Genomic DNA, 71,709 nt, shown 5'->3' on the forward strand with positions numbered 1-71,709 from the left:
ATTGACTGTGCAATCTTTGGAACTGAAGCTTGAATTTTGTCATAGGGATGGCTTGAAACATCATAAGTCATATGAAAACTAGGGGTGGAAAAACGGACCGTGGTCCGCCGGGCCGCCCGCGCGCCCGCCAAAAAATGGCGGGTTGGGTTGAGATTTTAGGCCCGCCGATCGCCACCGCCCGCCCCGCTAAAACCCGCCGTCCGCCATAGTCCGTCCCGCCAAAACCCACCGCCCGCCAAAGCCCGCCTGTTCTCCAAAATTCTCTCTTTTTTAGTTAATTTTTATAATTCCAATTCTTGATGGTTTATTTTATATATTTATTTGTAAATATATGTAATATTTTTTTAAGTAAAATTTGTTAAAAAGTTGCTTTTATAAAAAATTATTTTAAAAAATAAGTGAAAAATTTAATTAAAAGGTAAAAATGATTTATTAATCTATTAAAAAAATGAAAAAAAATATAAACAAAAATAGGCGGGTAAGCCCGCCGCCCGCCAACCCGCCATCTTGGCGGGGCGGGCATGATTTCTATGCCCATTTTACTTGGCGGGCATGCCCGCCCCGCTCGTTTTTTAGCGGGCTTGAGGCGGAGCGGGCGGCGGGCGGGGCGGGCGGCCCGTTTTGCCACCCCTAATGAAAACCTTTGGAGACCTTGATTCATCAATTTTCTTGAAGGAATGCAAAATCCTAGTTCAGGAGGTCTTTGATTAGGATAGTGAGCCTTAGATTTTCAAGTGAGCTTGAGTATAAAATATGATGGGCAAATTTTGGGGTATGACAATAAGGAATCAAAGTGGTTTACAATGTCAAATCAGAGACACCCCCTAGCATTGGGGGTTTAACTACTCATATTGTTCAAAATAATTTCAAGATAAAAAATTAGACATTACAAGTAGTTGTATAACTTGGATATTCAATTGCTTCCGCTCATGAAAATATTTCGCCCTCAAATGATCTTGATCTCTCTAATCATCGATCGTGTAAAAATTCTTCGCTCCATCCAAAGTCCCCTAATTCCTCTTCAAAACTCATCTAAATAGCTAACATTCACTCAGATCAGTTGGAAATACCTAAAATGCCCCCATAACTTAACACATGGATAAAATATGAAAAAATTAGGAAATCAGCATCACATGCTGACACGGGCCGTGTCAGCCAACACGGCACCCGTGTCAGACTTTTGTTTTCTCAAATGCTGATTTTGGTCCTCAGGCATCCTGACACGAGCGGCCGTGTCAGACCTCCTGGAGTGTTCTGGAAACTTTTTTGAACTCTTGCGATTTTTCCTGGTTTTCGCTTCGATACTCCTTGAATGCTTAACTGAATCTAAAAACACGAAAAAAAACACAACCAAAGCATAAAATGCGGAAAAAGGGACATAAAGCACAAAATGATAAAAACGAGTAAATAACTTACAATAAATAAAACTGACTCAAATGATCACAAAATCAAAGCAATGTACTACAGATTACCTGGATTATTGTTGAATAAGTGATAAAAAATATAGTAAAAATGGTGACCGACCAGTCATCAAGAAATCATCCAGTTCTATGTCTATGTCACTCGTTTATACTTTACTCCATCACTGGTTGTTATGACAATCAACTGTGATTAGTTTGGTAGTTGTGTTGAACATTATGATTTCAACAATGTCTATGGAACCCGCCTTCATCGACTTGTTGCCAACCAAAATAATCTCTCAAGTCCTGCTTCTCTAATCCTAATTGCAAAATTTTGGTTTCAACTTCTAGTGGAAAATCTCTCCCTAGAGAGAAAAAACTGGAAACGCTTACTTGGTATGATAAGCATCTCATGTTATTCCTCACCTACAACATCAGATTTAATCTTCCTCTTACCCTTTTCAACTTCTTGAAGGAAATGATAAAGACTTCTCGGGTGGAAACAACTTTCCTCATACCTTATGGAAGAGTTATTTATGAACTTTTCTACAAGTTAGGAATAGTTAGGGCTGATGTTGAAGTTGAGTTCACTAAATTTGAATTTGTTGATTATTTTTCTTTGTTGTGTTGTTTTTTATTATCAATGAAATATTTCCTTTTTTTATTATTGCATATTCTTGTTTAACAAAGTTCTTGAGAAATACTAATTAACAAAACAAAACATGGCATCTGGAAAAAGACCCCAAGTGATAAATCTTTGAAAAAAGTTTTAAATGCGGCAAAGGAGATTCAAAGCGAGGTTCCTTATATCTATATTACCTTGATTCTCAAAAAAACAAAGATAACATGTTTATTAATTTTTTATGGATTAAAAAAGGCGTTAATTACTTATAGTTGTGTTACCTCGGTTTTTAAAACGCCGACATAACATGTTTTTTTATCTTATTAAAAAAATAAAATATTGCGGTCCCGGGAGATATTCTCTTAGTTTTAGCATGTTAGAGATGAAAGCTTCATCATAAAAACTGTTATTCATTGTAGTGAAATATACATTATCCCCAAAACTCAATTAGAAGATTTCCTTGAAAACATAAAGCTCACACTACATTCAGAATATGAAAAAGTTTCCTCTCCATCCTTCCATTTTATCGTGGTGTCCTCGTACAAGAAGTTTGAAATATGATACCTTGTTCAAGGAAATAGATTTTCATGCATGTGAACTTCGTTCCGTTATCACTTGGAACAACTTTAAATTTTCTATTATACTGTCTTTCTACCTTGGCAAAGAAGTTTATTAGTGTATGTGTTACTTCTTTCTTATCAATCAATAAAGATATACACACGGCTCTTGAGCAATCACCAACAATTGTTAAAAACAAATGAAGCACCACAAGAAGATGGAGTTCTATATCACTACAACGTACAAGGGCTTCTAAAGCGCTTTTTGGGCTCTTAGAGCACTTAAAACGCTGCCAAAGCCAGCGCTGCCGTAGGTAACGACAACGCTTTTGAAGCTCCAAAAGCGCTCTCGTAGCCCCTCCTATAGCAGCGCTTTTTCCAGAAAAGCGCTCTCGTAGCCTCCCCTATAGCAGCGCTTTTTTCAGAAGCGCTTTCGTAGGTTGCGCTTTTTTTTAATATTTTGACATATCTCAAATTCTCACTAATATTTTTAGAAATACATTTATTATATTAAACAAATAATCTTTTTAAAAAAATACATTTAATATGAAACATTTTATGAATTAGTATTGCATATATTTATTATCAAAATACAAATAAAACATCACTAATTTTATAAGTGCTCTAGAAGCTAAGTTTACAATCAAATTCTCAAAACACAAAATACAATATATATATATATATATATATATATATATATATATATATATATATATATATATATATATATATATATATATATATATATATATATATATATATATATATATATATATACTGATTTGCTCCCTAAGAAATTTCCCCAAAATCCAACTTCAGACATAAAGTATACTGTCCACTTTTGAGTTTCAATGAATTGATGACCTGGACCAAAATAAAGTATTCGAAATGTAAGTAAGATTATCATACTAGTTCAACTATTGATAACAAAATTTATATTTCTAATAAAAAAAGGTATATGACTTAAAAATTAATGCAAAAACTAGGCAACATGGATTTCTAAGTATCTACCACTTGTGCCACGCCACTTTGGTGGCTACAAGGAAATTCTAATGTCTCAATTTCTAGAGAAAAAGAAAAGAAAAAAACAAGAAATGCTAAAGCTAACAAGAATGCAAGGTATTTCGATCTAAAATTAAATTACCAGCATTTGTGTGAAGGATGTCTCATTGCTCCCGTCAAACACTGAAAGAACATCAAAAGTATGAAGTTTCCAGTCCAGAGTTTGTGTGACAACAACACTAGCCAAGGAAACATTGCCATGAACCTACAACAGACAAAGTTTTTAAACAACTGATACAAATAAACAAATAAAGAGAAGAAAACTCATATTTAGCTCATGAATACTCACAAGTTTACAATCATTATTTAAGAAGATCACGGCTTTCGATATCTGAAGCAGTCCCCAGGCATAATATTCATCCCTACAACCCCACAAAGTGAATAACAATAAGAAATCCATATTTGACAGCGAAATCAAAGTCTATGCCCTTATGCTCTGTAATCTACTTATAGCATTGCTCACAGTCACTATTGTTAGACTTCTTTTTTTTAGAAACCCAGCTACTGTTAGATTTCTTATTATGGCAGTTATATACTATCTCTTACCTTAGTTTATATTATATGTGAATTTTGCATTCTCTATAGTGAGTGTATTCTATTTCTGTTTTAAGCTTATTATGCCATCAATAAAGTCAGTTCTAAAATTAAATCGTATTTTGGTACCAGTTTCTAACATAAACAAGACAAGTTCAATTGTTTTAAGCTTATGTGAGCCTCTATCTCTATAATATCCACGTTTAAAGAATCAAATTAAAACACTAGGCAACATCAAATTATAGGAGTAGATAGCAACCATATAATCCAAAATAACAACTTGCAACATCAGATTTGAAGAAACAGAAACCCTAAATCCCCAATTTCAAATCAGAAAACCCAAAACCTCAAATTAGATCTAAAAGCAAAATAAATACAAATCTCTATTATAAAGATTAGAAAATGAAAGGTTATCTTCAATAATAAACACAAGAAATCATTGTGAAAAAAGATTTATACCTGGGATTGAACAAAGGAGATTGAATGGCTCATGGAACAAGGAGATCGTATCAACGGACAAAAACGCAGCAACCACAAATGTTCAACACCATAACAACAATCTTCAACTCGCGAACAGTTTCATTACCAGCGTTAAGCTTTCGAACCAAGCAACATCATCTCCACGAAATCGGAGAAAGCTTCGAATCAGAGAGAAGAAGAGGACGAACGGAGATTCACGTCAGAGAAAGAGAACGAAATCGAAAAAGGGTTTGAGTCACTGGTGATTGATCGGAGAAGAAGAGGAAGACAATCAGAGGAAGAGAGAAGCCACCACAGTTTTGTTGAAGATGAATGGTGTCGTTCTTATGTTGAGGAGGAAAAGAAAAGAACGTGTTTTAACCAACACAAACCCTAATCCCTTTTCCTATTTATTCTTCCTATTATTATTATTTTTTTATTCTGTTAGTTAATTAATTTTGTTTTAAAAATTTTAATTTTAAATTAGCTACGAGAGCGCTTTTCAAAAGCGCCTTTGTAACCAGCCTATACCAGCGCTTTTATAAAAGCACTTTCATAAGGTAGCCTATAGCAGCGTTTTTCAAAAGCGCTTTCGTAGGATCACCTATACCAGCGCTTTTTTTTCCTTGTTTTCTTAGTTTTGTTTTTAACGAAACCTATAGCAGCGCTTTTTTCTAAAAGCGCTTTCGTAGCTGTGCTGCTAAAAGCCAAATTTGGCGTAGTGTATGCTCCCCATAAATCACAGTGAATAAGTTCAAATACTTCAGAAGCTTTATGATTAAGAATATGGAATATATCTAATTCACAGGTGGTAAAGGATCTATAACAAGAAAATTGGAACGAATTGTACCATAAAGCACGTCGTTCGAAGTTTCTCCAATTTGGTTGCAATATTACACTTGCAACCTCTGCAAGTGTAGATCAGCGTATGTTCATAGCGGGTCAATTTATCCCATAAAACTTTCAACTTTCCATGGTAAGCCACCATGGTCATTCCTCTCTGGTTCATTCTGCCATGTCAGATTTCAGTTGTTGGATTCTAGGTTCATTCATAACTGAAAACCTGTTTTTAATGTCTTCCCATCGTCCTTAGCATTTTCAAAGAACGATATCATCGAGCGTATGCTAGGCTTAATTGTATTCAAAATCCATGATACCAGCATAGATTGAACAGTCTGCCAATCTTCTATTTTTGGTGATTTGTCCTTTGGCTGCATGATTGCTCCATCAACAAAGCCTCATTTTCTTCCTGTCCTTATGGGCGTCTGCATAGCTCGAGTCCATTCATCACAATATTCTCTTTAGAGTTACACTTGTATAATCATACTTCCAAGGTTGTCGCTAGAGTGCAAATCATATATAAGGAGTTAAGTTTCTCATACAAAGATTTTCTTTATAGTGGCCCTGATTTGACACTTACATTAGATATGGTTGCTCTTGTTTTTCCATCATCACAATCGCCAGGTATAAACATAATGGGATCTATATTTTTCATTTCATTAGATTATATACAAGAGAAACATTCATTTATTTCCTATAGTTACTCTTATCTATTGATTGTCAATATCAATGTACATATAGCATTGATATTCTCATTTACTTTATTAATCAAAATTAGCATAAGATACTAATAATATTATTTTATTTTAATAACAAAAACTAATCAAATCAAATAAAAAAATCTTGTGAAACGAATTTAATTTTTTTTTTATAAGCAAGATTGAACATTATATTAGATATGAGTACTAGGGGTACCCAAAACCCGATACAACAACAGTTAATTAAGAGATTTTAAGGCCACCAAAGGGGCTTGATACCAAAAATAAAAAGGTATAAAAGCTTTGATTGCACCGATCGAGAGCCAAATCCAAGAAACCATTTTAATGTTCACCACCACTTCATCTAGAACAATAACAGAATTGTTGAAGATGAAGTTATTTCTTGAGTTCCAAAGTGACCAAACCGTAGCCAACCAGATAATGCAACCCTGCTATTTCTTTACACTCCCCTGTAATTCTTGGAGAAAATAAGAAAGATGGGCAGAGCCAACCAAAGTAACCCCCTTCCTAATACCTAACCAAGCGACAATCTTATCCCATACTTTTACAGCAAAAGAACATAAGAAACCCAAATGAGCTAAATCTTCATGCTCCGCCGAACAGAAAACACATACTTTATCCTCCTCCCTATTAATGATATCCCTTCTCACTAGTTGATCTTTTGATGGAAGTCTATTTAATAAAAACCGCCAGCCAAACACCTTGATTTTAGACGGAACCACAGTGCCCCAAATTCTGTTAATCGCCTCCAAAATATTTGCATCAACCGACTCTTCTAAATTGCGATCTCTCAAACGGGCGTAACAACTTTTAACCGTGAAACGACCTTCCACACTTAGCCACCATTTTATCGAGTCTGCTCCTCCCAAGATTGGATTAATACCACCTAAAATTTCTAACAATTCTAGAGCTTCATGAAGAGCCACCAGATTGCCCAGCACCAAACCCGGTACGACTTGGAGATCCCAAGTCCAAACCCCCTAACCAGCTGCCCATTTCATTAATATATGCCTGTGGATTGCTGGACAGTAAAAAAAGCGAAGGGAAAAGACTTTTGAAAGGAGTTCCACCAAGCCATCTAGCATGCCAGAACAAAATTTTATCTCCACCGCCTAAACCGAAAGAAACAGCACCTGCAAAACAGTCAATAGAGTTAGTGAAAGACGAACCAGCCCCATCATATCTTTCCACCACACCGAGTCCTTCTTGTTCAGTTTGAAATCAGAACCCATAATCGCTGCCTTTTGCACATCTCCATATCGAGCTTGTAGAATGTTTTTCCAGATTGAATCACCATCCAGTAGCAATCTCCACCTCCACTTTGACAATAGAGCTCTGTTGAAGCAGCCTATGTGAAACGAATTTAATTGATAGTTGTGTAAAACAAAGAACTTTTTATGCAAACTTTGTATTTATCTATGAAACCGACAAATTCAATGTGATAAATTTCACCATTTACTAACAAGGACAAAATTCAAAACAAGAGCAAAACTCTCGAGATGCAAGTCATAAACAACATGTCAACTTTTTAGAAATACAAACGCCCAATAATCTATTTATTCACAGTTAATAGATGAAATTTTAATCATTATATTATTACAAAAACAAATTAAAGAAAAATAATAATACATATTGTGTCCAATATATTATAATTTCTTTTGCCAGATTAGTTTAATTTAAGTGGTAAGGAGTGAGCCATGTGAATCCCTAGAACGCAACTCACCTAAAAAAAATTATAGAAAATTTTAAACAACTATTTTATATTAAACCCCTTGAAACATCAACCCTAAGAGGAGGCATTATTTTGCTTCTACAGCAATTAACGCCATGTGGAAAGAGATCGAGTACACATTTCCACTAATGAGAGATTGAGTAGCCTAAACTTTAATAGCATCCAATAATGCTACTTCACCACCATACTCATAATCTGTGCAATTCACATCCAATAAAAATTAAGTATTTTACAAAATAAATTTACATCAACAAGTAGAGAATAACAATTATTTTATTATTGCAAGACGCGTCATTATTGTCTCTTTTCTTGCTCAACTTGAAATAAAACAATAAAGCATCTAAAATAAGACAAACCAAAAATTCATATTCATTTTGATTTATATATATTAATGAATCTTTCTTTCCCTGTCAGTCACTATCATTATCATTGCTCAGATCAGATCCCGCGTTTCTCTATCGAAAATAGAAAAGGACATTTTTGGTAATTCCACAATGTTAGTTATACTTCACTTTTCCAAAACCGTGTGTAACAAGGGACAAGGGTACACAACAAAAGGACATGCCCGTACCATTACACGACGAGAACGAAACAACATTAAACTCTGTTTCTTATTTCTAATTTTATATTCTTCTCTTACTACTATTCTTCTTCACTTCCTGGAAGTTGAAACAACACAACACAAAAACAATGAACCAAACGACACGTCGTTTTAATTCCCAGTTACTATCCTCGTTTCAAATTCATCATCTTCTTCTTCACCTTCGTATTCTAGTTCTCTTCCTCTTTGTTCCTACCTAAAACTTAAATCCAAACAAACACAAAACCTTAGTTTTTCTTTTTTTAATGTTGTCTGAGTCATTGTTCTGTCTTTTGACAGAAGACTTACTTACTAAAATTCTCGAACGAGTCGATTCGGATCGAAAATCTTTACGTTTGGTATGTAAAGAGTTTCTCCGGGTCGAATCAACTACCCGGAGAACCATTCGGATTCTCCGGATTGAGTTCTTACTCGGGCTTCTTCAAAAGTATTGCAACATTGAAGAGCTTGATCTGTCTGTGTGTCCGCGAATCAACGATAGAGTAGTGTCGATTTTACTGAGTCAGGAATCAGTGAGTTGGACTCGGGGGATTAGAACGTTGGTGCTGAGTCGAGCTACTGGGTTGGGGTATGTTGGATTGGAGATGTTGGTGAAGGCGTGTCCGTTATTGGAAGTGGTTGATGTGTCGCATTGTTGGGGATATGGTGATAGAGAGGCTTCTGCGTTATCTTGTGCTGTGAGGTTGAGGGAGGTTAATATGGATAAGTGTTTAGGGGTTAGTGATATTGGGTTGGCGAAGATTGCGGTTGGGTGTTGTAGGTTGGAGAGGTTGAGTTTGAAATGGTGCTTGGAGATTTCTGATCTTGGGATTGAACTTCTTTGTAAAAAGTGTTTGGAGTTGAAGTTTCTTGATGTTTCGTATCTCAAGGTTTGTCTGTTTTTGCTATAAACTTCATTGCAATTTGGATATGATGGTTGTACTAAATGTAGCATTTAATGCCATGGTCTCAGGTTCAGGTTCGAATGCCGCTAGATGCAAAAATCTTTGTGTTGGGTCAGTGAGATTGATCCCCTTTAGATTAGTCGGTCTCATGATCATTGGATACCAAGTTTTTAAAAAAATGTGGCATTTGCAAATGAAATTGTCTAAAAGAGTGTTGCATAATTTTGGTTTTTTAATTGTAAATAATGATTAATAAGGTTAATTTGGTAAAATTGGTTTTGTTGTTCTTCATTTATGACATTTTGGTGGGATGGAGGGAGTAATTCAAATGGATTGGGCTCCTCAAAAATGGGATATTTACAATTTCAATTATTTTGGGTCATTAGTTTTGAAGCTTGACCGGCTAAGTGTATGTTTGGTTTGATTGGCGTCCCGCTTCGTGTACCATTGAATCCACAAGAGCCCGCCAAAGACTAGGAAATTGCCCGACCTCGCACATTTGACACGGTTACAGTGGAATTGTTGGAAAAGTTTACACTAAATTTTACATCAAACTACTTTTGGTGTAAAAACATCTAAATATAAATCACTTTATTTCGAACTAATTGTAGCCGAAAGCATTCGCCCAAGGTCACTATAAGTTCTAATACTATCATTTAAATGAAAATCTCTTTCTCTTTCATTTTTAGAGTAATCAGAGAATTGTAATTGTATGTTATAGTAATGCTGGTGATGAAATATTGTTCTTATCGCTTGTGAACTTGTAGCCTATTTCAACTTTCAAGGATAATATGCTTTTTGTTCTACATTATCACCTTGCTCAAGTAATAACCACCATTCTTTATTCGGTTTGAGTTATTGTTGCTTTAAATAGTAAAACTATTTTGACATCTTACATCATTAGGTGACAAGTGAATCTTTACGATCAATAGCTTCTTTGTTAAAGCTCGAGGTTTTCATTATGGTGGGATGTGATTTTGTGGACGATGTGGGATTGCGGTTTCTTGAAAAAGGATGTCCACTACTTAAGGTAATATTTTTATTCTAATTTATAAACTGTGACAATATAGACTTCGAAATTAATAAGGTTCGACTAAGTAAGTTTTGTGAAGTTGGAGCATGAACGCATGTCTTTAGCAAGTTTCCTATTAATGTGTCGCAGGCAATTGATGTATCAAGGTGTAACTGTGTTAGCCCTTCCGGCTTATTATCTTTAATTAGTGGACATGAGGATCTTGAGCAGATCGGTGCAGGATACTGTCTTTCTGTGAGTTTGTATCTTAAACTTTGGAGTATATATTTAATTCCACGCACTCTATGTTTCTGTGATAAGCATGATATAGTATACACTAATACCTCAGGCATTTTCTGCAGGAGCTTTCAGCGTCTTTTATTAACGGCTTGAAGAATTTAAAGCGGCTGAGCATACTTAGAATTGATGGTGTTAGAGTTTCTGACTATATCCTCCATATAATAGGCAGCAGTTGCAAATCTTTAGTGGAACTTGGTTTAAGCAAATGCATAGGGGTGACGAACATGGGAATTATTCGGGTAGTATCTGGATGTAGCAATTTGAAGACACTTGATTTGACTTGTTGTCGTTTCATCACTGATGCAGCCATCTCTACTATATCATACTCTTGTCCAAACCTTGTTTGTCTGAAATTAGAATCTTGTGATATGGTTACTGAGATCGGTCTGTATCAGCTTGGATCAAGATGCTTGCTGCTTGAAGAGCTTGATCTTACTGATTGCTCTGGCGTGAATGACATAGGTAAACTATTGATGTTTTATCCGTATACTGTATATTAGTCTCGTACAATATTGCCGATGGTTCTGATTAATTTATCTCCAACACTCCGTCTTCGTGCAGCACTCAAATATCTATCAAGATGTTCAAAACTTGTAAGGTTGAAGTTAGGATTATGCACAAACATATCAGACATAGGATTGGCACACATTGCTTGTAACTGCACAAAGTTGACCGAACTTGACCTCTATCGGTAACTGAACTTTAGTCAACAAAATTATAGACAAAGTAGTGAGCCTGTTTTGTTCATTCTGTTTTTTACTGCAGCTGTGTACGTATAGGAGATGATGGCCTAGCAGCACTCGCAACAGGATGCAAAAAGTTGACCATTCTCAACCTATCATATTGCAATAGAATGACAGACACAGGGTTGAAGTGTCTCAGCAATCTCAGTGAACTCTCTGATCTTGAGATGCGCCGGCTTTCAAACATCACAAGCATTGGTATAAAAGCAGTTGCTGTCGGTTGCAAGAAATTGGCTCATTTAGATATTAAACATTGTGAAAAAATTGATGATTTGGGTTTTTGGGCCCTTGCTTTTTATTCACAAAATCTACAGCAGGTAAGTGGTATCAAAGCTTTACTCAATTACAATGTTGTGTTAGTATATGAGATTCAAGTTCTAACGCAACATAGCTATGATGGTGACAGATAAATATGAGCAATTGTAACGTGTCGGATCATGCGTTGTGCCTGCTTATGGGTAACCTGAAACGCCTCCAGGACGCCAAGCTGGTTTATCTTACTAATGTCACTATACAAGGGTTGGAACTTGCCCTTAGATCTTGTTGTGGCCGGATTAAAAAGGTTAAGCTGCAAAGGTCTCTCCGGTTCTCAATATCCTCGGAAATACTCGAAACATTTCATGCAAAAGGGTGCAAAATCAGATGGGATTAGCTATGCTATTCGTGAATTCAGAAGTGAGAGAATATCACTTGGTTGTCAATAAGTTAGTTATCAACATAGCTAGCTTATACATAAAGCCCGAAAAAGAACTTGTAACTCCTTTTGACTTGGACTTAGTCCATTAAGGTGTATATGGATGCCATTACAAGACAATGATTATATTTCCCTTCAATTCTCTCTATTTTTATATTTCTTTACTATGTTAACTAATTTTTCATTCTCTTTTCTTCTTCTGCTTCTTCTTCTCCTCCTCGCTTCTTCGTATTTTTTATCTCCTTCTTAGTTCTTATAGGATTCTAATTTGTCATATTCAATGAACAACAAAATTGACCGAACATAAATAATGAGAACCTAAAGGCAATTGTCTTAACTCCTCTTTTTGGGGAAGGAATCCGTGATAATTCGTGAAAGATAAGTAATGACTGACTAAAAATTGTTTTAGTCTGGATTCAAACGATTCGTCTTTAATTAGACCTCATTAATCACATGTAATCCAAGTTGAGTTTCACGGCTAAAAAGAACTAATTAAATTAATTGGCAAAAAGCAACTTACTCAAGTTTTCTGCTACTAAAAAGTAAGGAATACTGATAGCTTGAGTTTGTGATTCATAGGTCTTCATTTCTCTATTTTACTTCATGATCAAGGAAACAACAAAGGTGTAGTCTGGTCAGGACCTTTAGAAAGAAAGAAACTGTGTTTTAAGGTTAGTTTGGAATCATTGTTGAGCCTTGATGAAACTACAAGCTCATCAAAGCATGGAATATCATGCCAAGCCTCCAACAAAAGAAAGCATTAGAATAACTTGAGAGTTCTGTCCAGAACAAAAGCATAAAGGAATGCGAATATTTAAACTCAGAAGAATATTCCTTAATTAACTTTGGAAGCAAAGATCATTACCTGCATGTTTATAAATAACCAAAAGGTTTTTCAAAAGACCATACGCAAATTTTTTGTCTGTCTTTCTGATTCTGTCACAACGGAAAGATGGCATTTCTTGTAAATTTCCTTTTTGTTCTCATCCTTTTTCCATCATTTGATCAGGTTCTCTCATTCCCAGATGAATTTCCCTCAGAAATGCAAACTCAAGACATGCAAGCTTTGATAGCGCAAGCCTGCATGGATATTGAAAACCAAAACTCGTGCCTCACAAACATTCATAACGAGCTCACAAAAACTGGCCCTCCGAGTCCGACTTCGGTCATTAATGCTGCACTCAGAACCACAATCAATGAAGCCATAGGTGCAATCAACAACATGACAAAGATCAGTACTTTTTCTGTTAATAACCGTGAGCAACTTGCGATAGAAGATTGCAAGGAGCTTCTCGATTTCTCTGTATCAGAGCTTGCATGGTCATTAGGTGAGATGAGGAAAATTCGAGCCGGCGACGGAACCGCGCAATATGAGGGAAACCTCGAAGCTTGGCTAAGCGCGGCACTTAGCAACCAAGACACGTGTATTGAAGGCTTCGAAGGCACTGATAGACGTCTCGAGAGTTACATTAGTGGAAGCTTAACACAAGTAACGCAGCTTATCAGTAATGTTCTGTCTTTGTACACTCAGCTTAATCGCCTACCCTTTAGGCCTCCAAGGAACACTACCCTGCACGAAACAAGCACTGATGAAAGCTTGGAGTTTCCTGAATGGATGACCGAGGCTGATCAAGAGCTTCTTAGATCTAAACCTCGCGGTGCAGTTGCAGATGCGGTTGTTGCGTTGGATGGGAGCGGTCACTACCGTACAATCAACGAGGCTCTTAATGCAGCTCCCAGTCATAGCAATAGGAGGCATGTTATCTATGTAAAGAAGGGAATTTACAAGGAGAATGTTGATATGAAGAAAAAGATGACCAACATCATGATAGTTGGTGACGGTATTGGCCAAACCATTATCACAAGCAATCGCAATTTCATGCAAGGATGGACCACTTTTCGAACTGCCACGTTTGGTAAGTAAAGTTCTTAATTAACAGTATATATTCTCTAGCGTAAGGAAATTAAATCCACGCGTTTTCCTGTTCTATCACATATATATTGAAAAAGTGTGCTAGAGAATATTGTTTGATAATTTGAAATGTTAATATGTAGCTGTATCTGGGAAGGGTTTCATTGCGAGGGACATGACATTCCGGAACACAGCTGGACCAGTAAACCATCAAGCCGTGGCACTGCGTGTGGATTCCGATCAATCTGCATTCTTTAGGTGTAGCGTAGAAGGACACCAAGACACACTTTACGCGCACTCGCTGAGACAATTCTACCGCGAATGTGAAATTTATGGAACCATAGACTTCATTTTTGGCAATGGAGCTGCTGTACTACAAAACTGCAAGATATACACAAGAGTCCCACTTCCATTACAAAAGGTCACAATCACAGCTCAAGGTAGGAAAAGTCCTCATCAAAGCACAGGGTTTACAATCCAAGATAGCTATGTTTTGGCCTCACAACCTACATATTTAGGAAGGCCATGGAAACAATATTCTAGAACAGTTTACATTAACACATACATGAGTCGTATGGTTCAACCTCGAGGTTGGCTCGAGTGGCTTGGAAACTTTGCATTGGACACTCTCTGGTACGGCGAATACAGAAACTATGGACCTGGTTCATCACTTGCCGGTAGGGTTAATTGGCCTGGTTATCATGTCATTAAAGACGCTTCTACCGCCGGTTACTTTACGGTTAACCGCTTCCTTAACGGCGGTTCATGGTTGCCTAGAACAGGTATCAAGTTCACAGCAGGGTTGAGCAACTGAGTTTCCAAACCAATTGACGAATATACTATTTGTTATTTATCATATTTAACTACTATATGTAAACTAGAAACTAATAAGTTTATTATCTCACTTTTTAAATGAATAATTGTACCATTTTCTTTGATTGATGGAGAAATTAATAGAATATTTTTTAGTTAGTAGATGTTTAGCAATAAATATTAGAACTTCTTTTAATGGAGACAACTTTAGAAAATGTCATGATTTTTTTTTTTGCCTAGACTAATATGAGATGTCACGAGTTTGAATCCGCGCTACTAGTGGCAGATGTTTCTAACAACCAACTTAATTGGTATAAAGTGACAAACATGATATTAATTATAAAAAAATTCTATCATGAACCGGTCATAATATTTAATATAACTAATTCTTTATCTTAAAAGAAAAATTTGTAAAATTATATAAATTATCAATATTAATAGCCCAATAAATTTTCTTAGTTTATGTGATTTATTCAATTTAATCTTATATTTAGAGACGGATTTTTAGTGATCAAAGGGAGAAATTTAAGCATTTGACTTAAAATAACTATAATCTACAAATAAGGTCTTCCCAACAAAAAGAAATGTTGCTAAATATAGCTTGTCTTTTTTTATAGAATTTTTTTTAACCTCCACTTAATTAGCCTTCAACTCAAGCCTCACATTTTCAATTAACATAACTAAATTTAGAATGTTGATTCTTCTTTCCTCTTGGTATAAATAACTAAACAAACAGCTATCTTCCTCAATGTAATCTCATATAATAAAACACTCATTGAAGGGCTTCCAAAGAGGTATTATACCCCTTTAAAGTCCTTCATTTTATTATTACTCACCCAGCTATCCATTTTTCATCAAGTAAGGAATTCTATTCTTATTATTTTATAGTTAGTTTGTTTAAATTGAGGTCGTGTTTGCTTTCGTTGCAATTGTTGTGACATGTATTGCAGAGCGAAATGAAATAATTGATATTGTCTGACGTGGCTTTTAATGCCGTTTACATGCAATTGTATGCGTGATTACTGATTAATATCACACCACAATTGCAGTCTGATGCAGTTGCAGTTGCATAGTATATATTCTTAATCTATAACTAACTTTTACTCTTGTATATATTGAAGGTGTTGATTGGGAGCTGTTAAAAAAATAAAATATGGGAGACACTGGTAAAAATAAGAGAATCGCCATTATTGGCGTCTCTACCTTCTTATTAGTAGCTATGGTTGTGGCCGCCGTGGTTAGTGTTAATCTCAGCAAAAAGGAAGCGGTAGAAGATTCAAAAGATGCACATCTATCCTCATCAATGAAAGCTGTTAAAAGTCTTTGTGCACCAACAGCATACAAGGAGGAATGCGAGGAAAGTCTCACATCCCAAGCTGGAAACACAACCGATCCAAGAGAACTCATCAAAATCGCCTTCAACGTAACCATCACGAAAATTAGCCAAGAGCTTGAAAAAACTCAACTCCTTAAAGATGTTGAAAAAGATCCAAGAACCAGTGATGCATATGATACATGTAAGGAACTCATGCATCTTTCCATTGAGGAATTCAAAAGGTCATTGGAAAGGTTTAACCGCTTTGACCTTAATAACATCGAGAGAATCCTCGCGAGTCTTAAGGTTTGGTTGAGTGGTGCTATAACATACCAAGAAACTTGTTTGGATGCTTTTGAGAACACTACTGGTGATGCCGGTCAGAAAATGCAGGAGATTTTGAAAGCTTCTATGCATATGAGTAGCAATGGTCTTTCCATCATTAATGAACTCTCCAAAGTCCTCATAAACATGAAACCTCCATCTCGTCGTCTTATGGATGATTCTGAGATTGATCCTGAGGTTATTGGTAATGGTGATTTCGAGCTTCCTGAATGGGTTGAGGATCGCGTTGGTGTTAGGAAACTACTTAAAATGACAGGAAGAAAAACGAATGCTCAACTTGTTGTTGCTAAGGATGGAAGTGGAAATTGTACCACAATCAATGAAGCTCTTCGCTTTGTTCCCAAAAAGAACTTGAGGCCATTTGTTATTTACATTAAGGAAGGTGTTTATGCCGAATACGTTGAAGTTCCTAGAAACTTGACTCACGTCGTTTTCCTTGGCGATGGTGCTAAAAAAACCCGTATTACTGGTAACAAAAACTTCGTTGATGGTATTGGTACCTTCAGAACCGCAACCGTTGGTAAGTGTATAGCATCCGAAAAGTTGATGTATCTGGTGCGAATTTTGAATTTCTAACCAGATACATCAACTTTTTAGATACCACTTTTGTTTATATTTTATTACGGACTTAAAAGCTATAGCGCTCATATTGACATATACTGATGATGCTTTCGTTGCAGCTGTTCTTGGAGATTTCTTTGTTGCACTTGGTATCGGTTTTGAAAACACTGCTGGAGCAATCAAGCATCAAGCAGTTGCATTGAGAGTCCAATCTGACAGATCAATCTTCTATAAATGTAGAATGGACGGTTACCAAGATACACTTTATGCTCACACCATGCGTCAATTCTATCGCGATTGCATCATCTCCGGTACCATAGACTTTGTCTTTGGCGACGCTGTAGCTGTTCTACAAAACTGCACATTCGTTGTCCGAAAGCCAATGGAAAACCAACAATGCATTGTGACAGCACAAGGCAGGAAGGAGAAAACACAGCCATCAGGATTAGTCATTCAAGGAGGTTCCATTGTGTCAGATCCTAGTTACTATCCAGTTAGGTTTGACAACAAGGCTTACTTGGCTCGCCCGTGGAAGAATTTCTCAAGAACTATCTTCATGGATACATACATTGGCGACTTGATTACACCTGATGGTTATATGCCATGGCAAACACTTCAAGGAGTGACAGGAACTGAAACATGTTTCTATGCTGAGTTCAATAACCGCGGCCCTGGTTCTGATATCTCAAAGCGCGTGAAATGGACAGGTGTTAAAACTATTACATCTGAAGGAGCAGTTGGTTTCTTGCCATCCAAGTTTTTCCTCGGAGACGATTGGATTAGAGTTACTAGCATTCCTTATTATCCAGGAGGAGCTACGGGCTCTGCTGTAGTACCAACTCATTGAAGTTAATTAATTTGTTTTTCAAAATAAGTGAGTGATTATGAGTGTAAGCATGCACATTGTAAGGAATACTACTAATTATTGATTATTTTGTTGCAGTGCTTAGTTTGTATGTGTTTTGTGTTCCATTTATATTTGTAATTTCATTTTCAGATTTTATTTCTAAACTTCTATTGTTGATTCACTATTGTAAGAGTAATATATATATATATATATGACATCACAATTTTGGAGATATAGATCATGAAACAATGTATAATTGACCCGCATAATCTATTAAAATATATTAAATTCAATCTATTGTAATATATATTCATCTAAACTTCTATCTAATATTCATTTCATTATATATAAGAGAAAAGGATGATGCATTGTAAAATAATTTTACAGTGTCAATCAATCACGATTATGTATTCCGCCAAATTAAATTGTAATTTGTAAATTACTTATATGACATGACCGAAGTTTTATTCATAAAATCTAAAAAAATCTCATTTTATATTTCACTAATATTGTAAATAAAATATTTTTATTAAAAAAATAATAATTCATATTTAACCATTTTAAAGCTATAATACAATGAAATTTTATTACAATGTTTAAAATAAAATAGTCATACAATATTTTTAAATTTACTTATAACTTTCAAATATTTCAAATCCTTTTTAAAATATAATTTTTAATTGTATTTACAATTACATGTTACAAAATTTAAATTGAAAATATAAAATTAGACAATCATTTTCAGCAACAATATATAATCCATTATAGATAATTTTTCTATTTTTCTACCATATATTACAAAATTATAATTAATTAATAGTAAGAAAACTTCAATTGAATTAAATCATTTGTATATATGTTAAAAATAAATAAAACAATGTCATTGTACTTAGTTTAAGAGTCATATCCAATTTCTTCTCTAACTGCCAAAACATCTTAGAATATTGAGAGTATTATTTTAAAATTTTAATGTAGACCATGATGATTATTTATATGATGTTTAAATTATTAGAATTTACAATGTCTTCAATCCACACATTGATGAAGAAATATTCTGAGTATACAAAAATATAAAATTTTATACACTTATTTTATATTTTTAATTTTAATTTTAATATTTTATCTTTTACTTACATGATTCTAACATATTTCTTTTTCCTTTAACATTTTATTAATTTTTTTCTTCTCTTCATCCTAGAGCTGTCAAAATGGGCCGAAGCCCATGGGCCGGCCCATTTGGCCCGAAAAATTTTAGGGTTTGGGCCTCATTTTTCGAGCCCATTTACATCCCAGCCTTTTTTAGTCCGGTCCTAAAAAGCCCTAAAAAATATGGGCCGGCCCGTATGGGCCATGGGTAGCCCACCGGCCCGAAAAAATTAAATATTTTTAAAATAATTAAAATTTATCCTTTCCTAATTATAATTATTATAAAAATTTATGATATTTTCTTGTTATAATTATCATAAAATTATAATTGTCATAAATATTTACTAGTCAGAGACCCGTGCTGCCGCACGGGTATTCGAATATTTGATGTAATATTTTTTGAATAATATAAATAATATGCGTTTATTAATGATTATGTAAATTATTTATATATGAAAAATATCAATTTGGAAGAATAATAACTTCATAATATTATAAGAAGAAAGAAGCTAACAAATATGTATGATCCATGAAAATGAGGATACACGACACAACAATATTAAGATAATGACCCGTGAGATAAATTAAAATAATGATTGATTAAAAATAAGATAAATTAAAAATAAGCTATTATTAAGATAATGAGCTATTATGAAGATATGACAAATTAAAATATGGAAGATATTGTGGTGATAGTGTCCCGTGAAATGAAAAAATTCATATCATGTTTCTCTAAATTTTTTTATCTTATACTTAATTTTTTCATCTCGATAATAAAATAAAAATAAATTCGAAATAGTATAAATATTGTTTTAGATGTCTATTATATTAAATATGATAATAGAAACGAATAAGTTTAATTAAGTATAACATCTAAATAAAAAAACTACATGTTAGTGGTCACAAATGACCTGTCCGGGATAACTTTAATTCTAGTGTATATATTACTAAAGTATATAGATAAAAACCATGTCACTACAACAAACAGTCCCATAAATTACATTAGATGTACATTGGCATGCTTGGTCCACACATATGGTAGACAGACAAATACTTTAATTCCACCTTCATAGGCTGCTCCATTCAAATTTCATAAGGTTATCTTTTATATATTCTTGCTCCAATTTCATTTCACTTCCATCTAATAGTATCAATTGGGTACCTTGATAAACATATACAATAATTGGCTTCAATGATTTCCAAATGAGTTAATATATATATATATATATATATATATATATATATATATATATATATATATATATATATATATATATATATATATATATATATATATATATGAATGTGTTCAAACATTTATGCTTATTCACAACTCTATAGACAAATAGTTGTGTTAATCACTCTTATTTCAATTGGGAACATATTAGTCCCCTCAAGAATGAAAAATTAAAATATAAAAGTTTGTGACTTCCAAAATTAAACCTGTTAACCACATTAATAATTTGGATCCAGCCACCATGTTAAAACCGCAATTGATCATTTCAATCACACACCAGATCATAAAGAAAAGTATATAGAGACATGGATAGTAAACATAAACACAATTGATCATTTCCCCCTAACTTTTTCCATGTCTTTAGATCTAAACATAAACACACAATAACTGACAATTAATAATGAAGCATAACTGCTAATAAACACAAACATAACAAAATTGACATATTTTTAACACAAAACTGGTGCATGTTTTTCAAATTATTCATTATTTAAAGTAAAACATTTGATAACTATTATTTCCTCCTTTATTATGGAACAACCCTTATCATTTCATAACTACAGCGAAAGCCAGCTCAATGATATTATTATTACAGTATTGAAAACACGCTACGTATTCCAATTTCGCCATCACGTTTTGGCTTAGACCCATAACAGAAGCCTAGCAGGAGATGGAAATGTAAGTTACAGTCTCAATGGCATTTCACCAGAAACTACTATAGTTTCTCCTGTTATATAAGACCCGTCATCATATGCCAAAAAAGTCGTAGCAGCACCCATGTCATCGGTTGTACCAAGCCTTCTAAGTAATGTCTGTTGTTCAAGCTCCTTTCTCAACAGTAGTAAACACACGAAATCCATTCAAACGACAAATTATACACAGCGAGTCAAGAAGAAAAACCTATTTGGTTCAAAAGATACTTACCATATCAAACAAATGGTTTATGATATATTTATATAACCATATGACTTGTAACAGTATGAATCATATTTTTGAAACAACAAAGAAAATATATAAACTCAGACCTAAGACATGCCAAAGAACCAAACAAATTGTTTTAAAATGCTAACAACCAATGAAAAGAAACCAGAAACTGCAAAAATATAGCAACACCTGACAAAATCAAATAGACCAGCAAAGCTGAATATACACCATTAAACCTATGAGATTAGAGCAATGCTTACTTAAAATGAAATTTTTTAAAAAATCCTAATGTCAGTTGGCTTTTATGTTGTTCATCATCATTTATTAACTCTTACCTCTCAATGACCCATTGTGTGTAAATGTTTATCGCATCGAATCCCCGAAAATACAACCCTCCTCCAGAAAAATTGCCTACCCGGGCAAACATTTAAGGTAACTTCAAAGTCATCCAGATGGAATTCTACAAATGTAAGGTTACCAGTTAGACATGAAATATGATAAAATTAGAACATATGTATAAAATAAAGTAAAACATTTTGGTATCCCAAAAGCTATTTAGCATGAACTATATATTATTGTGAAACAATGCAGAGCTAAAACATATGAAAAGTATACACTAAAGCAAGAGTCCAAAATACACAGTTGGAATGGTTATCCTTATCAAACTTGAGGATGTAGTTTAGTAGAAACACTTCTTACCCAAATATACAGTAGGAATGGTCTAAAGTCATGTGACAGAAGCCAACAATTGCCCCAAGTCATTCTATATCAAGGGAAAAGCAAATTCAGTTTATGATTAAAAATCACTTTCCTATATGCATAGATTACAGTGTCCTTGATATTTCATTTTCCTAACCAAATGCTCAAATCAAAATAATCAGTAAATAAAGGGAGATAGAAAAAAGAACCTTGACGGTCTTTTCTAACACAACACTCTTGTTTATAGTTGTTATCCCTTATATGTGCTTCAAATCTAGCCGCCCATCTGTGCCTACACAACAACAAACACCTTATATACTGAGACCGAATAATTTATGAAGCACAGACATGAACACGAACATTAGACACCAATACATCGATTCAAAACCAAAATTTATTAAAAATAAACAAAAAATCATTATGAATACTAAAATAAAAAATCAGAACATTTGGATTATGAACACAAACCCTGAAATTTTTAAACAATCATTATAAAACATTGAAAGAGATGCAATAACGAAAAACAAACGCAATCAGATCTGAAGCATACCGTGAGAATGTCGGCCAACTTCAACATTTTTCTGAAACAGCGGGAACTTTGAGAGCGATGTAACTGCAAAAAGGAAGCAAAATTTGAGAAAGGCTTAGACTTTGTTGTGAGAAGGAAATCTGAAAAACATGAAGACATAAACACGAAGCAATAGATGGGAAAGACATACCTTTGATAAATCCCTGAGCTAATTGTGAGAAGCAAACTTGGAAATGAAAAAAAGTGTGACGGTTCAGTAACCATGATGTTAGATGGAACGGAGGAGGAAGACGAAGAGGGAACAGAACTGTGCGATATGGGTGTGCGGCGGCGGGATGAAAGTCTGTGACATAAATTTGTTCAACATTTTTAGGGTTTAAGGAGAGATAAGAGGGAAGGAGAGAAAGAGAGAGACCACAGAAAACGCCAAAATGGGGAAAAGATTATAGGCAAGTACAAAAAATTGTAAAAACAGTCCAATGAGATTGCAACGTTTGGCATGTAGTAATTTATATTTTGTTAATTACATAAACATCCTTTTGGTAGGGAAAAAAAATTTTAGAAGGGCAAAATAGTCAGTTTGGTCAATACTTTAGTATTGGGTAGATAGTAGATAACTTAAAATTTGTTGGAACAAGTTATTTAATTATTTGTGCTACATTATATAATTTGTGATGTATTTTGGATAGTTTAAATTAAGTTAATGTGTTGTTTTACATTTTAATTATTAACTTATATGGATTATTTAGAAATTATAATTTTGGATATATATATATATATATATATATATATATATATATATATATATATATATATATATATATATATATATATATATATAATGTATTCTTGCATGCAATTATATGGTTACTTACAAAAATAAAGAGAAAATTTTAATTTTTTATAGAAATGGGCCCGTTTAGGGCCGAAGCCCATTTAGGGCCGGGTAGCCCGCAGCCCAGACAGGGTCGGGCCTGGGTAGTAAAATTAGAGCCCATTTAAAAATGGGTTTTTTGGGTCCGGCCCTAAAAAACCCGAAACCCATATGGGCCGGGTAGCCCATATTGACAGCTCTACTTCATCCTATTGTCCTAATAAAAAAAATTTATACTATACAAATAAAATTATGTCAAATATAATATTACTTAAATAACTCATCTAAGTCTCACGCATTGCGCAAGTCTCGATCTAATTTTATATATAACGTAGAATCATGTAGGTCCCCTTAACTTTCATTGTCTTTGAAGGATCAATCCTCAATGATACTTTGATAACTTTACTTGTTAGGCTTTATCTTTTCAATCTTCTTTCTCAGCTCCGAGGGAACTCTTCCTCGTCGTCGCCATCATCTTTGATGAGCTTCAACTAAAATCTTGCTTGAAAGTCATCTTGGTCACCTCCATGCCTTGAGGGGCTTAAAATTTTCTCCAACCATTTTAGGTTCTTCTATATTTCTTTCCCTTGCCCTTTTTTTAGCCTTGTCATAACTCTTCAATGAAACAAGAAAACACGAGTGAGGTGCTTCTTGATCAACCTCGATGGTGTCCACTTTTTCCCTACTAACGTGGTATTCCGTTTTCAACTAGATTGTTGACGACATCACCCCTAATAATGGCAAAGTTAGATGTCCTATAATAAAATTGTACACGAACTTGCAATTGACTACTACAAATTGAGTCTTAATGGTCCTCCCAACTTTATACTTTATAAAGCTCACAAATATGTCTACGTAACCACGAGGCTTGGTTGTTGAGTCTTTGAGACCTTAAAGGTCGTAACTGTTGTAAGGCATAAAACTTCTGTGTGTGAGTTGGAGTGCATGTAGTAGCTCTGTAGTGTTATATTTGTAGGAGTTCTAAATTAGGGTGCCTTCGGCTAAACAACTGTGTCGCCCATGTGGAAACTAATAGGCTCATCCAGAGGCATCTACAATGTAAGGGCCAAAGAATATTGAGTCTCCACTATCTCTTAGAATATAGATGGTCAATAACATCTCCTAATAAGGAAGGATCGATTAACACCACAAAGAAGATCAAAATCGTAAGCTCAAAAGGGCATCTATAAATATTATTTCCCCCACAGAAAAGAGGACAGACTATCATTTCCTTGCAGGGGGAACATACACGCGTGTACTTTTTGATTAGTATAGTGACGCCCACTGTGGGGCCTGGGTAAAAATAAATTGGGTTACATCCCTTTTTAATCACCATCACCTTTCCCATCGTACCCTCAATTCCTACACCTAGACATTTTTGCCATGGTCAACAAGAGAGCTCCATCTCATACGCTAGAAGGTACCAGCGGTACGGGTGATTCTGATGCCATGGAAGAGATGTGTGCCGCCATAGATGAGCTATGATGCCATAACCGGGTGTTAGAGGATGACGTCCACATCATCAAGCAACGCCAACATGATGTCAATACCCTAGAAGAGGTGGAAATATTGGATTTTTAGCCACTCTCAGAAGAAATATGAAGGACGCTTGTTCCCGAAGGTTTCAAACCTCTCTCCTAGGCCAAGTTTGATAGATGCAACAATTCCTATGAGCATGTAGCCTCTATCATCACTCAAATGGCCATCATAGGAGCGTGAGACTCTCTAAAATGCAAGCTATTATCAGGCACTTTTAGAGATGTTGCCCTCAGATGGTACATGAGTCTTCTCGTGCCTTCATTAATAGCTATCAAAAACTAGTAAAGAAGCTGGTACCCCAATTCACCGCCAATCGTCGCGGGAAGATGTCCACCACTAGCCTGTTTAACATTTGCTAGAGACTGTCAGAATTATAAAGAGACTACCTTGCCCGCTTCAATGAAGCAACCATTAGTGTCGTCCATCCGAACCAAGAAATATTCGTGGGGTGTCAAGTTTAACTAAATGTAAAATAAAACTTTCGTTGTTATATTTGATGTTTTTGCGTAAATATGAATTGAGTTAGTTTAACGCGACCATCCTTTTGAATTTATTACTTATAGAATAATTGTGATAAGGGAACTTATTGACCCACGCGCTTGACTTAATATAGAAGAAGTCGATGACTGTGTAGGGGTGACCGATTTCCCCAATTAGAGGCAAACCCTCGTTCCGAAATCGCGACACCGCGCTTACCTCATGGCCGCCTCTTCTTCCTCTCTCTCCTCCGATTCTTCCTCTCACCGTCGCAGGCGTCACCACCGTAGTCGCCGAGACCGCGACAAGGACTCCCTCAAGATCCGAAAAAAAACCAAGTCTCACTCCCAATCCAAACGGCGTCGCAAGCATCACCGCCACTCTTCCGATTCCGATGCATATTCTTCATCATCCCTCTCTGATTACTCCAGGTTCCAATTCAATTCCTCACATAATTAACTGATTGTTATTTCGTTTTTAATTTTTATTTCTCCGTACATACATGATTTGATTCTATGGTAAATTTAATTCAATTTACTATCCATTAATTTTTATATTAATAAGTTCTCAAATTCTATGGAGTAGAGATGGAGAAGTAGTTGATTCAACCTTTTGTATCTGTATATTGCTTACGTGTATGTTTGTATGTTTCAATTGGTTTTGAATTAATTGATTTTAGTTTAAAATAGTTGAATTTGAAGTGAGTCATGTTTCGATAAAAAAATTGATTCTGTGATGGATAAAAATTGATTTTTGATTGAATTGATTCTGGAAATTTATTTTGGTTAAAGGTGAGTTGTATGAAGATTGATTTGTGTTTGGATAACTTTATGCAAAATTGAGTTCAACAGGAAATTTCAATGTAAAAAACACTTTTAAACTATTCTAGCTTCAAGTAGAATCATTTTTGGAGGCAGAATCAATTCTACACTTCTATAATTGCATTTGGCTCTTCCAAAAACTAAACCAAACACACAAAAAGGAATTGAACGATAAATTTGTGTTAAAATCACGTTGGATTCCAAAAGCTGCTTTAAGATAGAATCAGTTCTAGAGGCAATATCAATTCTACATCTCTAGGATCATTTTTTATCCATCCAACATTATAACCAATACACTACGTTTAATACATTTAATTGTTTTTTCAAGGAATTTGAATTGTGGAGCTTAATGCTTGTTACTGTTTTATTTCGTTCACCATATAGACAAAACCTACAACTAACTGCGTCCTTTGTTGAGTTTCCCTTTATCGTTTTTCTATTTCACAATTCTGATTCTTATGTATTATTGATTATTCCTTCATTCATGTTTTTGTCCCCCCTTTACTTTACTATAGCTTTGGAAATATAATGTCTTAAAAATGTTCAGTGTTGATGGATTGTGTGTCTATCATCTTATGCAAAGACACTATAATTTTCAATAAGTGACTACTTTTCAGTGTTGCTGTATGTTGGTTTGTGCTATGAGTATAAAAAACTTAGTCATGATGCATTAATAATTTAATTAATCAATGGATTAATCTGGTTCATATAATAACACAATTTCTATTATACTACAGAAGTGAGAGTTCTTCTGATAGTGAGCATGAAACATCTCATCGTACAAAGAAGCACAAAAAGAGCGACAAACCTAAGAAGGTGATTTGCTTGTACTACAATCTTTACAATTTATCATTTTTTCATTATCTCACCTCCTCATTTCCCTGCTAGAATAAGGAAAAGGAACGAAGTAAAAGTCATCGCCATAAGAGACAAAAGCACAACCTAAAAGAGGTAGGTCACTTTTTGATACCTTGTCTTCTGCTGTTTGTTTATAAATAGTTTGGCATTCTTCATCTTTAAAGTTTCAACTCTTGTGGTGACTGAAATACCTACTCTTTGTGGGATACCTGATTTCATTTGCATCATCATCTTTTTTTTTTTGTTGTTGGATAGGAAAATGTTAGTATTTTCTCCTTCACCTGGGTTTGAACCCGAATACCCCAACTCATTTAGCCCGTATCAGTGTTATCCCGTATCAATGTTATCAAATAGCGGTGCCATGGCCGCTATGGTGGATGTACATGGCGGTTTTTGGGCTCGCCGCAATGGTAAATATTGGCCAATATTGCGGGTTCTTCTGCCATAATCTGCTATAACGACACTGCAAAGCGGCCGGTATGGCGGGATTTTGGCTCTCCGCCATGAACTGCCATCCGCCATCGATATCACTGGCCGGTATCCCAAACACTTGGGTTTGAACCTGGATCCTCCAACTCATTTAGCCCTTAGCCCAAAAACCAGCTGAAATACTCAACTCACCTATTTATATTAACATCTTGTTGGTAAACTTTAGTCAACTTGCTCAATCCTATTTGCTGGAAGTTTTTCTGCATGGATATTCATCCATTATAAGATTCATCAACTTAAGACACCCCTTAGCTCAAAAGCCAGGCGAACTACCCAACTCACTCATTTATATTACTCATCTAATCTCTCTGAAGCATGTACACCTCTAGGACTAAGCATGTAGTGGTGTCCGACACTCGTATGACAATGCACATGTTAGAAAATTCTAAGTGTCCTAATTTTTTTCACTCTTTCCTATGCTTTGACGATGCAATTTGGATCGATGTCCGACACCTGTATGACACTTATACGGCACATGTCAAGACAACTTAGACAAGTGTCCAATTTTTTTTTTCTTTGCTTCAACCCAACTTAGATACTTTTTTGACATATCTTAGACTCGTGCTCGGATTAAAGATGTGTCAAAGCAATGCTGAGAAATGAAGGGTTAAAGATATTAAATTTGATTGTAGTATTTTTAGCATTTTCGATAATAGATGAATAAATAGAAGTCAAATACATATCTAATCTAAGAATTTTTAATGAAATAAATTGCTCAATTTAGATGCACATGTATAGATTTTGATTTTCAATTTAAACATTTTATAAATAATATCAATATTTATTTAATTATAATAAAGCATATACATGTAGCAGTGTCGGTCTCGGTGTTGCCATGTCCGTCTCGGTGTCTGCGGTTCATAGGTCTAATGTCCTTGTTCCTTTTCTCTAACTAAAATTTGCATAATACAGAGAGAAAAATTTAATTCATGTATGTTTAGTAGATTCCAGTCTGAGATGCTTATGATACTTCCATCTTATTTTATGTTTTGGCTCTTTGAAATTGGAGCTGGATCTGTGACATGTCTGGGCGCTTGATTGACTTGCTTGAATGTTGTTTCTTGGTCGGGTTTTTCCTGGTAATGGGAGTTTTATATAGAAACAGAGTGGTGAAAGGAGCAGCAGCCCTGTTCAGCTTTCAAAGGTATTTTTATATAATTATTATCTATCTCATTCCAGTTTCAGCTTTAAAAAAATGGATTTTTTCTTTGTATTTTTGAAAATAGATTTTCTAAAACCGTTTTTCAAAATATTACAAGTTTTTTTATATTCGTTTTTTCTAAAATGAAACATTAATTTTGACGTCTTATAACATAAACATACATAATTGAAGACCAAAACTTAGTCAAAATCATAATTTTTTCAAAAAGTTGTATTTCAAAAATGATTTTTATGAAAATTTATTTGAAATAGCTTCAAAATTAAGTGATTTTTTGAAATTTTGATATCCAAATTTTTTGACCATAAATAGATGAAATACCTAAAATCACATTTTAAGAATAACTATTCAAACAAAATTTTCATTTGAAGCTTTTATAAAAAGTTTCTTTGTAAAAATTTTTTTCACAAAATTTGGTAACACTATAAAAATCATTATTATTTAAAGCCAAAACAAACGGGCCCTATAGTCAATACAAAATTACAAATGCTTACTTATATAGTTCTTCATTTTGATAGTTTTTTGTATTTGATCAGTTTTTAGGGCGCAAAAAAGATGATGGCGTCCGTCGCAGTGCTGTATCTGGCAAGAAGGTATTATAAGAGTAGTATTTGACTGATATCTTTTTCTTGGATCCTGTTAGTTGCAGTAGCAATATTGAGTTGAGTCTTCCTTTTGTTTCATTTTAGATTCTTCTCAAACTGGATAAAACAAAGGAAGATAAGGAGGCCGAGAGCAAGAGAAATGAACTGCTAAACTTTTTGAATGCTAGTTTTGATTAGCATTGAGAAGGTATAGATTTGTTGGAGAGTTCAACAAAATCAGCAAAAAAACCAATTTTACCATCTTGGGTGCTTAATTATTTTGCTATTATCAGAACCAAGCAATCTACCGTTACATGTGGGTGGGTTGTGGTTAAATTGTGTTTATAACTGAGACTGATTGAGTTTATGGATTCTTCTTTCATGGATTTGGTGATGAGCTTTTGTAGGATGACAACGTTTTACATGAATCAAATGATGTTATAATATTGAATCAAAACTATATTTCTGTCCATATCAAGATTTTTTTGAATATTTTTTTATAGTTTTTTAGGTCTTCCTCTATCTCTAATGTTTTGATTATCCTTACCATAGGTGTTACTCTGACTGTTACTCTAAGTGATAGTTTACTTTGACTATTTCCTATATTCATTTTTAGTGAAGATAGAAAATGGAGGTAAAACTATGTTTGCATATATTTTAGGAAACATTCTCTGTAGAAATATTTTCAGATAACAGGCTGAAAATGAAAATAAGGCTGAGAATGAAAATAAGGAGTTGTTTTCTTAGGAAAATGCAGTGGCAAATAATGTATTCATAATAAGAATGGGTGATCTTCACTGAGTATGGGATCAATTACCCGATTATATAAAAATGTTAATTCGAGCATGCGGTGCTTTGAATTGTGGTACCGGCTGTAGCTCTCTTGTTGCCAATGGTGGCACACAGGTATATAATAGAATGGTCATAAGAAAAGATGCTATGATTCAGAGTTTTCTCTCCTTGCTAATGGTGGAACACTGGTGTATAACAGAATGGTAATAAAAGATGCTGCGATATGGTGGAGGCACTGTACAATGGCAACGCAGATTGTAAGGTAGAGGTACTGAATCCATTCAACCGTTGTTTCTGGTGGGTTCCTCTCCATTGTTCCATCTCATTTCTCCTTGGCTCTTATTCATGTTAAATTTCTCTTTTTTTATTTGGCAAGGGTTTAGTCGAAGATGCCATTGAAGTTGTGGTTTCTCTAGTGTTGGGATGGTGACTGTGAGTGGTGTGCGTCAAAAGGTTGCAGGCCATTGTAGTAGTAATTTGTAGTTTTGTGAAAGTGCGAAGATGAATGAGAGAAAAATCATTTTTCCGATAACTTGAATGCAACAAACATATATTTTTTATTTTCTTGTTTATTATTTGAAAATAAATTTGAAAATGAAGATGGTATTGTTGAATGGTTCTAATTACTTGTTTAAATGATGGAGTCAAATACAAAGATGAAGATGGTATTGTTGAATGGTTCTAATTACGATTTATGGAAGGGTAAGATGAAATATTTATTATTTGTGAAGAAGTAACATTTACCGGTGTTTAGTTTCACAAAGTCGGATTCTGAATCTGATGAAGAATGGGAATTTAAACATCAACATGTATGATTTTATTCAAAAATATATATAAGATAATGTTTATAATCATATTGCTAATGAGACACATGCAAAAACTTTATAGGAAAAGATAGAGTCCTTGTATGCCTCTAAATCAGGGAATAATAAATTGTTCTTGTTGAATAGTTTCATAAGTTTGAAATATAAGGATGTCCGGAATGGATATTAAATTTGATGAACTTTTGTTGAATAGTTTCATAAGTTTGAAAGATAAGGATGTTCGGAATGGATACTAAATTTGATGAACTTTTGAGACTATTTCTATTGCTATCTTTACCAAAGTCTTGGGAGACGTTTCGAGTTTCTATTACAAGTTCTGCTCCTAGAGGTGTCGTTTCTTTGGAAACGGTTAAGGGTGGTATGCTTAATGAGGAGATAAGAAGGAAGTCACATGGTTCTTCATCTCAATCCGTTGTCACTGAAAAATAGGGGGATAAGTCAGAAAAAGGAACCTAAGGGTGGTTGAGAGAATAGCAGAAGCAAGTTCAAGCCATGGTACAAGAATCTGGGGTGTCATTATTGTCACAAAACATGACACGTACAAAAGTATTGTTATCAGCGGAAAAAGAATACCAAAGGCAAGAAAGGTAAGTCTAAACAAAGAGACCATGATGATCATGATGATCATCGTGTTACTACTGCTACTAGTGATGATCTTATTATTCTTCGTGCTCATGAGTCTGTAAATATTGTATCAGACGAGAGCATATGGATAGTTGACAGTGGTATTACATTGCATGTTACACCAATGAAGGATTTCTTCACATCTTATACTTCTGATGACTTTGGAGTGTTGAGGATGGGTAATGATGATGTATCTAAGGTAATTGGTGTTGGTGATGTTTGCTTGCAAACTAACATGGGAATGCAATTGTTGCTTAGAGGTGTCAAACATGCTCCAGATGTCAGCTTTAATTTGATCTCTATGCATATGCTTGATGATTGTTATGATAATCACTTAGGTTATGGAAAATGGAAACTCAACAAAGGTAACTTGGTTGTGCCTAAAGGGGAGAAACTTTCTAAATTGTATTGGATAAAAGCTTTGGTTGTTAGGGACAATGTGAATGCTATCGACATGAAAGCATCTTTGTGGCACCGAAGACTTAGTCATATTAGTGAAAAAGGGCTAAATATTTTGGCCAAAAAGGATGTTCTTCAAAGATTAAAGAATGCTAATTTGGAGTAGTGCTCTCATTGCATGGCTGGTACACAGGCTATAGTATCTTTCAAGAGACATCCTCCCTCAAAGAAGTCAAAGTTGCTTCAATTAGTACATTCTGATGTTTGTGGTCCATTAAAGGTTAAATCCTTTAGTGGTGCACTTTATTTTGTTATCTTTATTGATGATTGTTTCAAGAAACGATGTGTTTATACCTTGAAGACAAAATACCAAGTGTTGGAGAAGTTCAAAGAATTTCATGCTTTGGTAGAGAGGCAAAAAAGCGAGAAGCTGAAATGTGTTCGTTCTGATAATGGTGGTGAGTATTGTGGACCATTTGATTCCTATTGTAAACAACATGGTATTGCACATGAAAAGAATCCTCCTAAAACTTCTCAATTGAATGATTTAGCAGAGAGGATGAATCGAACACTGGCTGAGAGAGTAAGGTGTATGCTCTCTGAAGCTAAGTTGCCAAATAATTATTGGGGTTGAGGCACTTTACACGACGATGCTTGTTCTTAATCGCATTCTTACTGTTGATTTGAACAATGAAGTTTTAGAAAAAAATCTGGTTTGGAAAGAATGTCAAATATGATCATTTGAGAGTTTTTGGTTGTAAGGCTTTTGTGCATATTCCAAAGGATAAAAGATCCAAGTTAGATGCAAAGTCAAAACAATGTATATTCATTAACTATGGGAAAAATTAGTTTGGTTACAGGTTGTATGATCCTGTAGGGAAGAAGCTCATTCAAAGCCGTGATGTGGTGTTCATGGAAGACCAAAACATTGAAGACATTGATAATATAGAGAAGACTACACCCAAGAAAGATATCAGTTTATCTAATGTTGATTCAGTTTGGTTGCCTAGTCATAACATAGATGCTATTGGTGGTGATGATCATAATGGTGAGCCATATGATTATGTTCATGATTAACAACTTGGAGATGAGAAAAATATTCTAACTAATGATGATGAAGGGGAGAGAGATATGTCACATGATGAGAATCTTAGTGAAGCTCCAGAATCATCTCAAGTTCAACTTAGGAGGTCTATCAAGCAGAGACAACCTTCTACAAGGTATAATTCTGATGAGTATGTGACATTGACTGATGAGGATGAACTTAAGTGTTTTCAAGAGGCCATGGAAAGTGATGAAAATAAAAAGTGGTTGGATGCAATGCATGATCAGATGAAATCATTGCATTATAATCACACTTATGATTTAGTGAAGATGTCTAAAGGCAAAAGGGGTTTAGAAAATAGGTGAAATTTATAGAGTTAAACAGGAGAGCAACTCTAAGTCTCAAAGGTATAAAGCTAGATTAGTGGTGAAAGGTTTTCGTCAAAGAAAGGGTGTTGATTTTAATGAGATTTTCTCACCTGTTGTAAAGATGTCATCAATTAGAAACTGTGTTGAGTTTGGTTGTTACTCTTGATTTATAGGTTAAGCAAATGGATTTGAAACAACCCAATGGTTTTCAAGTTAAAGGAAAAGAAGATAATGTGTGCAGATTGAGAAAAAGTTTATATGGGTTAAAGCAAGTTCCAAAATAATGGTACAAGAAGTTTGAGAATGTTATATGTGATCAAGGATATCATAAGACTACTTCAGATCATTGCGTCTTTGTTAGAATAACGATGACTTTATTATCCTGTTGTTATATGTTGATTATATGCTTATTGTAGGGAAAAATATTTATAACATTGACAGGTTAAAGAAGAAGTCGGGAAAGTCATATGCCATGAAAGACATTGGAGCAGCTAAACAGATTCTTGGCATTAGAATCATGCGTGACAAAAAGACGAAGAAACTTTGAATGTCATAAGAACATTATATCGAAAGAATGCTACAAAGATTCAAAATGGAAAAATCTAAGGCGGTAAGCACTCCTCCTGCTACTCATTTCAAGTTGAGTTCTAATCAAAGTCCTTCAAGTGAAGATGAAGCGTTTTATATGAAATGTGTTCCTTATGCATCTGTTGTGGGTAATTTGATGTATGCATTGGTGCATACAAGACCAAATATAGCAGACGTTGTTGGTACAATTAGTAGATTTTTGTCAAATCTAGGTAGAAAGTAATTGAACGTTGTAAAATGAATTTTAAGTTATCTTCGCGGTAATACTTATATGAGGATTTATTTTGGAGGAGATAAGCCTACTCTGATGGGATAATCTGACTCTGATATGGCTGGAGACATTGATTTCAGAAAATCCACTTTGGGCTACATGATTAAATTTGTGGGAGAGCTGTAGCTTGGCAGTCTAGATTACATAAGTCTGTTGCATTGTCTACTCATCTCCGATTCTTTCACCGTAAGATCGATCTAAAATTTTGAGGGCATGTGCGCAACTCATGTATCTAACTTTTGACCGTTCAAAATTTAAAAACAAGGTTTAAGTTGAGAGATATGTGCCTCGCATTGGAACTGCAGATTTGGGTTATTTTAAAGCTTTTTGATTCTTATTTGTAAGTTAGTTTTGCTTTGTGATTTACGGTTGTTAGCACTTTTTTGTGAATCACTTTAAGATTCTCTTGTACCGTTATTGATTATAGTGGAACTATTTATTTGGTCATGATGACTCGTAGTTTTTACTCTCATATTGAGGGGTTTTCCACGTTAAAAATATTGGTGTTCTTTTGTACGTTTATTTTTTTGATTTACCATTTTATATTTGTTGTTGATCCTCAAGGTTCTTATAAGTGTAGAGAATTTTATATCCGCTGCATACTGTGTCTTAATTTCCCATCATATAGATGCATAGAATTTCGGAAAGCTTGGGGCTAAAGCAAGAAAAATGTATGAATTTTTTTTTTTGATAATAGCTCAACCATCAAATTGAGCAAAAATTCCCATAGATAAAATAAATACTTAAGAAAATTTCTTCACCCACCTCCTAACCTTCTTGCCCACCCCTGGTGAATTTACCACAATACCCCTTGTTTCGGAAGTTCATTTCCGAAACTGTACTTTTTTTCTTAAAAAAGGTGTTTTCGGAAATGTATCTCCGAAAACGTGTTTTTTTTAATATAAAATATTGATTTCGGAGATGCATCTCCGAAATAAAGTTACTTTTCAGAAAATGTGGTGTTTCGGAAGTTCATCTCCGAACGCACCCCCCTTGGAGAATTCGGAAATGAACCTCCGAAAATATGTCTGGACAGAATAAAATGAAAAACAACAACAATTCGCTTTATTTAATCGGGTGAAGATTACAACGATAATATTACATAAAATTAAAGTTACATATTGTTGAACACGGGTAGGTGGGGATGAGAGAGTGGTGGGGAGAAAAAAAGGCTTCCAAATTTCAAAAGGTTTTTTTATTCTTTTAATAAAAATACGTACTACTGTAAGTAACAAATGACGGAGGAGGTGTAACCGGGGCCGGAACATATGACGGAGGAGGTGGATGTCCGGAGGAAGAAGAACCGGAGGTACGTCCACCGCGAGACAAAGGAGCCAATCAATGTAAGCTATAGTTTATCATTATCATCAGGGGACGTCATTACAAAAAATTGGGAAAAAGATCTTATTATTTTTAATCTTGATTTTTTAGAAATGACGTCCCCAGATGATAATGATAAACTATAGCTTACATTGATTGGCTCCTTTGTCTCGCGGTGGACGTACCTCCGGTTCTTCTTCCTCCGAACATCCACCTCCTCCGTCATATGTTCCGACCCCGGTTACCACTTCCAAAAACTAACATGATAAATCCAATACAAAAACACTGTGCGATACAATCCGAAATCAGAACAAAACAAAACAAAACACGTCAAACAAAACAAAAACATGTTATTCTGCCCGACGAGCGTTACAAAATACACATCAAACAAAATAAAAACACGTTATTCTTCCCGACGAGCGAACTCCTCCGAATGAAGATAATTATACCAATCCTCATCCCACTCAGTATCAGAACCATCAGCGTTGATCACGCCTGAAGGCTGAGCCTGCACGTCCGAGCCATGGACCCCCAGGGGACGAGAAGCAGAACCAGTTAAAAGCTTCTTCTTCTCCTTCACCTCCTTCACCTCTTTCACCTCCTTCTTTGAAGAACCCTTTCTTCCCTTAGCGCCCTCTTTAGAAGACGCAGTCCTGCGTGCTGGTTGGTTGCCTGACATGTTCCTATAAACAATTGAAAACGATTAATATGCATAGACAAAATAAAAAACAAAAAAATTTGAACTTCTGATACATTTCGGAAGTTCATTTCCGAAAACTAGGATGGAGGTGTTTTCGGAAATGAACTTCCGAAACACCCCTGCGATGGAGTTTTCTGCAAATTCCATGACAGACCCCTAAACCAAACTTCAAACCAAATCAAAATGCTTCTAAACAACCTAAATACTACTAACAATCTAACCATATATCATTTATGCAATTAAAACCCTAAATAACATGCATTTCAATAATAGATCTAAAAATTTCAAAACTTACAAAGTGTTAGGATTGAGGGCTTTTGAATGTTGTTTAGCAGTGTGATTGGAGCCTTGATGCAGCTTTGGAATTCTGTTTGCACAAATTTTCGCCTTTGCCACTTTTTGTTTTGATTTAGGGTAAATGATTGGGGGAGGGGGAGTGTTTTGATAAATCTGCAGAAATCGCAGTATTTCAGAAATGAACTTCCGAAATAAGTCAATTTTTTAAAAAAAAAGACGCTTTCGGAAATGAACTTCCGAAGCAGGGGTATTTTGGAATTTTCGCTGGGGGTGACCCCCATAGGGAGGTGGCCAAAGAAATTTTCAATACTTAAACATATGATTTTACTTTCTAAGGAACTTGTGCATAATCAGATGGTAGATGTGATGACAAAACCTTTGAAGATTGCTATTCGAGAGGTTTAGAAAGCTACTTGGAGTATGTAGAATCCCGCAAGTAGTTTAGTTCTAATTTTTGCACTGTTAATTTGTTGTAATCTAGTTGTTTACACAACTTGAGTTTAAGAGGTTTTGTTAATTGTAAAGTTTTTGAGTTAATGGCCAAAAGTTAAGTTGGTTGGAAAGTGTTATTTCATCTGCCTCAAATTATAAGTTATTTTATAAAAAAAAAAATTCTAAGTCACTTTACAATTCTAATATATTATTAATGATATTTTTTCTAATATGTTCTCTATTATTTATTATTGTTTCTTCTTCCGATTCTCGTAATTTCTCTTTTCTCTATAATTAATAAAAAAAATTGTAAATTCAAATATTAATTAATTTTTCCAATGTAATATTAATTGTATTTTTTAATTTATATAAAATACCTAAAACATCTTATAATTTGTGATAGAAAATATATTAGTTATAACAGATTTTTCAACAATTGACTTTCTAACCTTGTAATCAATTTATAAATTGGCATATTAGGCAAATAAATGAATGAGATTGAATGCAATTTATTGAATCTAACAGGGACAACCCTATGTAACCGAAACGAAAAAATGGAAAGAAAGGTAAACATAAAAACTACTGTATAATTACATATTAGAAATTAGAATTAAGGATGATAATATGTCAGGATGATATGTTTATTAAAAATTGTTAGATTTAAATATAAAAATAAATCTTATGACTTATTTAATTAAATAGACCAAATTTAAACTATAAAAAAATCTACAAAATTTAATACTAGTATTATATATATTTTAAAATTTTAAACAAGAATTATGAATAGTTATGCATTATTTAAAATTTTAAAATTTTTATTAAATCAATCAAAGTACACATTTTTTTCTAACACGAGTAATGATGAAAAGTGTTTATAAATAGTCCAAACAAGAGCAGCGGTTTGCTCATATAACTCAGCTTGAGCATGCAATGACTTCAATTTCACCTATTGCTTCTTGTTTTCTCTTTCTCATTCTTTCTCTCTTCTCTTTTTCTTTTCTTCCTCATTCTGAATGTAATCATAACCACCACCCTCCCTCTGCTACTCACAAAAAAGAGATGGAAGGAATAGAACACAGAACAGTTGAAGTGAATGGCATCAAAATGCATATCGCCGAGAAAGGCAAAGAAGGACCTGTTGTTTTGTTCCTTCACGGCTTCCCTGAATTATGGTACACTTGGCGCCACCAGATTGCAGCTCTCGGCTCCCTCGGTTACCGTGCTGTGGCTCCCGATCTCCGCGGCTACGGCGACACTGAAGCTCCAGCTTCAGTAAGCAACTACACAGGTTTTCATATAGTAGGTGACCTTGTTGCTCTCATCGACTTACTCGGAGTGGAACAAGTATTCCTTGTTGCTCATGATTGGGGTGCTATCATTGGTTGGTACCTTTCCATGTTTCGCCCTGAAAAAATCAAAGCCTATGTGTGTCTCAGTGTTCCCCTCCTCCATAGAGACCCCAAAATCCGGACCGTAGATGGCATGCGTGCTTTTTACGGTGACGATTATTATATCTGCAGATTTCAGGTCATTTCCATTTCTTTAATTTTAATTATAACTGTTTATTGACACATGATATCATACTGTTTTCGATCGGAATCACAGGAACCGGGCAAAATAGAAGCTGAGATAGCTGAAGTTGGCACTGCATATGTGCTGAAAGATATCCTCACAGCTCGGAAACCTGGTCCTCCAATCCTTCCAAAGGGGGAGTATGGAACCGGATTCGACCCGAATACCCCGGACACTTTACCATCTTGGCTCACAGAAGATGATCTTGCTTATTATGTCTCCAAGTTTGAGAAAACTGGCTTCACCGGAGGATTGAACTATTATAGAAATTTGAACCTGTAATGCTTTGATTCTCTGTACTCCACAGGTCTATATTGACATAATTCTAATGACAGCAAAATTATTACTTGTATTGCAGAAATTGGGAGCTGATGGCACCATGGAATGGAGTGAAAATCCAAGTGCCTGTGAAATTCATTACTGGTGAGTTAGACTCCGTATACACCTCGCTTAACCTATCGGAGTATATATTTGGTGGAGGATTCAAGGAAGATGTGCCCAATTTGGAGGAAGTGATTGTGCAAAAAGGTGTGGCTCACTTTAATAATGAAGAAGCAGCTGAGGAAATCAATAAACACATCTATGATTTTATCAAGAAGTTTTGAGATGCTATGCAAATGAAATAATCATATTTAGTGATAAAACTTAAATTAAATAATAACGAGAAATAGTTATAAATAAGAAGTTTCTCCTTTTCTTACTAGTTTTTTTTAGTGATAAAAGCTTACAATATTACAACAAAGTATTTTATGAACGTAAAAACTTAGCATGTTTAGGCTAAAATCTTATTTATCTAAGGGTTAAATATGTTTTTTTTTTTTAATAAATAACCCAAAATTTAGTTTTAGTCCCTATAAAAATTTCTTTCAAAAAATGGTCATTCTAAAATTTTCCGTCCACAATTTTAGTCCATGCAGTCAGTTTGGTCTAGCGGGAGCTGACGTGGCTCGCTACGTAGCACGCCACGTCACTTAAAGTCAACATTTGTGCTTGACTACAAAAATTGCAGTAGATTGCGGGGGTTACAAACCTCCCTAAATTCCTTCTATTCAAACATTCTAGCCAACATGTATATTTCTCACCTGTTGTAAATCCACCAATAACATCTTCCTCTTCTCTCTTTGTTTTCCTCTGTTTCTAATAATAATGCTTACACACACTGATACAAATATTGCTACATTTGAGGAAAGACATAAACCTAAAAAATAATGCTCTGTTTTTTATACTTATAGTTCAAAAAGAGCATAAAGACACAAACCTCAAAAATAATCCACCAATAGTTATCTTGGTCAAGTTCTTCAACATGTTTGGAGTTAGCAAGAAGCTGATTATTCTAATTGGGTTTTGTTTGCTCACAATTTTTCTGTTCATGGGACTGATATTTTCAACATATTTTGTCAAATGAATCACTTGAATTGTGCAAGTAAGGTGTTTGATCAAATGGTAAAAAGTGTGTACTCTTTACTTCTATGTATGTATTGTCTACCCCAATAGCATAAGATAAATGGTGATATTTCATGTAGTATGATGTTCGCCTCTTTTCTTGCAATTATGCGGAAGAATCTATAATAGTTGGCACCTAATCAAAATTGAGTCCACATTTTAAATTGTGTCTACTAAATGAACGTGATTAGTTTCAATTGATTATTCAATTCAATGGTAATTTACGATGGTGAAGTAGCCACAGAAGACAAATGGCTTGAAGCCAAGTTTCTTTCCTGAAACAATAAGTTGTTAGCATAATAACATTGATACAAATGAAATGCTTATATATTGCTAGTCAAAGGATTAAATATTGCTAGACAAAGGAAACCTTACATATTCAATTGCAGAAATCTTCGTAAAATTGTTGTAAGATAAATCTCTGAAAGAAAGTATATAGATAAATTAAATTTTAATTCTTCATATCTCAATTATACTACTTGAGATTAATAACAATAAAGTGAACTAAAAAAAATATAATACATAGTGTAATTTAAAAAACCATTCTAGTTTACGTTTTCATCTTGTAAAGATAAAATATACTACCTTATAGAATCATCATGTCATTATAAGTTAATAAAGTGTTTTTTTTGGCCTGATAGTGATGCTCTAATAGCAAGAGGTGCTCCAGTTACTCTTTGATGCCAAAATTTCTTTTTAGCATTTAATCAAACAGTTGGTGAGCATAATCTAAATGGTCACACTTACCGTGCATGTTCAACCGATTATTAGTGAGAAAAAGATCATTTTGAATTGTGGGGTGTTTGTTAAATATGTAATGGTCCAATACTTCAATGCCATAGTTTAATAGATAATTTTTTTGAGCAAAAGCATGGAACAGAAAGGCATGGTTTGCAGAGATAGAGAATGGTGAGTGTAATTATCAAGTGAAAGTGCTTCTTTAAGATAGCTTGATACCATATTCGAAGAAAATTGGGGAGGTTTATAACCCCCACAATCCAATGCAGTTTTTTGTATTCAAATTTTATTTTGACTTTAAGTGACGTGGCATGTGACGTGACGTGCCACGTCAGCTTCTGTTTGTCCAAATAGACGGTAGGGACCAAAAATATAGACGGAAAATTTTAGGAGGACCATTATTTGAATTTTTTTTATAGGAACTAAAATTGAATAATGAGTTATTTACAGGGATTTCTAACCTATTTAACCCTTTATCTAATAATAAACATAATTTTTAGTATATTTTTATGATTTGATATTTCAAACACATTACATAATAAATACTTATTCAATTACAAAACTTGTTTCTTAATAGTGATTTATAACCTATATTCCAGTGGCGGAGCCAGAAATTTTAGGGAGCCTGGGCAAAAATTTTACACTTTATTTTTACTAATTTTATACTCTGTTTCTACTAATTTTGCCCTTGATTTTGTCTAAAAAATTTGCCATTGATTTTGTCTAAAAATTTTGCCCCCTATTTTTACTAATTTTGCCCTATATTTTGTCTAAAAATTATTAATTTTGCCCTTGGTATTGTCTAAAAATCGACTATTAGGTGGGGGAGTATACAACGAAAGGAGGGGTTGAGCCCGGGCGCGTGCCCGGGCTGGCTGGGCTATAGATCCGCCCCTGCTATATTCATTTCATAGTTGTTCAAAGAATAAAAATTACTTGCCACAAAAATAATTAAATAATAATAAAAAAATTTTAATGGATAATAAAATATTCATAATTACATAGTCCAAATAACTTATAAAAGATTCATTAATCATATACGAAAACTATATACTCCGAAGAAAAAAACTAAATTACCCTGATGTTTATACAGGCTGCCACGTGGATGCCCTCATTGTATTTTTTTTTATTTGTTACACAACACATCAGTTTATTCATTATTTTGGTTTGTTTTCTACACTTCTTTTTGAAGCTGATGTCATAATAAAATACTTCATCTTATCTTATTTATAAGAAAAGTTTTACTTTTTAGGTTCATTGAAAAGACAATGTATCACTACCATTCTGCCTCTTTGAACTTGATTTACAAAAAGCATATGACATGCTCAACTGGAAGGCTATCACTACCATTCTGCTTGAGTTAGGCTTCCCAGAGCCTTTTGTTAATTGGATCATGATTGGTGTCTCCACTGTCTCTTATAGGTTCAACATCAATGGAGAGCCTTCCAATATTATGATGGCCAAAAGAGGTATAAGGCAAGGGGACCCCATCCCCCCTTACCTTTTTGTGTTGGTCATGGAATATATGAGCAGGCTTCTCCACAAAATGCAGTTAAACCATAACTTTAATCATCATTCCAGATGTGCAAAGCTGGATATAACTCATCTTGCATTTGCTGATGACATCTTGCTTCTTTCTAGGGGTGAAAGGAGATCTGTTGATATGCTGATGCAGACTATGAGTACTTTCTATAAATCCACAGGTTTGGTAGTGAATCCAACAAAATGGTATGCTTATTTTGGTGCAATTGAAGAGGATGTTAAGCAGAATATTCTAGAGAGTACAGGCTTTAATGAAGGTCAGCTGCCCTTTAGATATCTTGGCGTACCTCTCACCAGCAAGAAGCTTTCTCTGAACGATTACCTTCCCATTATTGAAAAAATCTTAAGCAAAATCCACCGTTGAAGTGCTAAGTTGCTGAGCATTGTAGGAAGAGTCCAGTTGGTTAAATCTGTGTGTACTACTATTGCAAACTATTGGTTGCAGTGTTATCCAAAGAATCTATACTGCTTATCGAATTTTCATCTGGACATGGGAGAGTCTCCCAATAACAAGAGTACTGTGGCCTGGGCTAAAATGTGTAAACCCATCAAGCATGGAGGATTGAACATCCTTAATTTGGAGGTGTGGAATCAAATAACCATGCTAAAGCTTCTATGGAATCTGTGTAAAAAGCAAGATTATCTCTGGGTGAAATGGATGCATTCCTACTTCCTAAAAGAGCACAATTTAATGATCATTGAGGTGAGTATGAGTATATTTTGGATTATCAAAGGGATAATGAAAGCCAAGTCTCGGTTACATGAGATACATAATTATTAGACAAGTAGCTTGAATTCCAACAGATTTAGCATGGGGACTATTTACAAGTTGTTGCACAATGCTCAAGATTCTGTTGATTGGTATGATATTGTTGTAGGGAATAATGCTAGACCGCGGGCTATCAATTGTTTATAGCTGGCTTGTCATAGACGGTTGGCAACGAAAGATCGTTTGGCTAAATGGGGGATTATTGAGGATGTTAAGTGTTGTTTTTGCAATGAGAATGAGACCTTGGACCACCTCTTCTTTGTTTGTAACAGGATAAAATAGATATGAATTGATGTTTTGAATTGGCTATGTGTTGTGCACTTACCACTCCCTTGGGCTGAAGAGATTATTTGGCTGATAACCTACTGTGGAGGGAAAGGCAAAAAAGTTTGGATCATGAAAATTGCGATTGCCGAAACAATTTATCAGTGTTGGCTTTATAGGAATGCTGTATGTTTTGGGAAGAGTATAGATAGAGATAATATAGCTATTGTAAATAATATTGTAGAGGCCATCATACATAGGAGTTGACATAGTCATAGATATCGTGAGTATACTGCACAAATTAATGATGCATAATTGATGCTTTAGGTTGGACCTTTTGGTCACCTTGTACCCTAACTGTTTTTTGAATTAATCAACATATTTTTATTGATTCAAAAAAAAAAAAGACAATGTATCTGACACATATATTGTCCAAATACATTAGTTACTCAATGTATCTAAAAAGTAATTTTTTTCTTATAAATAAGCTAAGAGTGAGTATTAATTATTTTTATTATCTTCCCAATGCAAGATTATCTAACCACATACTCAACCTTTCAAATCTAAAGATTTTGGCAGAAACACAAATCTTCCTTGGTTTGCATATTCAACACAAATATACCTTCCCCAAATTCAAAATCTCTCTCTCTCTCTCTCTCTCTCTCTCTCTCTCTCTTATTCTTTCTTCTCTCTTCCTTTACCTCTTTCAACCACTTCATTTCTTCTCTCTTTCGCTGCCTCTCTCTTCTTCTTTCTTTTCTCTTCCATTTATGCTTCAAATATGTTGTTTTTCTCTCTTTCCTTTTTTTTATTTACATTAATTTTTTTAGATCTGCGAAAAATATCAGTGATATTTTTCAGATCTGTGATATCTAACAAGATAGGTTTGGTTTTTAACTTCACTTTTTTTTTGTTTTCCAGGTTCTTCAGGCTTAATCTATGGGTTTCTAATTTTCTTCGTCGTCAGCAACACCAAATAATTCGTAGTTAAAATAGAAATGTATGATCATGAGAGAAATAGAATAATCGAAAAAGATAGGGTTTTCATTTTGTTGGTGTTGATAATTAAAAGAGATAAATTGTGGTTAAGTGATTGTGAGCTATGATAATTTTCTGAGTACTGTGATTAATTTGTTGAATTTTTAATGTTGTTCTTTGATATTTGATATATCTTTGAAGCTTGAAGCATTTTTACTTGGCCAGACTAAGAATAATTTTAAGTGGGGTGATTTTTTGTTGAAACTTATTTTTGTTTGATTTGCTATAGATTTGGAGATGAAAAAGCATATTGCAAGGTATTTTATTTCATTGATACATTTATTGATACATATATATTTATTTGAAGAATTTTGAAAAATAAAATGTTGGATCTGTTTCATATATTTCTTTGTTCATAATACATGTTTTGTAATATTAAATGCTCTGTGTCATTCATATTATATTGATGATACAATCTAATTAACTTGATTTTTGGTTTTCAAAAAAATATGTTATTGAACAAAGTTGTGAGGTTTTATCAACAATGGAAGAATAAAATGAAGAGTATTTCTTGCAAATTGATTTTTTGAGTGACAAAGCTAAGTTGTCTATAGACATAAAGTACCACAAAATGATATTAATTGACCTTTATTGTTAATATAATTCGTTGTTGTTCTAGCAGGTTGAAATAAAAAATTTGAACTCATTTGCATCAATTAGTAGGATCCTACTTTGTTTTCCAAAAGCATATCCATAACCATGCTTTGCTGAAAATCCTTACACTAATGTTCTCTCCTGCAATGTTGAGTATTGACTTTATAAGAAGACTAATACATGCAAAGTTTTTTTATAGGTTTATTTCTTTTCTTTACAGGTTCACCTCTCTAGCAAGTTGATCATTAATATTAGTATGTGTGATGTAGTTTTTCTGAGAAATTATTTATAATTTTGTATAATCATGTATATAAATATGCTAATTAAATTTAAATAGCGTTAAAATTTTTATTATTTACCAATTTTAAATTTTATTCAGTATAAATTTATTATTGGTAGAATTTTGTTATTGTTATAACTATTATCATTTGTTTTTAAATTTTGATCGTTAGTGTTTTAACCCGGTAAAAAGAAGGGAATATAAGGAAGAGACACAACACCATAGACAAACTACATTTAATATTTCATAAATGTTACTCTCTCTGTTTCTTTTTAAGTGTCGTTTTAGCAAAAAACTCTTCAACCAAGATAGTGGATTGTTAGAGTTATTTTTTTCTTTTATACCATTATTTATTTTCTCTTTCTAAATAAATTCAATCAAACACTCTCTCTTTTTTCAATAATTAACTGAGAAAATAATTAATTTTATGGAAAATGTGAAGTGGAGTTATTGAAAAAGTATAAGTATAATTGACAAATTATAACATTAAACTTTAAAACGACTCTTAGGGTCCGCTTGGTTCAATCGAGGGGAGGAGAGGGGAGGTATTTTTATCAAGGTGAGGGGAAGGGAGGGGAGAAATTTTAATTACATAAATGTTTGGTTCAAAATATGAAGGGGGAGGGGAGGGGAGAAATTTTATTTACAAATATGTTTGGTTCACAAGGATAGTAGAGGTATTTTAAAACTAATTTACATTTTTAACCTTGTAATTTTACTATAAAATTCACAATATTTATTATTTATAAGTATTCAATTTGATAACATAATTTTTTTTTTATAAAAACGTAACAGTTATAATATATAGTTTAAAAAATTATCGAATACAATAAAATCTAACAAAAATATTTCAATAGTTAAAAATTAACATAAAAATATATAATATAAAATAAAAAAATTAATTATAATTATAAGAAGAGTAAATATGTAAATATAATTATAATTAATATGAATTACCTCCCCTCTGAATCCCCCCAAATCGGAGGGGAGCAAAAAGTCTCAGAGGGAATTTGGTCCCCTCCATCTACCTCCCCTTCCCCTCTTAAAATTAGAACCAAACACATAAACTATTAAAAATCCCCTCCCCTCCATTTACCTCCAACCAAACGGACCATTAAATAGAAACAAAAAATTTCTTCTAAAACGACACTTAAAAAGAAACGGAGGGAGTAATAGAAAATATAATAATTTTATTTTGGTGAATTCTTATTTACCCAATACAAAAAGTTGGGTAGAGTTACCCTGAGTGTAAAATGTTTTGGAAACAAACAAAAAATATACTATTTAATAATTAATTAAATAAGATAAAATTAAATGTTGCAGTGTGATTGGTGGAAGGTACACTACCCAACTTTTTATGATGGGTAGAGAAGTTGTCCCCTTTTATTTTTAATGAAAAAATGAAATATTATTTTTTTATACATTATTTATTTTTATAATGTTTAAATATTTGATTATAACTTCTCTATCTATGTTATAAACTAGATTGTCACCCGCGCATTGCGCGGAAACTAATCATAAAATGTTTTTTATTTGTTTTTATTTTAAATTTAAGTTTTTGTAAAATAAAAATTAAACATTTTAATTCTTAAAAAAATTAATTTGTTATCAATCAAATAAAATATAAAATAATAATTTAAGTACACATAATAAGTTACTTGTTTTAAAGAATGTTAGAAATTTTTTCTTAAAATATGGAGAGAAAAATTAAATGGTAAATTTCTTTTCCTAAATCAAGAGATAATCATAATATTTCTTGCAATTATAACTTGTTGATAAAAGAAATCTGTCAATTTGCTTCCATTTTTATGAAATTTCTTTGCCTTTGACACCGTTGATTCTAGTTGTTATTCCCATATTTCATTTTAGATTGTTCTTGTTACAACAACTATCTTCATTTCGTTCTAAAAATCTGCCAATTATGAATAATAGATCAATCAATCTTAAAGAGAGAGAAATATTTGCCAATGTATATGACATTTCTTTTCATGTGATACTTTTGATTTTAGTTGTTAAACTCATATTTCATTTTAACAAATTGTTCTTGCCATAACAACTATCTTACAAATCTGCAAAACATAACAAAAATTTAAAATTGAATAGCAAATTATAAAAAAAAATATATAGATCAATCCTATAGGTTGAAATAGAAATTTATAGAAAATAGAAAAAATGAAATCAATTAAAAATAATAATATACACAACTCTCATATTTTCCTAAATAATGAAGATACCTTTTTTGCAACAATGGTGAAGATGACTTATTTTTCATGTCTTTGATTAATGTGTGACATTTTTTTATGAATTACATTTTTTTTAATGAAGAGCAATCTTATAATTTGAGTGAGTATATAAATTGGGAGATATATTAAGGTTATTATGATGTAGTAACCGATGACTAATTACTAATTCCTATGTATAAAAATTAATAATTTTTTTATTGATTGAGTTATTTATTTTGTAACGTAGAAATTGTGATATTAAAAGAAAAATGATTTGATTGAATACTAATAATTGATTATAATTTATTTTAATTGATTTTTATGCTAAATTTGACTTTAAAATTTTGAGGGGTTATCAAATTAAGTAGAATTTTCATTAATTGTGTTGTTTGGTATCTGTATATTATACCTTGCATCGAATTTTTTTTATTTCAATAATTTAGTATAATTCAAATTTAAACATTATTATTATTATTATTTATTTTTTATAATGTTGGTTCTATATTATATTATTATTATTATTTATTTTCATTATAATTATAATTATAACTATTAATTATTTTTAATAATAAATTTTATTTGGAGATTTTTAATAGTTGTAATTGAATATTATATAATAATTATTATTATTATAATACTAATTAATATTATTATTATTATTATTATTATTATTATTATTATTATTATTTATAACAGTGATAAATTGACATTATATTATATTATTATTATTTTCTTTAATAATTATTAGCTGAATATTATATTATTATATATTATTATTAGTATTATTCTGAATCTATTATATTCAAATTTTTTTATTTTATAGCGGTGACTCAATATTCTATTATTGTTTTTAATTTTATAATGATTATAATTATATTAATGGTAATTGAATATTATATTACTATTATTAGTTATTATTGTTCTCAAGGTCTAGCATTGAATCCCTTGGGTCTTGAGAGTGTGCTCCTCTCAAGGTCTCAGGTTCGAAACCCGCTAGGTCCAAATTGCTTATTAAAAAAAAAAATTATTGTTCTCACCAATTTTTTCCGTAATAATTTTGTTTGAAATTTTTAATAGTGGTAACTGAATATTATACTATTATTAGTTATAATAATTGTAGATGAATATTATTTTTTTAAATTATTAATAGTTAAATATTATATTATTATTATTATTTAAAACAGTGAAATCTAAATATTATATTATTATTATTATTATTATTTATTATAAATTACTATTAATTGAATACTATGTTATTATATATTATCTATATTATTATTATTTTGCATTTATTATATTTAAATTAGTATTTTTTTTATATCTTTTATAACCGTGGCTCAATATTATATTATTGTTTTTTATTTTTAGTATATAATATGAAAAACATTTGTCTTAACTATTTATTAAAAACAAAAAGTTTACATAATATCCATATTTTTTAAAATATAAATCGCAAAAAAAAATTGTTTTTGAGTTTTTATTTTATTAATTTGGCTAAATTACAGTTTTGGTCCCCTGTTTTGACATTTTCACGATTTTGGTCCCCCTATTTTCTTTTTAAACAATTTTGGTCCCCCATCCCAATTTTGAACCAACTGTTCATGTACGGTCATGTACTGTTCATGTACGATCATGTACTGTTCATGTACAGATCATGCACTGTTTATGAACAAAATTGGAATGGGGGACTAAAACTGTTTAAAAAGAAAATAGGGGGACCAAAATCGTGAAAATACCAAAACAGGGGGACTAAAACTGTAATTTAACCTATTAATTTGTTGTCGCAAATTATTTTTATGATTTTTTAAATTTTAAATGTCTTAATTAAAGTTGAATATATTATTATTATTATTATTATTATTATTATTATTATTATTATTATTATTATTATTATTATTATCATTATCATAATAATAATAATAATTATTATTTAATAGCGTTAGCTGAATGTTATAAGATTATTATTATTATTATTATTTATTTTTAATATAGGGTCAATTTAGTAAATGATACATTAGGGTTTTTTGTTAAGAAATATTGTTATGATGACACATGGCTATGGAAAGACTATCATGATGACACGTGGTTAGCGTTGCCATCATGACAACCTTCCATTTATATATATTAAGATAGGGTTTGCTAACATAGACCCACAATATATTTTAGCAAACATTAACTAAAAAATAATTAAATGCACTTAAGTGGATGTTGCTAAAACACACCTTCATAAAAATAAGTGGGTGTATTTTAGCAAACCCCACAAGGGCTTGCTAAAATTGACCCATTTATTTTTACGAAGGTGTATTTTAGCAACCTTTAACTAAAAAATAGTTAAATGCACCCTAAGGTGCATGCTGTTAAAATAGGCCTTCATAAAAACAAGTGAGTCTACGTTAGCAAGCCCCATTATAAATCTTCATATTTTTAATTTTGAAATAATGATAATTTATTTTAGAAATACAATTCCATTAGTATTTATAATTAGTAAAATGATGTCTTAAATTTACTTATAAATATGTGTACAATAATCTTGAAAATATGATATATATTGAAAGTGTAGGAGACGAAGAGTATATTTGTGTAAGTTGAAATTTAAAATCTCATTAATTAACATTTATATTATAAATTTATGTTATCATTTTATTTGAGAATTTATGAAGTTTAATTGAAATTTTTTGGTTTCGGGCCACATTCCACTCTAAATGGGTTAATAGTATTAATGAGTCAATAAATTATGGGTCTAGAAACATGTTCACGTTTAACTTTGATTATATTCTCTTAAATGTAACGTTTAATGTTATTTAAATTTTTGATTTAACTAAATATTATTTTAAAAAAATTGATAGAGAAATATTTAAAATTTTGATTATCATTTAAGTAAATCATTGGAATTAATTTTTTATTATTCTCTTTATCTCATAAAAAAAATTTATATTTCAATAATACACTGCTTTTAAAGAAATGAATAAATACGAAAAAAAATTTATTATTGATCTAAATATTTTTATATACGAAAATTTACTATTGATCCATATATTTTTTATAACGATACCTAAATAAAAATAATATTTTTACACGGGAACATGATATTATTGATCAAAATATTGATTATTAATGGAATATGAAGTTACTGATCAATTTTTTTATTAATTCACATTCAATTATTAGTTTGTCACGGGTAACCAGACATTTTTCTATAAAAAAAAATATATCATGAATGTTAATAGAAAATATAATAATTTTATTTTTAATGGAAAAATGAAATATTATTTTTTCGATATAGTATTTATTTTTATAATGTTTAAATATTTGATTATAAACTTTCATATTTTCAATTTCGAAATAATGATAATTTATTTTATACAATTCCATTGGTATTTATAATTAGTAAAATGATGTCTTAAATTTACTTACAAATAAGTGTACAATAATCTTGAAAATATGGTGTACGTATATTGAAAGTGTAGGAGATGAAGAGTATATTTGTGTAAGTTTAAGTTAAAAATCTCATTAATTGACATTCATATTTATGTTATCATTTTAATTGAGAACTTACGAATTTTAATTGAGACATTTTAGTTTTGGGCCACATTCCACTATATATGAGTTAATAGTATTAATGAATAGGTAAATTATGGGTCTAGAAACGTGTCCATATTTAACTTTGAATATCTTCTCTTAAATGTAATGTTTAATGTTATTTAAATTTTTGATTTGACTAAATATTATTTTTAAAAATTGATAGAGAAATATTTAAAATTTTGATTATCATTTAAGTAAATCATTGTAATTAATTTTTTATTATTCTCTTTATCTCATAAAAAATTTTCATATTTGAATTATACACTGCTTTTAAAGAAATAAATAAATACGAAAAAAAATTATTATTGATCTAAATATTTTTATATACAAAAATTTAATGTTGATCCAAATACTTTTGATAATGATAAAAATATATATTTGAAACAAATGCGTGTCACGTACCAAGACCATTTTCCTAGGATTTTTCATCTTTCTATTCAACAAAAATTAAAAGGTTGGAGATTTAGCTCATCGGGTGGACGAGACCCTAGTTTGGGATCTTTTATGGAGAAGAGAGCATTTTGTATAAGGGTAAGAGCTAATTATTAAACTTCTTTTGGTTATTTATGGCACTATTATTTCCCCATACATAGACTTTCACATGTGGATTATTAGTAAGGACGACACCAAATATGTTCGTGCGACGTATATCGCCCTTTTGGATTTATGCTTAGGGTGGATGCCTTATCTAGTTGAGTTGGTCTTTATCTGCTTCATATTTGAAGCAACTGAGCTATCTCTAAGGTGATTCTCTTAACTTGAAAGCTCCTTTCAAGATAAGATCCCCACAAGAGAGAACCACTTTAGGCGTCGTGTTTTAGTAGTCTCAAACGAAATCTCTTGTGCTATTTTCCAATAATTTATGGAGTAAACTTCTCATTTATTTGTTACTTGTGAGTTGGAGGCTAGTTTGTCGTATAAGATATTTAGGTGGCTAGTATGGGAGCAGGTTCTACCTAGAGAACTTTCTTCATTAATTGAAGTCTTAAGATCCCTATAGGCCAGGTCTAAGATTAAATTCATGTTAACCATGATTTAACACTTTGTGGTGTTATCTATTTGGAAATCTTGAAATGATTTTGTTTATTCGAATTTGATATTGATTGTGGAGGATTTGGTGGATAAAAGCATATTCTCTTCTTCTTGAAATGGTATATTAGTAAAATTTAGAAATACTCTGGCACCTTCTATCAGTGGTTGAAGGACCCTAACCGTTCCGTACTGGAACCATAATTGTGATTGATTGAGATAACAGACTCCTAATAAGGTGATGTTGATCTACGATAAGTTAAAATGGAGGTGGACCTGTAAGATTATCACTTAAATGATTAAGTCAGATATAGACTCCAAGATGAGTGAAGTGAAATTATGAGATAAAAAAGTGTACCTTAAGTATCACGTGTGTTAATTATATAGGCTGAATAATTTTTATCGAACTTTGCATTGTTGGGTTAAATTAAATCTTACCCGTATTAGACCTTCGCCTAGTTTAAAACTCTGTCTTTTGCTTGAACCTAGAGCGACTCGAGGGTCGTTTGCCCAAACATATTTTTTGGTGGTCAGAACGTCCAAACATATTTTTTAGTGGTCAGAAGAATTTTTGTTTTGTGTAATGTATTATAGTTTAGAATACTTAATATAAATTATGTGTGTTTAATTGTAAAATATCTCATTCCAAATTCTATTTTTATACTTAATTAATGTTATGCATATATTAAACATTTATTTTTATATGACTTAATATTATAAAATTAATTAGACTTAAAGAAAACATCTAACTATATGTGTTTAATTGTAAAATATCTCATTTCAAATTCTATTTTAGACCTTTGAAATATTTTTATCTTTTATTTGGTATTAAAAAAAGTTAAATTATAAGTTTTTGTCTCTCTATTTTATCTGATTCATAAAATCAGTCATCCTATTTTATATTAATACAATTTTAGTCCATCTCTTATGATTTTTCATAGAAAATTGATTATAAGTTTATTTTTTTATTTTTAATTTTATTTTTAACAACAATAAATTCATATACGATGATTTGTAATGTTTTACAAGAAATTTTTAATTTAAAAATGAAAAAACCATTAATTTTAAATGAAAAAGTATGAGAGCTAAATTATTTAAATTTAAAATAGATGATCTATTTTGTAAATCAGATAAGATATAATAAATGCTTCATAGTGGGAATACAGTAAATGCAGATTTGCAGTTATTATTTGTTTATTGGGAACAACTTCTCTACCCATCACAAAAAGATAGGTAGTGTACCTTCAACCAATCAAATGACATCATTTAATTTGTACATATTTATTCATTTATTAAATAGTGTAATTGTTTGTTGTTTTCAATACTTTTTACACTAAGGGCAACCTTACCCAACTTTTTTAGTTGGGTAAATAAGAATTCACCTTGTTTATTTTTCATATAACTTCTTATAGTAACATTATCATTTCTCTTTGTTAAATATTGAAACATCAACTTCAAAACGTGCAACCAAAATTTCTTCACATTTTCTCTCGGAAACAACCGATAATGGAAGGAATAGAACACAGAACAATTGAAGTGAATGGAATCAAAATGCACATCACCGAGAAAGGCAAAGAAGGACCGGTTGTTTTGTTCTTTCACGGTTTTCCTGAACTTTGGTACTCATGGTGCTACCAGATTGCCGCTCTCGGCTCCCTTGGCTACCGTGCCGTGGCTCCGAATCTCCGCGGCTACAATGACACCGATGCTCTAACATAGATAAGCAGATACACATGTTTTCATATAGTAGGTGACATTGTTGCTCTCATTGATTCACTCGGTGTTGACGGTGGCTCATGATTGGGGTGCTCTGATTGAATGGTATTTATGCATGTTTCGACCTGAAAGAATCAAATCCTATGTGTGTCTCAGTGTTCCCTTTATCCGTAGAAACCCTAATATCAAGACCATTGATGGCTTGCATGGTGCTTATGGTGATAATTATTATATATGCAGATTTCAAGTCTTTCCATTTCTTTAGTATTCTATTTCTTTGATAGATCTATACATGACCCATAATTGTTATTGATATGTATTACAAGAACTTGAAAAAATGGAAGCTGAGATGGCTGAAGTTGGCACTGCATATGTGCTGAAAAAGCTTCTTACGACTCGCCAAACAGGTCCTCCAATATTTCGAAAGGGAGAATATGGAACTAAATTCAACCCAGATACCCCTGTTACTTTACCCTCTATGCTCACAGAAGACGATCTTGCTTATTATGTATCCAAATTTGAAAAAACTGGCTTCACTGGAGGATTAAACTACTATAGAAACTTTAACAGGTATCTATATTGGCCTTTTTTAATATTGTAATTTATTGATGTCTATGTGTTTGGTATTTGTGTTAGTGACTTGTAGAGTGATCATATTTCTAATGAAAGATTAATTATTGGGTTAAATACACGACACCCCTGCCATTAGAGCGAGATTTGGACCCCCCGAAGTTATTTTTTTATGAAGGCACCCTTATAAAGTGTTAATCCACTTTCACCACACCCTTTTACTCTACATGCTGACTGGTGTTGACTTAATGGCTTATGTGGCAATAGAATTGGATAACTGTATAGTGTTACTTGAATATCTCAATCTAGGGTTTGTTTTCCCCCACCGTTCCATACTTGCCATCTTTTCTGGAAATTCTCCTACATTCTTCTTCGTTTATCTATCGGTTCTCCGTTGTTCTTCTCCGTCCACTCAATCGGAAGCATGGTTGGATGTAGTTCTCGTGGAAGCAGTGTTGATTCAGTCTCGTATCCTGGTTTGCCAAGAAGTGGTTGTGATAGAGCAATGAAGCTGTGGGTCACCAAGACAGTGCAAAACCGCAATAGAAAGTTATGGAAATGTTGAAATGCTGGGGTGAGTTTGTTTGTGGATTAACTGTCGAAAATTCTTAGCAAGTTTTGATTTTTATTAATGCTAACGCATGTGTATATCATTCTTTTATAGACTGTGAATAGATGCGAATTATTTCTATGGGATGATGAAATTGGAGACTTCAACAAAGGGGAAACCGTCATTCATCCATTTTGTAAGAAGTGTGAGGTACTAGAACTGAAAGTGGAATCAGTAACACTGAAATTGGAGAAATTGGAAATGAAGCTTGAAGCTCAGAGAAGGAATAATATGCAGCTTAAGATAGCATTTGTGATGTATTGTTTGATTGTTGGTCTGTTGTACAATTCCATGTAATTTTTAGTTGGAAAGAAATTTTGTTAAGCATTTGTTGGTCTGTTGTACAATTTGATTGTTGGTCTGTTAAGCATTTGTGGTCATTTGTTCAATGTAATTTTCAATCATCTGTTTATTAATGGAAAGACATTATGATTTTGTCAATAGTTGTATTTTTTTGGTTAACAGTATAATGTAGATTGAATCAAATTATTAATAGCATATTACAAAGTGCATAATTTACTTGGTACGAAAACTACAAACTTGTTAATAGTAAATTACAAGATAGCACAAAGTACTACATTAAGTTGTTAATAGCACATACAAAGTGCATAATTCAAACATTACAAGATTACTACCAAAAGTGTGCATAACACTTGATATTACACTAAAATCACCAAAAGTGTGCATTCTACTTTAGTGTCAAAATAGAACCAAATATTGTGCATAATTCACTGTCATAGCAGGAAACATTACAAAATACTTTTGCACATCAGAAACAACACTAATGCACAACAGAAAAAATTACAAATCATAAATAGATTTCTTCTTTGGAGTCTTCTTAGGTGTACTCTTTGGTTTGGTATCATGTTTGGTTTGAGCCTTTCCCTTGTTTTTGGTACGTGTGGAGCCAACACTTGCAGTTGTTTGTATGCTTGGATTGAAGTCAGCATTTGCTTCATTGGCTGCACTTGCATTAGCTTCATTGTCTGCACCTGCACCTGCTTCATTCATTGCACTTTCATTTGCACTTTCATTCACCCAGTCTGCATGTGGAGTAAAAGGGTGCGGTGAAAGTGGATTAACACTTTTATAAAGGTGCCTTCATAAAACAATAACTTCAGGGGAACAAAACCAAATCTCTCTCTAATGACAGGGAGTGTAGTATATTTAACCCTTAATTATTTGTAAGGAAGAAATTGGGAGCTGACCGATGATTTAGACATAGTATACACATCACTTCACGGGTGTGTTTGGTTGAGAGAAGAAATTGAGAAGAGAGAAATAGGTGAGAGAGAGTGTGAGAAGAGAGAAATATAAAAGATTTGATGTATGGTTTGGAATTAGGGGTGGAAATAGGCTGGGCCGAGCTAGGCTTTGCCAAGCCTAAGCCTGACCTGTCAAAAAAACTGAAGCCTAAGCCTGGCCTGTAGCCTGTCGTAGGCTTATTTTTTAGACCTGAGCCTGACCTTTTCGAAGGCCTGGTTAGCCTGTTAGCCTACATAAAAGCCTATTTGTTTTAGACATATGTAAATAAGCAATTAAAATAATGCTTAAATAGACTAACTAACTAAAAGACCTTATGAGAACAATGTTCATAAGGTGTTTTCATCTTATTTTCACAAGTTCTTCATGATAACCAAGTTTCATTAATGTATTTTAATTCAAAGTATAAAACATAATATAATGATAATAAAAAAGTATTCATATTTATTTAAATAGGCCGGTCTGATAGGCTTAAAAGGCTTTTTTTAGGGCCTGAGGCCTAGCCTTTTTGACTAAATAGGCTTATAAAAAAGCCTAGGCCTTTTCTATTTAAAAATAATGTATGGCCTGGTCTGAGCCTATATAGGCTAGCCTGTAGGCCCCTGTTATCGGCCTGGCCTATTTCCACTCCTATTTGGAATAAGAGAAAGAGGTAAGAAATAGAGAAGAGAGATGACTGTAAAAAGGTGTGGGTCCCACTAAAATCTAATCTCTCTGTTCTATTTCTCTGCACACCAAACAAGAGAAATTAGACATCAATTTCCTATTTCTCTCTTTTGCTAATTCTCTCTTCATAATTTCTCTTAAAACAAACACAGCATACACGAAGGAGTAATATACACGGCGGAGGATTTAAGGAAGATGTGCCCAATTTGGAGGAAATTATTGTCCACAGAGGAGTGGCTCACTTCAATAATCAAGAAGCAGTGGAGGAAATTAGCAATCACATTTACCAATTCATCAAGAAGTTCTGAGCTAATCTGCCAATCAAATAATATATTATATATTCACTTTATATTTATGATCTAAATAAACATCAATAATTAATCAAATTAATTTAATAAAACTAATATGTTGTTGATAATTGTCATTTCCCTTAATTGAAAATCAAACTAAAGAGGTAAACGACAATCTTATTAAAATAGTAGTGGACGGCTATGTTTAACAAAAACAAAAAAATAGTTAGCTGGCCAAACTGATACACGTGATTTGGTGGTAATGATTAATTTACTAGTACTATATTTTTCTTATCACTTCGTTTAGTAACATTATCCATTAATATTAAATTATCATCACTGCTTTAAATTATTGAGACATCCACTTCAAAACTGCTTCCAAACTTTCTTCACATTTTTTCTCAGAAAAGAAAAGAAGAAGATGGAAGGAATTGAACACAAAACTGTTGAAGTGAATGGCATCAAAATGCATATCGCTTAGAAAGGCAAAGAAGGACCGGTAGTTTTGTTCCTTCACGGTTTCCCTGAACTCTGGTACTCATGGCGTCACTAGATTGCTGCTCTCGGCTCACTCGGTTACCGCGCGGTGGCTCCGGATCTCCGTGGCTACGGCGACACGGATGCTCCGTCTTCGGTAAACAGCTACACAGGGTTTCATATAGTAGGTGACATCGTTGCTCTCATCGATTTACTCGGTGTTGACCAAGTGTTCCTGGTGGCTCATGATTGGGGTGCTCTCATTGGATGGTATTTATGCATGTTTCGCCCTGAAAGAATCAAAGCCTACGTGTGTCTCAGTGTTCCCTTCTTTCGTAGAAACCCCAAAGTCAGAACCGTTGATGGCATGCATGCTCTTTATGGAGATGATTATTATATCTGCAGATTTCAGGTCCTTTCCATTTCTTTGCAATACGTAATATTTTGTCAAATCCATTCTCCTAGTATCCCATGACGTCGATCATAATTGTTTTTGTCGTTATCACAGGAACCAGGTAAAATGGAAGCTGAGATGGGTGAAGTTGGTACTGCATATTTGATGAAAAATATTCTCACAACACGGAAAACTGGTCCTCCAATATTTCCGAAGGGAGAATATGGAACCGGATTCAACCCGGATACTCCTGATACTTTGCCATCATGGCTCACAGAGGATGATCTTGCTTATTATGTCTCCAAATTTGAGAAAACGGGTTTCACGGGAGGATTAAACTATTATAGAAACTTTAATCAGTAATGTTTTTGATTCTCTGTGCTGTGTCTGATTATTTTTCACTAATATATATTGATATATCTTTTTGGAAAAACTACTTCATCTGTATAGCATTGACTTTTTATAATGAAGGTTGAACACTAATTATATTCGACAGTGGCACATGTTACATTCAATCACTTATATTTTTAAACAATTTTAATGAGACAAATTGATACATATATTGTAGAAATTGGGAGCTGATGGCACCATGGAATGGAGTGAAAGTCAAGGTGCCTGTAAAGTTCATTACAGGTGAATTAGACCTGGCATACACCATGCTTAACTTGAAGGAGTATATACATGGTGGAGGTTTTAAGGAAGATGTACCCAATTTAGAGGAAGTGATTGTGCAGAAAGGGGTGGCTCACTTTAATAATCAGGAAGTAGCAGAGGAAATTAACAATCACATTTATGAATTCATCAAGAAGTTCTAAGTTGATCTGCCAATAAAATAATCACGCGGTTGAATGTACTGTTATATGGTTAATTGAATAATGAGTTGAATTCATTGAATTAATGTAATCTTTTTACTCTCAAAACAAAACTATGGTTGCAGTTGAATTCATTGAATTAAGGTTATGTTCTTAGCAGTTGCATGTGTTGTATTTGCAATAATTGTTCACTTGTACTCCATTTACTTTGTTCATTACAATAGTATTCTCTGCTTTCATTCAATGGCTTAATTGCTTTATATACAAGACAGTTGTGGTCATTACTTGTTGTGCAAGAAATGTTGAAACTACTTCACAAATAACTAACAAACATATACAATATTCACTCCTTTATTTTGACTTCTATTAGAAGAAATCAAGTAACACTAGACAAGATTTTCATTACTAAGCCCTCTCTTAATTCAACAAAGGACTTGTAGTGTTATAATTGTAAAAGACATGGCGAGGGCGACAACCATATGCCGCCCTCAGGAAAGAAAACGACCATATGTCGCCCTCATGGCGGTACTGTCTCGCCCCGATACTTTCCTCTCACCTAACCATAGAAAATGTGGGATAAGACATGATCGAACCTGATCAAAATGGATCGTCGTGGGCTACAACTTGATGGACTTCTAGGAGAATGGGGGCGTACCTGCAAGATACTCCAATGTCAAAGTGAGAAAGAGAGCAAACAGAGTACAAGTACAGAGAGTAAGAGTAGGAATTAATGAATACCTGACCCTTTAGTGAAAGAGGGTATTTATAACCCCCAGCGCTGGGCCAAGGTCCTCATTCTAGGCCTGAAGTGGACTCCTAGAACGAGGACTGCTAGGATTCACGAGTGTGGTGGAGTCCAATACGTGGTCTCTATCCTGGGTCAACCGCTCCAAAGTTCCAAGATAGACGCAGTCTTTTCGGAAGCACGTAGACTTCGTAATGTTCGAAGGATTGAAGGTGAAGGAACCCTACGAGGAGGAGGGTCCTCGAGGGTGACGAGCAGTTGGACGCGCTCGTGTGTTACATCTGCCTGAAGCCTTGTATGTGCTCTTGCTCGGTGGTCACACCTGCCCGGGGTGTTGGCAGACTTTCCTGATTTAGCCAAGTGAGATCCGTGCTCGGCATTCGTCCAGGTGTAAGCCTGTACGAGCAGGAGCTCAATTGGGTCTTTTCCTTGGTTAGGCTGGGTTTGGGCTTTGCGCTGCGTTTGGGCCAAGTGTCTGCCCAATCCAGAACAAGACATTTCTTGGGCAGAGAGAAGTCAGGGGTCAGTAGCATATCCATGTCCCATTGAAAATAGGGATTCAACGATCCACCATTGATTGAGAGGGCGGCGGACTTTCCCAAGGAAATCCTAAACCCAAAGCCTATATAAATACCTCACCTTCAACAAGAGAAGAGACGCATCTTACTCTAAAAGCATCATGCTTCTAGAAAGATCCTCTCACCTTGCATGAGCAGTTTCTCTAATAGAGGTGGCTCTAGCTTCTCCAGAAGGAAGTATGCTGATGCTTGTAAAAAATATAATATCTCCTAGTTTCACCAAGGGCATGCAATAGAAATTAGGGGTTAACATCACCATTTTCGATGGGTCTCCATCAGATTCAACCCTCCCGATAATGTTCCTCTGGTCATCATTGTGCAACATGACAACTAGGATATCAAGCAAGTCTTGGTAAATCCTGGTAGCTCTGAAATTTTGTTTTTCAGGGGACAGATGTTAGACCATATGTCTAGGATAATTTGTCCAACTTGTAATACCAGTTTTAAAACAATATGATTGATTCAAAATAAAAACAGTAAATAACACAAGAGAATTGGCAACCCAGTTCGGTGCAAGTTCACCTACGTTTGGGGGGATTCCAACACAAGAAAGGAAATTCACTATCCAATATAATTAGTACAAAGTGTCTTAGATGAACATGCCCCTTGTGTAACACCCCATTTAAATTATTTAATTCATAGAGTATTATGTTATTATTATTGTATGTTTTATGGTTGTGTGGGAGGGAAGACCTTTGGGTTTAGGGTAGTTTCCTTAAATTTATTGAGTTCCACAGGGTTGATATTTAATTAAGTGAAGAGTGATATAATTAAAGTGTTAGATTGTGAGGAGTGGGGTGCGAAAGAAAATGTTGAGAGACGTAGGGATGTAAGAGAAGAGGAGAAATTAATAGTAATAATAATATAATTTTATAAGATTCTACATATACCATAATTCTCTGAGCCGAGTAATAAGACTAGATATGTCGATCGGTGCTAAAACCATAATAGTTAAAATACATATTACCACAGTTAGTACTAGAAACCGTTGTGAATAGTACTTACATTTATCACGGTTTTTGTTAACAACTGTGGTGATAAGTGTTATATATATATATATAAGAAAATTTATCAAGCTTCAGCATAGAATAGTCGTCTCTCTCAAAACATAACCCTAACATCTCTCTCTTCCACATACATCGAAATCGTCTTTCTTCTTCATAGAACTCATATTTCTTCTTCTTCATACTAAAAGGTAATCAAGTTCAACACCTTTTATTCTTTATCTTTCTTCTTCTTCATAAGCTTTCTTCCATGTTATTCATACGCTTTCTTCCATTTTTCTTTGTATAGGTTCTAATATTCATCACTTTTGAAAAAATTTCAACGTACGTTATTCCATTTGGTGTTACAAAGGGTTTTTATTTGGCATGGTTTTTATTTATTTTGGTTTCACATAAGTTTCATGTTTTTTGGGTTGTCTCTACTTGGATATTTGTTTTTGAAATGATCAAATCGTGTTAAACAAATCAAAAGACAATATAAATGGGAAAGCAGTTACCATAACTGTTCCAAGTATGACCGTGTTCTTTTTAATTATTTTTCCAAACTTTCAAAATCTAATTTATGTTTCCGTTTATGTTAACTCAAGAAAGCGCATACTATAGGTGTGGTTACTATGAAGAAAAAATACAAGGAGGATGAAGCTAATGTGATTTCTGAAAACTTTTATGAAAGATCAAGTATGACATTCATTCAAATTTAACACAAGTTTACAGCTCTCACTTCAGTTTCACCCTCCTTTCATTGTGGATGTCATTCTAAGAAAAGTATATCATTTCTTCGTCTTCATTCTTGTTTAGTTTATTATATCGTATATAGATTATTTGTTTAACTAGTCCCTCACTGAACACACATTCATTTAAATTGATTTAGAAAAATGATAATCTGAAAAATTAAATTATACTTGAAAAACAACTTTAACCATCCACAGTTTTTTGAATTACATGCATCTTGTAATCCATCTCTCCCTCTTTAATATATAGAATTTGATTCAACGCTCCAAGTTCTTTAAAGCAACAACTCATTCTCTTCTAGTTTATTTTGAAAAACATCAATTTATTGAGAATTTCATACTAATCGTCATCGTTGTCATTATAATAATTATCATCAAATAAATAATGATGATAGTGATAGTGATGATGATGACTGTGAATTATTTAATAAATTAATACTTTTCAAAATAAACTAGAAGAAAATGAATAATTGATTTGAAGAATTTGGAACATTGAACCAAATTCTATATGTTAAACAGTGAGAGATGAATTATAAGATGCATGCAACTCGGAAAAAAAATGGATCGTCTAATTTGTTTTTCAAGAATAATTTAATTTTTTAAATTATTATCTTCTAAATCAATTTGAATGGTTGTATATGTTTATTAGGGGTAAGGAAAAACAATCAATCAACATATTTTATAATAAACTCATGTATACATAACACCCCAGTTGGAATGTATAACCGTGGTGAAATGTTAATTTTATTCCCACTTTAATTAAATTGAGGTTGCAAACCTATATATATATATATATATATATATATATATATATATATATATATATATATATATATATATATGTGTGTGTGTGTGTGTGTGTGTGTGTGTGTTTTACTATATATAACAGTGGTGAAATGATTTACTATACTATCACTACAAGAAAACTCCTCCTCAGCGACATATATTAGCTACGTGGAAATCACGTGGCTCCAAATTGCTTGTTGCGACGTGACATTAACATCGCAAGGTGTATTTTAATATTAAATCACTTTATTGCTGTAAAGTGATCAGAAATCAGGCCTGGGGTAATGTGAAAAAAGGTTGCGACGTGTACACCACGTCGCTACATGGGGGGAATATTCAAATTTTTGCAAAATTTGGTTGTGACGTTAGAAACACGTCGCAACATTTACAAACCAAACACAACGTTCCAATAAACTGACATATTGGCAGCTTTGCAGGCAGAGGCATTAATACATATTACCGTTGCCATGTTGCGACGTGGATGTCACGTGGCAAATAGCGATGTGACTGGCACGTCGCTACATTGTGTATTTATCTACCCATTTCACTTCCCTCCACCACCATTCATCAACGCATTTTCCTTTTCTTCTCTTCTTCTCTGTAAACGAAACCCAGCAACTTCACACACACAAAACCCCCTCCTAAAATCCAACCATTCTCTCCCAAGATCAATTCAATCCCAAAAATTTTATTTATATCAAAGGTAGTTAAGGTAACATTTGATATTTTTGTTTTTTTTCTTATAATTTCATTCTATATTTTGTTATTAATTTTTGATTTTTTTTGTATAGATTTAGTTGATTGAAGAAGGTAGTAAATTGAAGAAGGAGGAGTAGATTGAAGAAGAGGTGAGTTATTTTTTTTCTATTGTAGTATATTTTAAATAGATTTATTAGGTTATTTTTGTATAGATTTTAAAGAGATAAGTTTTTTATTAGATTTATTAGGTATATTCTTTAATAGATTTATTAGGTATGTTTGTTGAAATAGATTATTTTTGTATGTTTGTTGATATTTTTGTATGTTTGTTGAAGTAGATTATTTTTGTATGTTGAAATAGATTTATTTGATATGTTTGTTGAAATCTATATATGTTTGTTGAAATAGATTTAACTAATTTTTTATTTAATATTTTACAATATATAAAATAGATTATTATAAATATTAATATAATTTTAAAACGAATATAATAGTTATATATATTATAAAGTTTTCATTTTTAAGAATATAATATGGATATATATATTATAAAGTTCTCACTTTAAAAAATAGATTATTATAACTTAAACAAATTTAATATATTCAAAACTAATATAATAGTTATATATATTATAAAGTTTTCATTTTAAATTTTTATTATATATATTATTTATTATAATGAGTAATATTATACTATATTATAAAAAAACAGAATATATATTATATTTATATATTTTTAAAAGAATTTTTGCATATATAGAAATTAAATTTTTTATGTTTATAATAAAAAGATAATAATTTTATATTATGAATTATGAAAATAAAATATTAAAAAGAGAATATTTTTATACATATAAGTTATGAATTTTTTATGTTTATATAAAATAAGTTTTTTTTTTTGAAAAATAGAAATATAAACAAACTATAATTAAAAATACATCATTTTTGTATATATTTGATAAAAATAGTTTTATTAAAAAAATTCTAATAGAATATGTTTTATATGTAATATATATTATATTTAAAATAGTATAGAAGTTATGTTTACAAAATATTATTAATATTTAATGAATGTTGAAGTTATGTTTACAAAATATTAAAAATATTTAATCTTAATGAATGTAGAAGTTATGTTTACAAACTATAATTAAAACTACACATATTAAAAATAATATACATATTAATCTTAATGAATGTAGAAGTTATGTTTACAAAATATTATTAATATTTAAAATAGTAAATATTTAATAGTAGTATTTTTATATGGTACATGTTTAATATGAGTAGTACTTTTTAATATGTAATATATATTTATATGGTACATGTTTAATAGTTGAATCAAAAATAATATTTTTAATAATAGTAAATTTTTAATAGTAGTATTTTTATTAAATAATATTTTCAATATGTGTAGTTTAAAATGTGTAGTTACTAAAATAGTAACTTTATGGTTAACATATGTTCAATATAACATATGTTATATTAACTAGTATACGTCTAAGAATAATATTAAGTTGATTAATATTACTAACTCAAAATGACAATGATTGTATAAATATGCAGTATGGAATATTATCGGTATTATCGTAGTTGGATGTACGATAGAACATTTCTAGGAAGAATGGGACTTAAACCCAATTTTATAGTTGGAGTTGAAGGGTTTATCAGTTGGGCGTTTGCTCAGGAATTATGTCGAAGCGAAGGAGGAGTTAGGTGTCCCTGTCTTAAATGTGAATGTAGACCAATAATTAGTGACCCATAGGAAATAACATCTCATTTGCATAGAAGGGGTTTCATTGCAAATTATTGGATTTGGACGTTTAACGGTGAAGAACTGCCTAGTAACGTACCAGAGACTAGCAACTCTCATGCTTCAAGTAGTCGGCCGCCTATGGAATATGAGGAAAACTTTAATCTGATTGGTGACATGGTTGAGGATGCTTTTGGTGTGAACGTGACCTATGATGAACCTGAAGATTTTGGTGGGGAAGAGTTGCCGAATGAGGAAGCGCAGAAATTTTATCAGTTGTTGAATGAGATGAATACGCCGTTGTTTGATGGATCGTCTGACTCAAAGTTATCAATGTGTGTGAGATTGTTGGCCGCCAAGGAAAATTGGAATGTTCCTGATCAGTGTTTGGAATTCTTCGTAAAAATGATGTTGGACTCAACTGCAATGAAAGACAACTTGCCTACAACATTTTATGAAGCAAAGAAGTTGGTGTCGAAGTTGGGCTTAAGAGTAAGAAAGATTGATTGTTGCATTAATGGTTGTATGTTGTTTTACGACAATGAGTTTGGTACTCAAGATGGGTTGTTGGAGGAATGTAAGTTTTGTATGAGTCCAAGATATAAAGTTCCCAGTAGAGCCGTTAACACTAATCAAGACCGTGTAGCAGTAAAGTCCATGTTTTATCTTCCGATAATACCAAGGTTAAAAAGAATGTTTGCTTCAATGCACAGTGCAAGTCAAATGACATGGCATCACACAAATAAAACAAGTCCAGGCACTATGCGGCATCCATCTGACGGCGAGGCATGGAAGCATTTTGATCGAATACATCCTGATTTTGCCGCAGAATCTAGAAATGTCAGGCTTGGATTATGCTCAGATGGTTTTACTCCTTATGTTCAAGCGTCGGGAAGTATGTATTCTTGTTGGTGATCTTTGTTTGTCCTCGAACAAAGCTAGCTCAAAAACATACATCATCGAATCACATGAGGTTAGCAACATCAATTGAATGGCTCAAACTTGAGTTACATACCTACAAGATAAGTCTTCCTTGCTTGTACAAGATTCTAACATGACTATGAACCACTTTCTGAACACAAACTTTCAACACAATTGCATTAAAGAGATAATGTTCATGAATGAATCACCTATGTTTCACTTCACAAAAATAATTGAAGGACAATTGCCATGATAGCATAAAGGACAAATCACACTCCCTAGTAATGATGCACATCCAAAACAATTCATATATTCATCTATACTATGCACACGAGACAATAGAGACAAAGATCACTGAGGACTTCATTTGGTTGTAACTTGGCCTGGGTTCCAAACAAGTGATATTATATGTACACGGCCATTGAAACAAAAAGGGTGAATGATCATGGAAAGCATTATTTATGTACAACACTACTAATATGTTACCCTTTTGTTTTTCACCATACAATGCATCCTTTCCTTTTCTTTAGACCATTAACACAAATTTTTTTTTTTTTTTTTTTTCTTTTATCATTGTCTTTCCTCTTTTTTTTTTTTCAAAGAATGCATTGCACCACCATATTCTTTCTTTTCTTTTTCTTTAAGAAACATCTCTCCCCAACTTTAAACATTTCTATCTATAAAGACATCAATGCTTTCCATTTAAGGTTCAAGTACTATTGGGTTAAGTGTTTACCAAAGAAATTGTCAAGTGAATCACTTCTCTTTATCAAAATTCATTGTGTTTTTCTTTGAGTCACTTGACAAAACAAAAATTTTAGGCTCAAAATTGGTTACAAAAGATCACACACTCACGGGTAGCCTTGTTTAAGGTGGTTTTTCTCATACTACTCAAAAAAAATTTGCCTCGATCCCTTCTAAGCTCTAATGTCTCATACAAAGCAAGATTAAACATGAATCATTTGAGTTAACATCAATCACTAGAACACTCTTATTTTTGTACACAATGGAAGTCCACTCACTTATCTAGTTTTGTCCTATTTTTGATTCAAACACAAACAAAATTTCTAAAATGCAATGTGATCAAAACTTTGTGTAAAGTCCTTAATTCATAGTCACCTTATAATCTACAAAGCAACAAAATACTTACCTTGGTATGAACATCATCAAGAATATCATCATCACCATCCAAATTTTTGATGTTGACACACCTTATCACTTTTTCTTCTTTAGAGCATCACTTCTATTCCAAGACAAACACAAAAAATTATATACACCTTAACACATAATATATGTACACTATTCTACTACGAAAACACAATATTATAACAACAAAGGCATAACTTGCCCACCCAAGCACACATTACTTAAACCAAATACTTAAACAACAAAGGCATAAGTTGCCTACAAAATATGTTCGGGTGGCACCCACGGCCACCAAAGTACAACAAACCTCATCCTCATATGGATGGCACAAAAGTAGTTACTAATACTAACAAAGGTACTAGAAATTATGCTACTAGTTCAACAACATAAAAGTAAATAACAGAGTATTATAAAACTAAATATAAACTACATAAACAACAATAATAAAAAAAATTCACTGAAAATCCTCAATCCTCCTCATCATCCTGCTCCATGCCATCTCCTTCCTCTTCTTCCTCTTCACCATCCCCCTCTCTGAAAAATGGCCTCTCCGCAGGCCATGCACAATGAGCCTCATAATCCTCATTAGTAGGAAAAGAGGGAACATCCGCCGGGTTGACTTGGTGGCGATAGAGCTTGCACAGAGAATCATGAATCATTGCTTGCGATCTTCTGTTGGCATCAAAATATGCCCAATTATACCTGCAAGCTAATTCTTCATTATACCTACCACCAGCAGGAGGAGCCATGTTCTGTGGCTGAGGATGCTGCTGGACACCTAGCTTGGGAGAGCAGTGCCTATGCACATAACCTGTGTCCACAACACTAGTGGACTTCATGCTTGCAACATTAGGGAACTCCACACCTGCATTCCTACACAGCCCCATAATCAAACTTGGAAAACCAAGCTGAGCAGACGGCTTTGTCCCTCTTTTGGTTCCACTTGAAGCCACAATCCTAATCTCCTCAGAAATGATTTGAGCCACATCCACTTCTCCACCTGTCATAATCCAAAACAAAAGACAAGACATGTCAATGGTTAGGTCAGATGTGTGGCTTCTCGGCATGACATTGTTCAGGAGGAACACTGTGTACAGCTGTGCCATTTGAGTCATGTTCTTCCTGTCCATCTTCTGAATATAACCAGAAGGGTTAAGAGTGAACCCTCGGTTCTCAAAGGATAGCAGATCAGCAATCTCCTGCATATTCCAAGTCTTTGCAGCCTTTTTTCTTGCATACTCGCACTTCTCACCTGCAGCACGAGGAGACGGTCTTCCCAAAAAATTGTTAATTGCATCCCTTGAAAAAGAAATGCCCCTACCTCTCACATAGGACGTGTAAGTGTACACCCTTCCCTCAACCGGAATCGCATTTGCATAGAACTCGCGCACAAGGTCTCTATGGGGGAGGTCAAACACCTTTTCTGGCCAAATCTTCCGACCAACCAATTTCTCAAACCTCTCCTGCTGCTCTGGTCCTAGAAACCTATGGGAATCAAAGGGTGGTGGCGGAGCAGCTCCTGAACTCGAGCCTGCCAATTGCCTAGCTCGCTTTCCCCGATCACTTCTTGACGACATCTACAAAAAAACAACACAACATCGAACAAACATCGTCAAAAGCAACATTTATAGCATTTCACATATCCATTAGTAGTGTGAAACCAGGCCCTAAACCATTACATAACATTCAGAAAACAGAACTGAAATTCTGCACTCAGCAGGGTCCGCTCAGCGGAGGGGGTCCGCTCAGCGGACCTGCGCAGAAAATCAAAAATTCTGCAGAACAGAGGTCTGCGCCAGGAACAACCATGGGGTTTCAAACCCCTTTCAAGCACAAGGAAGCAAGCACATAAGCAATGGAAAACAAGAATATTAACATCCAATTCAAGGAACCCTAACATTTACAATTTAATCTAACCTAAATCTAAAACCTAAACAGAATTTCTTACTAAAATCAAACCTAATACACAATCTATTCTTAATTCTACTACTAAATCACACCGATTCCTAAAAGAAACATATCTATGCAACCCTAATATGCTTTAAACAGAAAATTGCAACATTAAACACCACATACCTTGTCTGGAACTGAAGAGAACAAGATACAGCAGTTGATAGAAAAGAAATTGAGACTTGAAGGTTTGAAAATGGTGGAGATAGAGAAGAGAGCAAGTGGAATCAAGATGGAGATGGAGATGTTTCAAAAGTGTGGTGAGTTAGGGTTCTGAACCCGCTCAGCCACAGATTCCTTTCTTAATTGGGCCTTTGGACCGGTTTGGTCCATTGGGCCTCTTTTTTTTCTGGTTTTTAGCAGGTCCGCTCAGCGGAGGGGGGTCCGCTCAGCGGAGCAGTAAAATTCTGGTTTTTCTGGTTTTTCAGCAGTCTGCTCCACCCGATTTTTTCTCCACCTATTTTTCAAACATCCCAAAGCACATAAAACAGAGAATACTTACAATGTTGGGGTGCCTCCCAACTAGCGCTTTGTTTAACGTCGGTGAGCTCGACGGTCCGAGGCGGCTTTACGGATCAAAAATCGGAACAGATTCCGAATTTCGATCGACTTCACCACCAAGATACGGCTTGAGTCTTTGACCATTGACGGTCCAACTTTCATTTGTTGTCGGATTTTCAAGCACAACCGCTCCATAGTCTTTTACTTCTTTGATTCGGAACGGACCCGACCATTTGGATTTCAATTTGCCCGGAAACAACTTCAACCTTGAATTGAACAATAGAACCATTTGGCCTTCTTTGAAATCCTTCTCCACAATCTTTCTATCATGATATCCTTTCACTTTCTCCTTGTAGATTTTGTTGGATTCATAGGCTTGTAATCGCAATTCTTCCATCTCAAGCAATTGCAATCTTCTCATTTCACCACTTGCCTTCGGATCAAAGTTAAGCAACTTCAAGGCCCAAAATGCCTTATGCTCCAATTCCACAGGTAAATGACAACTTTTCCCGTAAACCATTTGAAACGGAGTGAAACCAATCGGTGCCTTGTATGCCGTACGGTAAGCCCATAAAGCATCATCCAACTTCTGTGACCAATCCTTTCTTGACGACGAAACTGTTTTTTCCAAGATTCTTTTGATTTCTCGGTTGGAAACTTCGGCTTGACCATTAGCTTGCGGATGATAGGCCGTGGTTACTTTGTGCTTCACACCATATTGTTGTAAGACTTTTTCAAGCTGTGTGTTGCAAAAATGTGAGCCACCATCACTAATGAGAATCCTTGGTGTTCCAAACCTTGTAAAAATGTTTTTCTTCAAGAATTTGATTACGGTCTTTCCATCCGCTTTTGGACACGCTAACGCTTCCACCCATTTTGAAACATAATCAACCGCAACCAATATATACTCACAACCAAAAGATGAAGGAAATGGTCCTACAAAGTATAGGATAAGTATAGGATAAGTATTTTTAGTATCGTCTCCTCAGGGATTGATGCGATATTATCGCCGTTCTACAGCTTAGTGTATTTTGAGTTAAGGCTCTGGATGTGTTTAGTATCATGAAAGATAAATAGCATTAAAAGAAATTAAAGACAATAAATTCGGGTTTAAAAACGATTTGGTAAAACTGTGTCAAGATTAGTGTTCATTAGTTTGCTTCATATGTACTCTAAAGATTATATATATGAACCTATTCATGATTAATACAATCACGTATCCTCTCGATACTGTTTATCTCTAAAGCAATATCGTGATTATTATCATATTCACCGTCAGATGATCTCTCATGCCGACAATCAACATGATAATCTTAAAAGCTTGATACTTGTGAATATCAACTCACAAATCTATCTCTAGAGTTTGTTTATTGATAGATGAATATCTTTTAGTTCTAGCTTTGAAACATATCTCTCAATAGTGATCCAAAACAACAAATGAAACATAAATAACAAGATATTCACCATGTATTAATCATTAACCAAGTTCATACATAATAGATCAAAGAAAGTACATATTTACAAACTAACTACCTCTAATCTTGACACAAGATGAAACTTAGCCCTCCATATCCATGGAAGCTTCAACAACAAGCAACAAACCAAGATTTAGTGACATCAAACTCAAGAAGATCAAAGAAAGATGTTTGGAAATCTTGATTTTCTCTTAAGAACAAATGGTTTTTCTCTTCTTCTCTTGCCCTAACTTTCTCTCCAAATGTGTGTTATGATAAGCAAGCTAACCATGCCTAATCATCAATTTTATGTGGCTAAGAACAAAAGTTGAAAAAGTAGGTCCGCTGAGCGGAGGGGGTCCGCTGAGCGGAACAGTAAAAATATCTGTTTTGTCTTCAAGGTCCGCTGAGCGGAGAGGGTCCGCTGAGCGGAGGTAAATTTTCTGCTCTTCACTGCCCACGTCCGCTTCAGCTCCGCTGAGCGGACTTGCTGATGAAAAAAAACTGCTGCATCCCTGCCTGGGTCCGCTTGGACTCCGCTGAGCGGACCTCCTTGCACAAAAATTCTTCTTTTTGCATTCCATCCTCATTGCAAGCTTGCTTTGATCATTCTTCTCATTCCATC

General features: G+C 33.3%; 6 protein-coding genes, 1 long non-coding RNA gene and 2 pseudogenes across 8 annotated transcripts; 8 read left to right on the forward strand and 1 right to left on the reverse strand.

Moving 5' to 3' along the window:
• The first annotated feature begins 8,480 nt into the window (after positions 1-8,480).
• On the forward strand, positions 8,481-12,307 carry LOC131610553 (F-box/LRR-repeat protein 3). Its single transcript, XM_058882525.1, has 7 exons — positions 8,481-9,395; positions 10,315-10,440; positions 10,573-10,677; positions 10,785-11,184; positions 11,284-11,413; positions 11,488-11,782; positions 11,872-12,307. Exons 1-7 carry the CDS (start codon positions 8,772-8,774, stop codon positions 12,115-12,117), a joined length of 1,926 nt encoding a protein of 641 aa, XP_058738508.1. The 5' UTR covers positions 8,481-8,771; the 3' UTR covers positions 12,118-12,307.
• Positions 12,308-13,055: 748 nt separating this feature from the next.
• LOC131612818 (putative pectinesterase/pectinesterase inhibitor 22) lies at positions 13,056-15,060 on the forward strand. The gene is made up of 2 exons (XM_058884565.1): positions 13,056-14,075; positions 14,215-15,060. The coding sequence occupies exons 1-2, from the start codon at positions 13,112-13,114 to the stop codon at positions 14,883-14,885; spliced, it is 1,635 nt and encodes a 544-aa protein (XP_058740548.1). The 5' UTR covers positions 13,056-13,111; the 3' UTR covers positions 14,886-15,060.
• A 538-nt stretch (positions 15,061-15,598) lies between these two features.
• On the forward strand, positions 15,599-18,133 carry LOC131612819 (probable pectinesterase/pectinesterase inhibitor 21). The gene is made up of 3 exons (XM_058884566.1): positions 15,599-15,742; positions 16,006-17,064; positions 17,225-18,133. The coding sequence occupies exons 2-3, from the start codon at positions 16,038-16,040 to the stop codon at positions 17,950-17,952; spliced, it is 1,755 nt and encodes a 584-aa protein (XP_058740549.1). The 5' UTR covers positions 15,599-15,742; positions 16,006-16,037; the 3' UTR covers positions 17,953-18,133.
• A 2,632-nt stretch (positions 18,134-20,765) lies between these two features.
• LOC131610554 (uncharacterized) lies at positions 20,766-23,018 on the reverse strand. Of its 2 annotated transcripts, XR_009286529.1 has the most exons (6): positions 22,678-23,018; positions 22,509-22,571; positions 22,168-22,250; positions 21,959-22,022; positions 21,595-21,719; positions 20,766-21,235 (listed from the first exon to the last, which is right to left on the reverse strand). It is a non-coding gene; the product is annotated as an uncharacterized LOC131610554 (long non-coding RNA). The 2 variants fall into 2 exon arrangements; XR_009286528.1 differs by having other exon boundaries at positions 20,766-21,719; positions 22,678-23,006.
• Positions 23,019-25,480: 2,462 nt separating this feature from the next.
• On the forward strand, positions 25,481-29,760 carry LOC131610555 (uncharacterized). Its single transcript, XM_058882526.1, has 6 exons — positions 25,481-25,808; positions 26,936-27,014; positions 27,087-27,149; positions 28,645-28,689; positions 29,241-29,297; positions 29,394-29,760. Exons 1-6 carry the CDS (start codon positions 25,600-25,602, stop codon positions 29,484-29,486), a joined length of 546 nt encoding a protein of 181 aa, XP_058738509.1. The 5' UTR covers positions 25,481-25,599; the 3' UTR covers positions 29,487-29,760.
• Positions 29,761-37,874: 8,114 nt separating this feature from the next.
• Positions 37,875-39,227, forward strand: LOC131612820 (uncharacterized). The gene is made up of 3 exons (XM_058884568.1): positions 37,875-38,475; positions 38,554-38,798; positions 38,879-39,227. Exons 1-3 carry the CDS (start codon positions 37,879-37,881, stop codon positions 39,123-39,125), a joined length of 1,089 nt encoding a protein of 362 aa, XP_058740551.1. The 5' UTR covers positions 37,875-37,878; the 3' UTR covers positions 39,126-39,227.
• Positions 39,228-42,022: 2,795 nt separating this feature from the next.
• LOC131615023 (uncharacterized) lies at positions 42,023-43,289 on the forward strand. Its single transcript, XM_058886543.1, has 3 exons — positions 42,023-42,500; positions 42,633-42,946; positions 43,122-43,289. Exons 1-3 carry the CDS (start codon positions 42,023-42,025, stop codon positions 43,287-43,289), a joined length of 960 nt encoding a protein of 319 aa, XP_058742526.1.
• A 10,238-nt stretch (positions 43,290-53,527) lies between these two features.
• Positions 53,528-57,154, forward strand: LOC131615024 (uncharacterized; annotated as a pseudogene).
• A 388-nt stretch (positions 57,155-57,542) lies between these two features.
• On the forward strand, positions 57,543-58,976 carry LOC131610556 (uncharacterized; annotated as a pseudogene).
• The last annotated feature ends 12,733 nt before the right edge of the window (positions 58,977-71,709 follow it).

This window comes from Vicia villosa, linkage group LG6 (assembly GCF_029867415.1).
Source record: "Vicia villosa cultivar HV-30 ecotype Madison, WI linkage group LG6, Vvil1.0, whole genome shotgun sequence".
In the NCBI taxonomy this organism is placed as follows: Eukaryota; Viridiplantae; Streptophyta; class Magnoliopsida; order Fabales; family Fabaceae; genus Vicia; species Vicia villosa.

What these genes read in the sequence shown, in the direction of transcription:
- LOC131612818 (XM_058884565.1), top strand. Translation starts at nt 13,112, where the DNA reads ATGGCATTTCTTGTAAATTTCCTTTTTGTTCTCATCCTTTTTCCATCA. An exon ending in TTTTCGAACTGCCACGTTTG is followed by an intron (nt 14,076 to 14,214) that starts GTAAGTAAAGTT and finishes GTTAATATGTAG; the next exon opens with CTGTATCTGGGAAGGGTTTC.
- LOC131610553 (XM_058882525.1), top strand. Translation starts at nt 8,772, where the DNA reads ATGTTGTCTGAGTCATTGTTCTGTCTTTTGACAGAAGACTTACTTACT. An exon ending in TTGATGTTTCGTATCTCAAG is followed by an intron (nt 9,396 to 10,314) that starts GTTTGTCTGTTT and finishes TTACATCATTAG; the next exon opens with GTGACAAGTGAATCTTTACG. An exon ending in ATTCACAAAATCTACAGCAG is followed by an intron (nt 11,783 to 11,871) that starts GTAAGTGGTATC and finishes TGATGGTGACAG; the next exon opens with ATAAATATGAGCAATTGTAA.
- LOC131612819 (XM_058884566.1), top strand. Translation starts at nt 16,038, where the DNA reads ATGGGAGACACTGGTAAAAATAAGAGAATCGCCATTATTGGCGTCTCT. An exon ending in CTTCAGAACCGCAACCGTTG is followed by an intron (nt 17,065 to 17,224) that starts GTAAGTGTATAG and finishes CTTTCGTTGCAG; the next exon opens with CTGTTCTTGGAGATTTCTTT.
- LOC131615023 (XM_058886543.1), top strand. Translation starts at nt 42,023, where the DNA reads ATGCTCAACTGGAAGGCTATCACTACCATTCTGCTTGAGTTAGGCTTC. An exon ending in GAGTACAGGCTTTAATGAAG is followed by an intron (nt 42,501 to 42,632) that starts GTCAGCTGCCCT and finishes TGAGCATTGTAG; the next exon opens with GAAGAGTCCAGTTGGTTAAA. An exon ending in ACAATTTAATGATCATTGAG is followed by an intron (nt 42,947 to 43,121) that starts GTGAGTATGAGT and finishes ATATTGTTGTAG; the next exon opens with GGAATAATGCTAGACCGCGG.
- LOC131612820 (XM_058884568.1), top strand. Translation starts at nt 37,879, where the DNA reads ATGACTTCAATTTCACCTATTGCTTCTTGTTTTCTCTTTCTCATTCTT. An exon ending in ATTATATCTGCAGATTTCAG is followed by an intron (nt 38,476 to 38,553) that starts GTCATTTCCATT and finishes TCGGAATCACAG; the next exon opens with GAACCGGGCAAAATAGAAGC. An exon ending in TATTATAGAAATTTGAACCT is followed by an intron (nt 38,799 to 38,878) that starts GTAATGCTTTGA and finishes CTTGTATTGCAG; the next exon opens with AAATTGGGAGCTGATGGCAC.
- LOC131610555 (XM_058882526.1), top strand. Translation starts at nt 25,600, where the DNA reads ATGGCCGCCTCTTCTTCCTCTCTCTCCTCCGATTCTTCCTCTCACCGT. An exon ending in AGAGCGACAAACCTAAGAAG is followed by an intron (nt 27,015 to 27,086) that starts GTGATTTGCTTG and finishes TTTCCCTGCTAG; the next exon opens with AATAAGGAAAAGGAACGAAG. An exon ending in GTGCTGTATCTGGCAAGAAG is followed by an intron (nt 29,298 to 29,393) that starts GTATTATAAGAG and finishes GTTTCATTTTAG; the next exon opens with ATTCTTCTCAAACTGGATAA.